The 72,089-nt window shown below is 42.1% G+C and overlaps 2 protein-coding genes and 1 long non-coding RNA gene across 3 annotated transcripts in view; 2 read left to right on the top strand and 1 right to left on the bottom strand.

The window, feature by feature from the left end:
* The first annotated feature begins 25,643 nt into the window (after positions 1-25,643).
* LOC307148339 (nuclear factor 7, ovary-like) lies at positions 25,644-46,690 on the top strand. The gene is made up of 6 exons (XM_079853780.1): positions 25,644-26,301; positions 27,194-27,289; positions 27,502-27,732; positions 27,810-27,832; positions 27,914-28,032; positions 45,313-46,690. Exons 1-6 carry the CDS (start codon positions 25,900-25,902, stop codon positions 45,798-45,800), a joined length of 1,359 nt encoding a protein of 452 aa, XP_079709906.1. The 5' UTR covers positions 25,644-25,899; the 3' UTR covers positions 45,801-46,690.
* A 1,914-nt stretch (positions 46,691-48,604) lies between these two features.
* On the top strand, positions 48,605-51,326 carry LOC307148347. Its single transcript, XR_013819438.1, has 3 exons — positions 48,605-48,619; positions 50,235-50,330; positions 51,156-51,326. It is a non-coding gene; the product is annotated as an uncharacterized lncRNA (long non-coding RNA).
* Positions 51,327-68,869: 17,543 nt separating this feature from the next.
* Positions 68,870-72,089, bottom strand: part of LOC307148188 (nuclear factor 7, brain-like) — a gene marked incomplete at both ends in the record, with an annotated part of 4,932 nt that continues 1,712 nt past the window's right edge. Inside the window, 5 exons of the mRNA XM_079853543.1 lie at positions 68,870-69,375; positions 70,719-70,837; positions 70,919-70,941; positions 71,019-71,249; positions 71,471-71,566. Coding sequence (XP_079709669.1) covers positions 68,870-69,375; positions 70,719-70,837; positions 70,919-70,941; positions 71,019-71,249; positions 71,471-71,566 — 975 coding nt within the window. The remainder of the gene's footprint in view (positions 69,376-70,718; positions 70,838-70,918; positions 70,942-71,018; positions 71,250-71,470; positions 71,567-72,089) is intronic.

Here is a 72,089-nt window from a genome sequence, read left to right as displayed (position 1 = left end):
TGTAATAATTGTTTTCTGTATTTTTGATCAAATAAATCCAGACTTGATGACTACAAAATACTTCTTTAAAAAACATAAAAAACATGTAGATATAACAAAATCATTTCACGTCTCCATTTGGCTTGTTCTTGTCATTCTACACTTCACACATTAGGCCTGTAGGTGGCGCCTGGGCTTCATTTAACTATAGCCGCGTTTCCATTACCCTTTAAATTGCGCAAATTGGAATTGCGAATTGGAAATACGCTCAATGGAAACACGTCAATTTTGCAAAAATTTCCATTTATTGCAAAAAAGTTTTACACGCGTACATGAGGGGGGTTTTCAGGCAATTCGAAAAAGGAATATTTTGCAAAACTGCAATGGAAACAGTTTTTGCGCATTTACAGGTCACCTGACGTAGACGGCGCAGTGTGTTTGGACAGAATACGAGACAGAGTTCTTTATTAAATTCATAAAAGACAAAAGAATTACAGAAATGCTGGAATCTAAATCTAAGGATCTTTTTGTCATCTTCATTTATATAGCGCTTTTAACAATGTAGATTGTCTCAAAGCAGCTTTACAGAGATAAGCGTATAATTTAAGGTAACAGAGATTGTTTCGGCTTTACAGCAGAGTTAAGTTATTTCCATCTAAAGTTAGTTTTAATTGATTTGGTTCCGTCGCAATGATCATTTGTTATTAAATTAGGGGCCGCTAAGACGACACCATTCTCTCTACACAGACTTTAAACGCGAACCTGTGAGAAACGCTGATGGCGTTCACAAGCGCATTTAGAATGGGTTCTATAGTTATGTGCGTTTGAATATACGCAGGTTTGGAATTCCCTACAAGCCAAGCCTAAACAAAATACTTGTCTTTCCTTATAAATTTTGATAAGGAATTTTATTTTATTTGTTGCTTTGGGGTAGGACCGCGAGACGAATTTTCCCGACAACGCCTTATCTGTAGAGTGGTAGTGGGATCCTCCATAGGGAGAGACTAGTTGGCACTTCAGCACTGCGTTGTCATCGGTCCAGGCGAAGGTCCTTCGTCAGATCTGGATACGGCCTGGATCCGGCAGGCTGCGGGAAAACCTCGGGATAAACACAGACACTAAAATTAGCGTAGATGCCATTCTTCTCATGATGTAACGAGTACATCAGGATTTTTGGGAAGTGTTCCCGGTTCCGGCTGACCTAATCTATGCAGCATAACATTAAATTATAGAAGTCTATAAAGTATTATGTGAAAGCTAGGTCAAAGAGATGTGTCTTTAATCTGGCTTTGAACTGACAGAGTGTGTCTGCTTCCCGGACAATGGTAGGAAGACTGTTCCAGAGTTTTGGTGCTAAATAGGAAAAGGATCTACCGCCAGCAGTCGATTTTGATATTCTAGGTATAATCAACTGGCCGGAATTTTGAGATCGTAATAGACGTGACGGACTATAATGCGTTAAGAGCTCGCTCAAGTACTGCGGAGCTAAACCATTCAGTGCTTTGTAAGTAATCAGCAATATTTAAAAATTTATGCCATGTTTAATAGGGAGCCAATGCAGTTTTGACAGAACTGGGCTAATATGGTCATACTTCCTGGTTCTGGTAAGAACTCGAGCTGCTGCGTTTTGAACCAGCTGTAGTTTGTTTATTAAGCGTGCAGGGCAACCACCCAGTAGAGCATTACAATAATCTAGCCTTGAGGTCATGAACGCATGAACTAATTGTTCCGCATTTGTCAATGAGAGCATATGGCGTAATTTAGATATATTTTTAAGATGGAAAAATGCAGTTTTACAGATACTAGACACGTGACTTTCAAATGAAAGATTGGTATCAAAGAGCACACCCAGGTTCCTAACCGACGACGAAGACTTAACAGAGCAGCCATCGAGTGTTAGACAGTATTCTAGGTTATTACGTGAGGAAGTTTTTTGTCCAATAATTAGAAACTCTGTTTTTTCAGAATTTAGAAGTAGGAAATTACAAGTCATCGAATTTTTTATATCCGCTATGCATTCCGTTAATTTTGTGAATTGAGAAGTTTCGTTAGGTTTTGAAGAAATATAGAGCTGAGTATCATCGGCATAACAGTGAAAGCTAATGCCATGTTTCCTAATGATATCTCCTAAGGGTAGCATGTACAGAGTGAACAGCAGCGGTCCTAGTACTGAGCCTTGTGGTACGCCATACTGAACTTGTGATCGATGAGACATCTCATCATTTACTGCTACAAACTGATAACGGTCAGATAAGTATGATTTAAACCATGCTAGTGCATTTCCCGTAATGCCAACATAATGTTCTAATCTATTTAAAAGAACGTTGTGGTCGATGGTGTCAAACGCAGCACTAAGATCGAGTAACACTAATAGAGAGATACAACCACGATCGGATGATAAGAGCAAATCATTTGTGACTCTAACGAGAGCTGTTTCGGTACTATGGTACGGTCTAAATCCTGACTGGAAATCCTCGCAGATATCATTTCTTTCAAGAAAGGAACACAGTTGTGAGGATACTGCCTTTTCTAATATCTTTGACAGAAAAGGTAGATTCGAGATCGGCCTGTAATTGACTAATTCTGAAGGATCAAGTTGCGTTTTTTTAACAAGCGGTTTAATCATAGCCAGCTTAAAGTTTTTTGGTACGTATCCTAGAGACAACGACGAATTAATGATATTAAGAAGAGGATCTATGACCTCTGGAAGCATCTCTTTCAGTAGCTTAGTCGGTATAGGGTCTAACATACATGTTGTAGATTTAGATGATTTAATGAGTTTAGTAAATTCTTCCTCTCCTATAGCAACGAATGAATCAAATTTTTCCTCAGGGAGACTACAATGCACTGCCTGATGTGATACTGTAGTAGACGTTTGCATAGTTATAATTTTGTCCCTGATATTATCAATCTTATAAGTGAAGAAGTTCATAAAGTCATTACTGCTGTGTTGCTTGGAAACTTCGGTGCTTGAAGCTTTATTTTTCGTTAGTTTAGCCACCGTTTCAAATAAATACCTAGGATTATGTTTATTTTCTTCTAATAGGGTTGAAAAATAAGCAGATCTAGCAGCTTTTAAAGCCTCTCTGTAAGTAATTGAGCTCTCCTTCCATGAAAAGCGAAATACCTCTAGTTTTGTTTTCTTCCAGTTGCGCTCCATTTTTCCGGCTGCTCTCTTAAGGGCCCGAGTGTGCTCGTTGTACCACGGCGTTGGACTATTTTCTTTAATCTTCTTTAAGCGCAACGGAGCAACTGTGTCTAAAGTGCTGGAAAAGAGAGAGTTAAACGTTTCTGTTGTAATATCTAGTTCTTCTAAGCTATCTGAGATGCTGAGATGATGAAACTGATTAGGAAGATTATTAATAAAGCAATCTTTAGTAGCAGAAGTGATAGGTCTCACATATTTGAAACACGGAGTCAGCTTTGCAGCCTTGGCTAAATGCAAATTACACGAGACTAGATAATGATCTGAGATGTCATCGCTCTGCTGCAGAATTTCAACGGCATCCACATCTATTCCGTGTGATAATATTAGATCTAGAGTATGATTACGATGATGAGTAGGTCCTGACACGTGTTGTCTAACTCCAATTGAATTTACAATGTCTTTAAATGCCAATCCCAATGCATCTTTTTCATTATCGATGTGTATATTAAAATCACCAACAATTAGTACTTTATCTGCAGTCAATATTAATTCTGATAGAAAGTCCGCAAATTCTTTGATAAAGTCTGTATGGTGCCCTGGTGGCCTGTATACAGTAGCCAGCACAAATCTCAAACGTGATTTATCGTTTACACTATATATTTTTACATTAAGCACCAATGCTTCAAAAGAATTATATTTAAAACTTGATTTCTTAGTGGTATTGAAACTATTACTATAAATTACAGCAACACCACCCCCTTTGCGTTTCAGACGAGGCTCATGTTTATAACAGTAATCTTGCGGGGTTGATTCATTTAAAGTAATGTAATCGTTTGGTTTTAGCCAGGTTTCTGTCAAACACAGCACATCTAGGTTATTATCTGAAATCATATCGTTAACAACGAGTGCTTTTGAAGTAAGCGATCGAATATTCAGCAACCCAAGCTTTAGCATTTGCTCATCTGTATTATAGCTGTTTTTTATTTGTTGAACATCAATTAAATTTTTAACCTTAGATAGGTTTAAACGTTTTTTGGATTTCCAAATTCGGGGAACAGACACAGTCTCTATATGATGATAGCTAGGTGAAAGAGGCTCTATGTGATAGGATCTTTCCTTGCCATTAATGCTTGGATAACAAGCCTACGTTTCCTTCCATTAATAATAATAATGTCTAGTGCGGTATGTGAATGTGATATATATAAACCTACCAACGTCCGTTGCCATGATTTTTGGAATTACTTATCGTGAGAGGAAAAAATGTAAAATTGGTTTTCCTGCTGCTGGTCTGTGCAGTGATCTGCCAACAAGTGTGTGTTTCTCCCTGGGCGCTTCAGCACTGCTGTTGAGTTTTATCCTCTCTAAAAGAGCTGCACACGGCACATCTTTTTATAGATGTCTCACCCGTGTATTTCTGGGTGAGGTAGACAGATTAATTCTGATGATGGGCACGAACGCTGCCTGGCGTGTTTGGGCTTAAATCATGTTCAGGCACCATTCGTGGATGTGTCATGTTTTCATTGCGGGAACATGACCATCGCAATGTTGTGACTGAGACTCAATGACCTCCTTAGAGGTAGAGTCCCCTCTGCCACACCCCAATCTATTCTCTCCACGAGAGGGGATACTTTGGCTGGTGGTCAGGGTGATCTGAGGCTGCTGGTGTATCACAACCCGTGAGGTTTCCGGGTGGGGTCGCTGACCAGTCTCGGCCAGTGGTCGCCGGCGAGCCCAGCATTTCATTCGCCGCCCCGGCAGATGAAATCATGTCTATGATCCATCACAAAGTGGGCTTGAGTCATCTGGAGATAAAGACTCGGCTGTGCTGCCTCCTTTGGGGCCGCGAACATTGGGCTTGTGTGGAACCCTCCGCCATGTCCAGTTTTTTGTCCATGTCCATGATTGGTTTTTGGGGGCGGCACGTGCTGACACCACTCAATTCCTTTCTTTCCGGAAGTGCATGATGAGCTCATGAGATCATGGAAGTCTCCTTTGACTTTTCGCAACTCCTCTTCAAATTATTTTTATTAAGAGTTTTAAAGTTATATTAACAGACACAAAATCATAAAACAATCAGGACAACAAAAAGTACATTAACACACACACACACACACACACACAAAAAAAAGGGTCTGGATTGCCTAGATAGCAAATATATATATATGCAAGATAATTATTGAGAAAATAAACATAAATAACTATATTCACAATTGTTTTATAATTCAATTAATTCACCACAGGAGAAGAAAATATATGTTAAAGGGTTACTTCACCTCTGGAAAGATGAATGTGTATTTAAAATAGGTCATTTATGTAGAAGAAATGTGAAGACATTTTTTAATTTGGAGCTTTCTAGACTGAGAAAAGCCAGAAAATGTATTTTTGGCTTATGTGGATGAAAGACAACAACTCCCAGAATGCACTTGCTTCGCTGCCCTAGGAGGCCACGCCTACCGGTATGACAGCGGGCCGGGGTTGAAAACAAGGTTAGGCTACCCTATGAGGCTACTAGTGAGTCTCCGTGACGAGTCTGCCTGGGATTTCGGGATCGCCCAAAATGTCTGGGATTCGGCTTTTGCGTTCTACAGTCGGCATTCATCATGTTTACTGTGGCGAGCAGGACGAGGCTGACGGCCGCGGGAGAACGGCGCGAGGCCGGTGGCGTCATTACTGAGACGCGCCGGTCTCGCAACGGAGGTGCAGGAATTTTCTTAGCAATGTTTAAAACGCACATCAACCGATCACTTGATTAGCGTTCATGTAAACACTACATTCAGACTCACCAATTGGAATGAATAAAGTTAGATTGAAACATAAGGTGTGCATGTAAACAATGAATGGCGACCGTAGAAAGCAAAAGCTGAATCCCCGACATTTTGAACGATCTCGCCCGCCGGACAAGTCCGGGAAAAGGAGGATATAACCCCTACTTACTCAGCTTTCTCCAACTATTCAGCATTCTCCACAGAACAAGAGCCTGCTAGCTTAGCTTCCAAAGAAAGACGGCTGACACTGTGTACATTCTGTGAGTGAGATCCCTCCTCTATGGGCGGGTTGAACACATGCGGGACAACGCCTTCTACTGGCTGTAGTCTTTAGCCTCTGGCCAGAAAATCCTCCTATGACGCAAAATGACGATTTTTGCATCATCGGAGGATTTTTTCCAGACAAAAAATACATAAATCTCTCCTCTCAGGGGGATATGAGGGTGGAAAGCATGGTAATTCGAAAATACTACAGGTTTTCTACTAATACAAAGCTTAATGCTAAATCCTGAAGTAACCCTTTAAACTTCCAAAAGTCTCAAGAGAGGTCCCCATGTGGCTTCAAATCTTTTTTGTGAGCAGAACTCCCCAAAATGTAACTGTTCCATTTGGATAACATAAAGCATCTTATTTAACCATCTCCGGAAACAAGGGGCCTGTGAAGTTTTCCAATTGAGGAGTATTACTTTTTTGGCTGCAATCAAGCCTACCATTAGAGCATGCTGAAGAGTATGAGAGATAGTATCCATTACATCAGAATAGCCAAAAATAGCCAGATTGTGGTCAGGTTGAATGTCAATTCTGTATGCACTAGAGAATAATTCAAAAATGTTAGACCAGAAATCATACAAATTAGGGCAAAACCAAAATAAATGTGCCAATGTCCCCTCCGCCATCTTACACCTATCACATTGAGAAGATATGGAGGGAAATATTTTGTTTAATCTAGTTTTGGAGTAGTGAATGCGGTGTATAACTTTAAACTGGATTAATTTATATCTCGAATTTACAGAACAGCTCTTAATTCTTCCCAGATCACATCAGACACCTCATTGTTCAGTTCTGTAGACCAGCCTACTTTGAGCTGGTTGGTGCATACAGATGTTGTAAAAGCCCGAACAAAACAAGAAACTAAATGTCTGGTTTCAGGATTAGAAGATAAAAGATTGTGAATAATAATAAATATTTTCCTTTACATAATTTCTAATTTGAAAGTAACGGAAGAAGTGAGACTGTGGGAGTGCAAATTTACTTTTAAGTTGTGAAAAAGATGCAAATTGATCATCTATATAGAGATCTCCTATACAGCATAAACCCTTTCTCCTCCATCCCGAAAAAGCTCCATCAATCTGAGAAGGCTCAAATGAAGGATTGCACGATATTGGAGTATTGAGTGAGACCTTCGGTAATTTGTAGAATTTATTTATCTGCTTCAAAATCCTCAAAGAATTTCTCAACACAAAATTATAGCTTCCTATTTTGCAGATAGATTTACACTCTGTAAAAAGTAAAGTTGGGAGAGAGGACTCCGGCACTGACATAGCCTCAGCACGAACCCATAATGGGGAAATCTCAGGCTGCATGTTGTCCAGAATGCCCCTTTGCCAGAAAGTGAGAGCTCTGGCATTTGCTGCCCAATAATAATGCTTAAAAATAGGAAGGCCGAGGCCTCCACAATCAGTAGGTTTTTGCAAGTGGGCTTTAGCTATGCGAGGTGTTTTATAGTTCCATACAAATGACAGAATAATTTAATCAAGTTGTTTAAAAAAGGTTGCCGGCAAATAAATAGGGAGATTTTGAAAAAGATATAGAAACTTAGGGAGAGCAACCATCTTTATCGCATTCACACGGCCAATTAGCGATAGAGGAAGCAGCTTCCATCTTTCGATGCTTAATTTGAGTTTGTTAATCATGTCTAAAAAATTTAATTTAAACAAATATTTAGGGTTCTTTGGCATTTTCAGGCCAAGATATGTAAAGTGATCCTCCACTATTTTAAATGGTATACTGTTCAAAAAGTTATCACTTAAGTTGTTTGTTAGGGGCATAAATTCACTTTTACTCAAATTTATTGAATATCCTGAAAGTTTACTAAAAGTTTCAATGTAATCTAAAATTTTAGGGACAGCAATCTCAGGATCAGTAATACACAGTAGAAGATCATCAGCATATAAATTTATCAGACTTTCAGCATTCCCCAATGGAATATGAGCATTCCCCAACATGAATATGCGGATGAGTTCTGATTCCTACAGCTAGTGGCTCAAGTGCGATGTTGAAAAGAAGAGGTGACAAAGGATCACCCTGTCGTACGCCCGGTGCAGTTTAAAAGAGCTGGATCTAATACCATTAGTCAAAATAGATGAGGACGGACAGAAATAAACAATTTTGATCCAGTCAATAAATCTGTCTCCAAATCCAAACTGTTTTAGTGCCTCAAACATATAGCCTATGGCCACTCAATCTGATCGAAGGCCTTTTGGGCATCTAGTGAAATAATAGCTGCAGAATTGTTAGCTAACTGACGGTCTGCGTATAAAATATTAAGTAGTAGTCGGACATTACAAAATGAAAACCTTCCTGGAATAAACCCAGTTTGGTCAGGATGGATAATTGTTGAGATGTGTTGTGCTAACCTGGAAGCCAATATTTTAGTCAGTACTTTTTGATCAAAATTTAAGAGTGCAATGGGTCTATAATTAGCTGGATCATTCTCAGGCTTTCCCTTTTTCAAAACCACGCAAATATTTGCATCATATAGAGAATCAGGCAGTTTCTTCCTTTGGATTGAATCTTGTAGCATTCTCAGCATATATGGAGCTAGCCTCTTACTGAAAGCTTTAAAAAATTCACAGCCAAACCTATCCGGGCCTGCAGCTTTCCCAGATGGAAAAGCACGAATTGCCTCTAATAAATGTTCAATTGAAAGTTCAGATTCTAGATCAGACTTAGAGGATTCACTAAGTTTTGGAAGATTTAATTTGGAAAAAAAACTATTGTAGTTAGGGTCAGTGTCTTTAACTTTAGAAGTATATAATTCAGAATAAAATTCCCTGAAACATTCATTTATCTCTGTCACAGAGTCATCCCGAGTTCTTCAAAATAACACATGGAGGACGTTAAATGCCTTTCTTATATTTATTTAAGTTCTCCCAAGCCAATAAAGTGCAGAGTGCTCACAGGTGCCACAGCATGAAAAATTCAAAAAGAAAAAAAACAACAACTTCAATATACAAAAAAAAAAAAACAATAACCTTGCATCAGGTCTAGTACTTCAATCAGAGTACTCAGCGGATACAGCATTCACTACCACCAGTCTTAACCCTCCTGATCTCTTCATTAGGTGAGAATTTATACACCTGGGTACAACCATTTCTCAGCAATAATCACATGGGGAAGTAATAAAGACCATGAACATGTAATAAATATCAAATAAAAATATTATGTGATCAAGTAACTCCTTTTTTCTTCACCACACAAATTTAAGTAACAGTTGTAACCCAGGTCACTAGAGAGACTCTGTTGACGTAAGGAGAGAGAGAAAAAAAAGGACTAACACTTGTGAATATATAAAACAGTTATTTTATTAATATCTGTGGGGAAAGAAAAAATATATAAAGTTTAAGATTCTAAGAGAAAATAAGAAAATGCATAAAATAAAATGATAAAATTCATTTAGAAAAGTTATCCAATTTAACAAGACGAGGATTGGTTCAATTCAACGAGTGGGAGTTAGCCCCGCCTTAATAGAAGGACTCAGGGCAGGGTGATGCAACACTTTTGACGAGACAGTGAAGCGGCTAGTTCAAGTTACAGAAGCTGCTGGTGCGATCCTGAAGAAAGAAAAACGAGAATTAGAACGAACAAACCAAGAGTGAAATCAGAGAAACAATAGAGAGACTTTAAGATTAAAGTGCGGATTGAGTTTCATCGGTCAAACGTTACGACTGAATGCGTTATTGACTGCTACGAAGAGAATACATTTCCAAAGTTGGAAGTTTTGCCCTTCATAGCCGATGTATTGAGTTCTCTTGGTGAGTGTTGTAATTAAATCTTCTTTTTATAATTCTTTTCTTTTTTAAATAATTATTTTTGTGTGTAAAATACTTGATAAATGGTATTGAATTACTAAATTCTGATGTTATATGCAGTTGTATATAAAAGAGTTGACCCTTTCGTTTATAATGGGAAGAGTATTGCATGTATGTGTTGAATAATTAATGTTTCAGAGTTAAAAGCCACCTTGAGTGGTTAATAGAGGTTATTTTAACGAATTTCGTCGTGTATTTGAGCTATGAGTTAATGCGCGGTCATGGCGCACATGTAAAACGGGCAGATGAGGCCTAAGTGCGTCATCGGAAAAATAGCTCTTTGCACATACAAACTATATGTGCTAAAGTAAGACAGAATTGCAGTAAAAGGAAAAAATGTTGTTTATATGCAGACTAACTGCTCTAAGGATGTATATATTTTTGAAAGGAATGTCTAATTGTATTTTTGGCCTTGTCTTTACAAGGTTGGGTCTTTTCTTTCTTTCCTTTTTCCCTTTTTTCTTTTTTCTTGTTTTTTTTCTTCTTTTCTACTCTTTGTCATTTCTGAGTCGGATGCTGCACATTTCCTGGACACCGGACGAGTTTGAAGGAGAATTGTATGTGAATTGTCCCTGCTTGCTTCACATCTGAAAAAAAAAAACGTTGCGAGCGGGAACTGGCGAGCCATTTGCCCATATAAGGAAGGACCGAGCTTGTGAGTCAAGAAACGAACAGAGTGGTATGATTGTGCACACAACTGAATTGAACTGTGTTGATCTGAGATACATTGCGGAAGAAGGATCTCGTGAGAGCGGCATTCGAACTGGAACTGAGAATTAATGTGTATATAAATTATATACATATGGGAATCTGAATTGTATTGAGACTACTAATAAGCAGTAAACTTTGACCTGTGATTTTATTTTCTCTACTGTTATTTTTTTCAAATCTTTCAAATTCCATTGTATTTCATTTCAATTCATTTTGATTTTATATTTTATTTTTATTTATTTTTCTTGGAGAACGAGAGTAAAAAAGGGTATTCTTAAAGGGGTAATCATTTTGAAAGATTGTATGTGAATTTAAAACGTTTACTTAACCTTAAATAATCCAATTAGAAACAAATTGAATAAATAGGTAAATAAATAAATAATATATATTAATAGAATAAGGGTAAATTAAATTTATTAGATTGAAACTAAATAGGTCATAAAAAAGAGAAACAATAATTATAAACTAAATAGGAAATACAAATTAGGGTTTATTTTAGGGCTTATAAATTATTTGTTCCACGGCAGATCTGCTGTTCTCCTTGCCATTATATATATATTTTTTTTTTCTCTTTCCCTCCTGATGTGATGTGATGTATTAAATTTCACTGTTTTATTAATTAATTTTTTTTTTAAATACATCATCCTAAATTTTCTAACACAATTGTGTTTGTCATAAATTCTTTCTCCCCTTGCTGTTAGCGCAGTCTCTTGAGCGATTCTGGTCTTCTGGTCACTGGTCCAAATTTTAAGCGGTGCACTTCACGCTCATTTGCATATTTCGCTGGTTGTAAGTGAGGGTTGCACTGTCGCCGCGACGCAGGTTACACAGTACAAACTTCAATAAGTAAAACTTCAGCAATAATTAAGAGAAGTAAACATTAACATCAAACAATCCCCCCTCCTTTCCCACCATACTTGGTATCTCCCACTCCCCATGATGCAACACAGCACAGGTATAAAAAGCATGAGAATAGTCCATTCCAGTTTTTTACCCAAATCAAGATGGCCACCACCATGTATGCTGATCCAGGTGATAATCAACAGTCTGTAGCAAACTTTAAATGTCCTCTGGGTTAGTGCTCAGGTGGCCAGTCTGAGACACAACAGTATAGTTGTAGATAAATTTGAGTGGTTAATCCATCTCTCCTGTCGCTGGTACATCAAGGTAAATAAAGAGTCTTTAAAAAACCAAGTATGTGTTCATGTGTTTTGTGAAAGGGCTAACAACGGGTCACAAAGAAATGAGGGTAGCTCTGTGACAATCTCCTTGGGATTAGTTATTAAACTACCCGTTTTTTTTATTTAACCATATGAATCGCCTTCTTAGCTTGTTCTCCCCTCAATTGCCTTGCAAGCAACCTTCCAGGTTTATCCCCTAATTCAAAGTTCTTCTGCTTAAGTTTGAGGAGAAGGTTATTTATTTGACCATTCAGGATATAATTATACTCGTACTTTAATTTAAAAATTTTATTATAGTCCGAATTTGAGAGTGACACTCTATAAGCTTGTTCGAGCACTGGCAGCATTTCTTTTTTCTTTAGTCGACAGTTCAAAGCCTGTTTCTTGGATGACTCAAATGATATGATATGGCCTCGCATAACAGCTTTAAACGTTTCCCACAAAATCGAATCTGAAACCTCTCCATTGTCGTTAATTACAAAAAACTCATCCATTTTTTCAGTTAAAGCTACACTGTGTGATTTTTACCCCCATCTAGCGGTGAAGTTGTATATGACTACCCAGTGAATAATAGTTTCTGTTCCTCTCAATTCTGAGGGCGTTTTAACTCCTACGGTGGCCGTATTATTCCAGGATTAACATGGCTTCCAGTTATCACTTCGTCCATGACAATAATAAACAATACGTCTAAAATGAATAAAACTACAGGACAGATGTCAGGAGGTAAACGTCACCCTTGGAATCGGCTATCCCAGCATAATCAGATTAGGCTAACGTTACAATGTGTACAAAGTAAAAGCAATTAAAAATAACTAAAATTTACAGTGTCCTTTTTTATTAAAAAATTGTGCCTTTAAAACTATTCATTACCTGTGATCTGTCGCAGCACAGATTTATGCTACAAGGTAAACAATACTTTTTCACCATTGACGCAAGGATGAAGTTATAGCTACAAAAGTTGTTCTGGTGTTATGTACAACCATGCTATGGTTAGACAAGCAACTATAAAACTTCGAATTTACACAAATGATTTACAACAGGCTGAATTACCTGTCGAGAAGAAAGCAGCTAGGCAACCTCGGCGTCCGTTTTAAAATCTTTTCTCCTCATGAGGTCTTTCCATTTGGGAAAAGTTACTCCAATATTGACTGTTTGATTTGTCGCGTTGACGTTTTAATTCTCTCTTTCAAATTTGAGTACACACACACACACACACACACACCACACTATCTTTCAAATATGCTGGCGCTCGCGAGTAATCTCCCCCTCGCATGCGTCGGTGTCACTGAGTGAAGAACGCAAAAGGCGAAGCGTGAATTTAAAGGCATGTCCCTCTTTGGCTAATGTAGTTTCAAGATGGAGGGGCAACATGGCGACCGGCATTGGAACCCCTTACCCGTATGTACTTTCAATGGCAGATTATAAACTTAAGAGAATACTTTATTACTTGAAAGAAGTAAATATACATTAATGAGCACATATATTTTTAAAAGAACTAAGTGTTTTTTGATAAGAATCAACTAAAAAAGTTACACAGTGTAGCTTTAAATAAGATATAAAGGCTGGGTCTTTGATTATTCTGGGTATTTTTTTCTTTGGCAAAATACTATCAAGCTGAAATGTAACTGGGCTATGATCAGATATTAATATATTATGATATTTAGTGTTGCTGATATTAGAAACCAATTCAGACGTTACCAAAAAGTAATCAATTCTAGTGTACGATTTGTGAACATGAGAATAAAATGAATAATCTCTATCTGTCGGATGCTGCAGCCTCCAAATGTCAACCATATTATTAGACTTGATTAAGTTATGAAGTGTTTGTATGGAAGTAATTGTAGGTGGTGGTTTTTAGGAAAGTCTGTCCATATAGGGATCTAAGTAACAGTTGAAATCACCACCTATTATTACATTTGAAGAGTTTGCATCTGGAATTATATTAAAGATTTTGCAAAAAAATCTCATCAAAGTCCTCAAAATTGGGGCCATAAATATTGAGGAAAGTTATGGGGAGGGAATTGATATGTCCAGAAACCATTATATATCTACCTTGAGGATCAGCAACCATGGATGAAAATCGAAAATGAACATTCTTATGGAAAATAATAGCTACACCTCTAGCTTTGGCATTGAATGGGGCCTGGTAAACCTGAGATATCCAGTTGGTCCTAAGTCTGCATTGATGAGTTACACTAAGGTGAGTTTCCTGAAGAAATATTATATCAGCCTTGAGTGATTTTAAATGTGCAAACACTCTGCTCCTTTTAATTACATGGCCAAGGCCTCTTACATTCCAAGAAGCCAATGTAATAGATTCCCCATTTATATTAGTCATCAACCTTTGTAATAATTAAAGACTGGGATATTGAAATGAGGCAGTCCAGATGACAAACAAAAAAAAACAAAAAAAAAACATTAATCACCGACATGCAGAACTCTACAGGACTTAGAACAAAGTCAACCCCCCCTTCCCTCCCACATCTGGCTTCCCCGAAATGAAGCACTTTATCCCCTTTTCGACCCGAAAACATCACTCGCATGTGAGTAGCAAGAGGATCCATCTCCCGTCACTTCGATCCCGCTCAACTCTACTTCCAAGTAATAAACATTTGAAGTTCTAGAACAATTAACTATAGTGCCATATATATATATACATATATAACCTATTTTATATACGGTTTAACATATATATCGCGTTTTGTTAACACTCTTAATAAAACAAAAAATAATAGCGTATCAGCAGCTAGTATAGATAATAAAAAATATATAGGCTATGTATATAAAAATAATAATAATTGTATTTTAAGAGTGATACCAGTGTTGCGCAATGCGCATATTTATCTACTCCTTCCTCAGCCGAGTCTCCACAAATTTCGCAGCCTCTGCAGGGTCCGTGAAGGTCTTGAACTGTCCGTTGTGCTGAACACGGAGGCGCGCAGGAAAGCGGAGACTGTGCGATACCGTTAACTCCCTCAGCTCACGCATCACATCACTGAACGCTCTTCGCTGATCCATCACTTCCGCAGTATAATCTGGAAAGATATACACCTTGTTTCCGTTGTATTCCAGGGTGCGATCTCGGCGAAGTCGAAGGATTAATTCCTTTTCTTGAAAGAAATGCACTCGAGCAATGATGATGCAGGGTCTCTCCACGTCTGGCGGCCTTGGCTTGAGAGCACGGTGAGCACGGTCAATGACCAACGGCACCTGAAAGTGAGTTTCGCCCAGTAGTTTTGGGATCAACGCTGCAACAAACTCAGTAGGTCTCCCTTTCTCCTCTCCCTCAGGGATACCAATTATTTTTATATTGTTGCGTCGCGATCGCCCTAAATCGTTGACCTTCGCTCGAAGAGCTTTATTCGTCTTCTGCAAATCTGACAAAGCTGATTCGAGAGAGCATAGGCGGCCCTCGTGTTCCCGTGTCTGACTCTCGACGGTCTCCACTCTCTCCGCAAATTCCCGTACCGATGTCTGTAGAGATCGAAAGTCTTCCCCAAACTTGTCGAATCTCTCATTTATGGTTGCAAGAATCTTGTCTGATATCTTTTCCCACATCAGTGGCATATCGTCGGTAGAAGCATGACTATCGGCGAGATTTGTTCCGTCACAGCTAACGTTAGCCGAAGGCTGAGGGCCTGAACTTTTCGAGGCTTTGGCTGATTTTAAAGGCATTTTCACGCATCCAGGTGAAACACAAGCTAAGTAGAAGTTCACAAAACACATATACAAAATAAAATATTAAGACGATGGCACCTAATTCCATCAATTTAAAAACTTGGCGTGGAGGAGCTTGATGTAACTTGATGTCTACTCCATGTGTACCTCAGTAGCGCCCCCCCCCCCCCCCCCCGCAACTCCTTAGTGACCTCTTCCGCCTTCTCTAGCCTCGATGAGGCCATGGCCAAAGGGTACATCGGGGTTCCGCCTGTGGTATGTTCTGTGGCAACAAAACTATGTCCCCACAGCACCTCCACCTGGCATGGCGACTCTAAGCTGGTGGCAGAGAACTATAGAGCTGCGGGGCAGGCTGCCGCCTCACTGCATGCTATGGCCATCCTTCAGGACTACCAGGCCAGGGTGCTCACTGACATGCACAAGGATAGAACTGATCCAGGGCTCATGGAAGAGCTGCATACCACAACCGACCTCACTCTATGGGCAACGAAGGTGACCACACACTCCCTGGGTCAGGTTATGTCCACATGCGTGGTCGCGGAAAGACACCTCTGGCTAAACCTGGCTGACATAACAGTTCTCGGCCGCTCAGAAGCTAACTGTGGCGATCAAACATGTTCTGACCCCGCGGCCAGCTGCTGCCACCCAGCTGCCAGCTCAGACGCCTCAGTCCGCTTGCCGCCGAGGATGCCCTCCTGTGACTTCCGTCCCTCCCACCCGGCCCCAGCAGCAGCCTTCACCTGGTCCGCGCCGTGGAGGTAGACGCAGGAAGGCGCCCCAGGAAAACATAATGCGAGATTGCCAGCATCCCTCCTTTTATACCCACGCGGTGGGGTGGAGCTGCACTATGCAAATTCTGCAGATCCATAGCATTTCCTTGCCATTGGCTCATTTTGTAAGAACTCGAAGGTAATAGGCATTCTACGCGAAACCCCATTCGTCAGTCACTGACTTAACATCTCCGTTCCCTCCTCAGGGAACGAGGGTTACATACGTAACCAAGATAATATTTTACCCACCGCTGCGTCTGTTTCTGAGGATTTCTGGGTGCCGATGCTCTCTCGCCCAGCGGCCTACATTAAGCTTGTGGATGTGTTAACACTTGCTACTGAGAAGCTGAAGAGCCTCGCAATTCTCAGTCCTCCAAGCTTTATGAGCATTTTCTGAGTGGCCAATCCACTGGCGCACCATTAGAAAAAAAAGCTGTCATTTTTCAGTGATCTTCACTGTGTGATTTGTGGGTGGTGGGTTTGGTGGCTGTTGAGCACCACCTATGGCTAAATCTCACCAAAATCCATGAAAAATAGAAGGACTTCCTACTGGATGCACCTATCTCCCAGTCAGGTTTGTTTAAAAAGGCAGTCAACTCAGGGGTCAACACATTCTGAACTGTTAAGACGCAATTGGATGCCCTTAAGCAGTTTATGCCTAGGAGGGCTTGTCAAGTCAAGTCATCTTCATTTAAACAATGTAGATTGTTTCAAAGCAGCTTTACAGAGATAAGCGTATAATTTAAGGTAACAGAGATTGTTTTGGCTTTATAGCAGAGTTAAGTTTTATTCCATCTAAAGTTAGTTTTGATTGATTTGCTTCCGTCGCAACGATCATTTGTTATTAAATTAGGGGCCGCTAAGACGACACCATTCCCTCTACACAGACTTTAAATGCGAACCTGTGAGAAACACTGATGGCGTTCGCATGCGCATTTAGAATGGGTTCTATAGTTATGTGCTTTTGAATATACGCAGGTTTGGAATTTCCTACAAGCCAAGCCTAAACAAAGTACTTGTCTTTCCTTATAAATTTTGATAAAGAATTGTATTTTATTTTGTTGCTTTGGGGTAGGAACGCGAAACGAAATTTCCCGACAACGCCTTATCTGTAGAGTGGTAGAGGGATCCTCCATAGGGAGAGACTAGTTGGCACTTCAGCACTGCGTTGTCATCGGGTCCAGGCGAAGGTCCTTCATCAGATCTGGATACGGCCCGGATCCGGCAGGCTGCAGGAAAACCTCGGGATAAACACAGACACTAAAATTAGCGTAGATGCCATTCTTTTCATGATGTAACAAATACATCAGGATTTATGGGAAGTGTTCCCGGCTTGTGAACCTCCCACTTCTTCCCCCACACCCAGATACCGCTTCGCGCACGTTGGGGGATACAGAGTCAGCCTGCCAAAACCATCTTCCTATGTTGAAGGATGGAGACACTCCAGGCTATCTCCACTCAATACAACTTCTTGCTTGAGCTGTTTCACCCATGGAAGGAGACTCATTTGGATTTCTTCCAGTGTCGAAAGCTCCAGCCTATATGCTAGACCCCGGAATGATAGAGACCTCCTCAGTGACCCCTGTGGGCCAATCTTTACAGTCAGACACTTCTACCATGCATGTCACACTGTCTTGCACCAGTGTTGGGTCCTTCCATTTCGTCCAGGTTTGGCTCTGCGGACATTCTCCAAGTGCATGGATGCAGCTCTTGCCCCCTTGAGGCTCCAGGGCATCCGTGTGCTAAATTATCTAGATGACTAGTTCATTCTGGCTCATTCCAGAGAGTTGTTGTGTCATCACAAGGATGTCCTTCTCCACCACCTCCGGTCTCTTGATTTTAGGTTAAATGAAAAATGTCTTAACTCCTTCTCAGCACACTTGTCCAACTCGATTCTCTCAATGCAGGCCCATCTGGCCCCTGCTCCAGTTTCCAGTCTCTGTGCGTGCTTGGCCTGTTTCAGACTCGGCCATCGTGTTGCGGTGGTCGCATGTTGCAGGCTTCTGGGGCTCATGGCAGCAGTCTCTCCTGTGCTGCCTTTGGGTCTCCTTCATGTGAGACCATTCCTGTGGTGGATGAAACTCAGGGGCATCTGCCCTTCTTGGTCTTCCTTTCACCTCCTTCCACATTAAGAGTGTCGAGCACTTGCCTTTGTGCTTTTTTGAGGTGGAAAGACACCCCCTTTTTGCTTCAAGGGGTCAAGATGGGTGCTGTTTGCCATTGCCAGTTTGTCAGGACTGATGCCTCTTTGATTGGTTGGGGTGTGATCTTCGAGGGCAAACCGGTAATGGTGTTTGGACGGGCGAGCCTCTCTTCTGGCACATACATTGCAGAGAGTTGCAAGGCGTCTCTCTGGCCCTGGATCGCTTCCTTCCTGCCCTAATGTGCTGTCATGTCATGGACAGGATGGACAACATGATGTGGTGTCCCACGTATATTGCCAGGGAGGCTCGCGGTCATGCACCCTGGACAGGCATCTCTGCCTCCTCCTTTGGGCTCAAGACAGGTTTCTTTCACTGAGATCAGTTCACGTTCCAGGAGACTTGAACGTTGCAGCGGATCTCCTGTTGAGACTGAAGCTCAGGTCGGGAAAGTGGATGTTGCACCGCCAAACAGCGGCTCAAATTTGGAGCATGTTCGACGAGGTAGTAGACCTCTTTGTGTCGCAGGGCTCGACGCAGTTCCCCCCTTTGGTTCTCCCTGTCTCATCCGTCACCTCTTAGGATAGATGCCTTCGCTCATCTGTGGCCGAATTTTGAGACTGTATGCATTATTCCCTCCGGTCAAGTTAATCCCTGCTGTCCTTTGCAGAGTGAGGGAGTGTGGAAAACAAAAAAAACTCAAATAAGTCATTGGATACTTAAACTATGTACAAATAAAGAGCAATACATAAAACGTACTTGGTTACTTACGTAACCTCGGTTCCCTTAGAGATAAGGGAACGAGTACTGCGTTGAAAACGCTGTGGGAAAACTCCTTTTCTCGAGAATATTGAAGCCTTTATTTTAAAACGCATTGCTGCAGCACATGCGAGAGCTAGAAGCTCGCGTGAGCGTGCTGATTGGCTTGTGCAAAGCAACTGCACGAACCAATGGTGGATCAGCAGAGGAGCGCGGACCAATCGGGGCGCTTGGCACTCTGCCAGAGTCAAGCGCGCGAAACCGCACGTGACAGAAGAGTAGAAATACACAGAGAATCCGCCATTTGACAGGTTTAAATCGACTGAAGCGAAAAGACACCTGCCATAAGAGACAATAGCACGGCAAGGCAACGCAGTACTCGTTCCCTTATCTCTAAGGGAACCGAGGTTACGTAAGTAACCAAGTACGTTCCCTTACGAGAACGTTCTCTCGTACTGCGTTGAAAACGCTGTGGGAACACTATTTAAAACGCCGTGCTTGTCGTCTTTGGCCAATCTGACTCACCGAGAGCTCCAGGAAGTACAGAATAGCCTAGGATAAAGAGACCGAATCTTCGGGCCCTTAGATATCCAAACAGATAAAGCTGGGCCAAGGGCCAGTCTTAAGAATCCCACAACTCGAGATGACAACCAGTGTCTGAGTCAAAAACTAGTCTGGGTCCACAGAGCCAGCGTTAGATAGAGACTACTCATGCCTATAAGGCAGGTACCATAGAGGTTTAAGATGCGGACGGAACGGACCAGCCGGCCGCCGCATACGTTAGATAGAGACTACTCATGTCTATAAGGCAGGTACCATAGAGGTTTAAGATGCGGACGGAACGGACCAGCCGGCCGCCGCATAACGTCCTACATAGGCATTTTCGTAACTAGTCTGGATCCGTAGAGCCAGGGCCTAGCTAGAGAGAATTCGTACCTGCGGAGCAGGGACTTTTTTGGGTTGTAACGTTTCACAGATGTGGACGAAACAGACTAGCCGGTCATCGCACAAATGTGCTAGAAGGAATGTCAAAATTAGCCTGGGTCCGCAGAGCCAGAGCTTAGATAGAGAGAACTCGTGCCTGCAGAGCAGGAACTTCCAGGTTGTAAAATCTCACAAATGTGGACGGGACGGACCATCCGGCCGCCGCACAAATGTCCTCGATAGGAACACCACTTGACCAGGCCCACGAGGAGGCGACGCCTCTCGTGGAGTGAGCTCTAACACCTATGGGACATGTAAGGCCCAGTGAGGTGTAGGCCAGAGCAATGGCATCCACTATCCATCTGGACAGCGTGAGCTTTGTGATGGGAAGACCTTTGGTTCGGCCTCCGAAGCAAACAAAAAGCTGTTCAGACTGTCTGAAAGAGGCTGAACGCTCTAAATAAATCCTCAAAGCTCTGACAGGGCAGAGTGTGAGAACATCACTGAACTCTTCCGAAGTGGGAAGAGCTGACAGAGAAATAACCTGGGCTCTGAACGGAGTTGAGAGCACCTTAGGAATATATCCATGTCTTGGCCTAAGGATGACCTTAGAGTCATTAGGGCCGAATTCCAGACAGGAAGCGCTAGTAGAGAGCGCCTGTAAGTCACTTACTCTCTTAACTGACGCCAGTGCCAACAGCAGGGCGGTTTTCAGGGAGAGAGGTTTTAGGTCGGCTGACTGAAGTGGTTCAAAGGGAGGTCCCTTAAGAGCCCGCAGAACCAAAGAAAGGTCCCATGCTGGGACAGATGGCGGCCGAGGCGGGTTAAGCCTTCTGGCGCCCTTAAGGAAGCGAACTATAAGGTCGCATTTTCCTAAGGAGGCTCCGGCTTCCAGTACATGCTGTGCAGCAATGGCTGCTACGTATACCTTGAGAGTGGAGGGGGAGCGACCCGCATCCAGCATCTCCTGGAGAAAGGATAGCACTCTCGGAACTTCACAAGTGTGTGGGTCGAGGTTTCGAGCTAAACACCAGCTGGAAAACACTGACCATTTATGGTGGTAGAGGCGTCTGGTAGACGGAGCTCTAGCCTCCCTGATCGTGTTCAGGACGCCCTCTGGGAGGTCCTGGGGTACCCGTTGAGTGGCCAAGCGTGTAGGGCCCACAAATCGGGACGGGGATGCCATATAGTCCTGCTGGCCTGAGCCAGGAGGTCGCGCCTCACTGGGATTGGCCAAGGGTCTGTCACAGACAGCCGTATCAGCTCCGGGAACCAAGACTGGGTTCGCCATAGAGGAGCTATCAGGAGCACTGCGCATTTCGTGTCTCTGATCCGTTCGATGACCTGAGGGAGCATCGAGACCGGAGGGAAAGCATAGAGGGGAAGGCTGGGCCAGTCGTGGGCCAACGCATCCCTGTTCTTTGAAAAGAAGATTGGGCAGTGACGATTGTCTTTTGAGGCGAAGAGATCTACTTCTGCCTTCCCGAAGACCTCCCAAAGTAGGAGAACCGTCTGAGGGTGGAGAGACCATTCCTCTGGGGGAACCCTGCCCCGAGAGAGCATGTCTGCTCCTGTGTTCAGCGTGCCCGGCACGTGAGCTGCCCTGAGCGAGCGCAGATTGGTGTGAGCCCATAACAGTAGCTGTGTGGCTATGGCAAGCAGGTTGCGGGACCTGAGGCCGCCCTGGCGATTTATGTAAGATACCACTGACATGTTGTCCGTCCGGACCAATACGTGGTGTCCAGCCAGGTATGGGAGGAAGGTTTTCAGGGCCAGAAAAACTGCCCTCATTTCGAGGCAGTTGATGTGTAGGCGTTTCTCCGAGCTCGACCAGAGGCCGGAGGCAGGCCTGCCCTCGTACAGGGCTCCCCAACCTAAGTTGGAAGCGTCTGTTGAAATCACCCTCCTCTTGGAGACCACCCCCATACTCACGCCCTGCTGAAACCAGCTGGCGTTCGTCCAAGGGGCCAGGGCTTGAACACAGCGCTGATCCACCTTGATAATCAATCGGCCTGAGTGCCAGGCGTGGGGTGGCACCCGAGGTGCTAGCCATAGCTGAAGAGGACGCATGCGCAGTAGGCCTAGTTGGAGTACTGATGATGCTGAGGCCATAAGGCCAAGGATCCTCTGAAACGTTCTGAGGGGTGCATGAGAGCCCTCCGTGAACGATGCGGCGAGCCGCTGAATCGATAGAGCACGGGCCGGGGAGGGCCATGCTCTCATAAGAACGGAGTCGAATACTGTCCCCAGGAACATGATACGTTGGCTGGGTGACAGAATACTCTTTGAAAAGTTCACCCTGAGCCCTAGACATTCTAGATGGCTGAGGAGCCAGGCTTTGTGAGTATGTGACTCCGCCTCTGACTGAGTCAGAATGAGCCAGTCGTCGAGGTAGTTTCGAATGCGCATTCCCCGCTGTCTCAGGGTGGAGAGAGCTGCATCCATGCACTTCGTGAATGTACGAGGTGTCAGAGCCAGTCCAAACGGTAGAACCGTGTACTGGTATGTCTGCCCCTCGAAGGCGAATCTCAAGAATGGCCTGTGGTGGGGATTCACTTGAATGTGAAAGTAAGCGTCTTTCAGATCTACTGAGAAGAACCAGTCGCCTGGGCGAATTTGCGCCAGTATATGTCTGGTCGTGAGCATCCTGAACGGCTGTGACATGAGAGCCTTGTTCAGATGTCTGAGATCTAAAATGGGCCTCAGGCCGCCGTCTTTCTTCGGAACGAGAAAGTAACGGCTGTAAAAGCCTGACTCGCTTAGAGAAGGGGGAACCCTCTCGATAGCCCCTTTTGCTAGCAGACTTAATACTTCGGTGCGGAGGACATGACACAGTGTGCTGCTGACCGAGGTTTGAACCACAGCGCGAAAGCGCGGGGGTCTGCGTGCAAACTGAAGCGAGTAGCCGTGCTTTATGATGTTTATCACCCATTCTGAAACTCCTGGGATAGCCTGCCAGGCTAGAGCCCGAAGAGCCAGAGGCATCATCATATCTGGAACGCCCAGAGACGGGGGCTCGAACTGATATGAAGTCAGGGGAGAAATTTTGCTCGTTTTGTGCTCTGTGTGGGTCGCTGTTAAAACAGCGTTTGGGTGCAGGGGTGCGTAACACGTGACGGGCCCATTGTCTGCATACACAGCTGCTCCAGCCGCCTGAACTGAAGAGGGGGCTGTGAGAAGCACTCGAGCGATCTTCGGGGCTGGTCCGGCCGCGGCGGGACATAGACCCCTTTTTCTGCCGGTTAGGATGGCTTCTTGGGCTCATGGTCGAGCGTCAGCTTCGGTCGAGGGCCCTGGCGCCTGGGAAACGGGAATCGTTTTGCAGGCTTCAGGCGTCGAGTGGTGTCAGCCGCGGGGCGGGGCTGGAGAACCTGAGACGCGGGCTTTTCCGGTCGCGGCGTGCTCTTGGGGCGCCGTTGGACCGAGCTAGCGCGCTTGGGCAGGAAGTGCCTCATAGCACTTGAAGCTTTCTGAGCCTCCGTGAAGCGATCAGCGAAGCCATTTACAGAAGGGCCGAAAAGACCGGATGGAGAGACTGGAGAGTCGAGGAAGGCAGTTTTGTCAGCGTCCCTGATCTCCGTTAAAGTAAGCCACAGGTGGCGCTCTAAGACAACCAGGCTAGACATATTGCGGCCCAGTGCTTGCGCGGTGGTCTTTGTGGCCCTCAGCGCCAAATCTGTAGCACTCCTGAGGTCTTTGAAGGTGTCTGGGTCCGGGCCAGACTCGTCCATAGTGCGGAGGAGCTTAGCTTGAAACACCTGCAGGGTCGCCATAGCGTGGAGTGCAGAGGCGGCTTGACCGGCGGCAGCATAAGCGCGGCTGGCGAGAGCCGAAGTGGTCCTGCACGGCTTAGAGGGGTGCACGGTTTTAGCCCTCCAACTCCCAGCAGTGGGGGGGCATAAGTGTGCAGCGACCGCTTCCTCTAATGGAGGGAGAAAAACATACCCCTTCTCTTCAGCGCCGTCGACAGAGGAGAGCGTTGAAGAAGCTGAAGAGCGCGTTCGCGCTGAAAAGGGCGCGCGCCAGCTTTTAGTGAGCTCATCATGGACCTCGGGCATAAGGGGGGCGGCACGTTGACGAGGGGCCTGTTGGCGCCCCGGCAGGTACCATTCGTCGAGGCGGCTTTTGGTAGGCTCAGCTGGGGAAAGCCAGTCGAGTCCCAGTTCTTCGACAGCGCGAGACATGACACGGAAGAGTTCGGCGTCGATGCTCGCTCGAGTGTCAGTGGGATCCAGCTGAGAGAGGGGGGCGGGGTCTGCGGGGCCCGACCATTCCTCACTTTCAGATGCCGCCATAGAAACAGCGTCGTCCAGTTCTTCTGCTGACAGACCGAAAGAGACGAGACCTGCCGCTTCAGAAGAGGGGCGTTGGTCGCTCTGGGAGAACAGGACTGGAGATGAAGGCGCGGGCGAAGCGTGCGGGGAGAGACCCGGCGTGCATTCGTCCAGATGAGCGCGTTCAGGAGGCCTCTGGTCGCGCCGCTTCTTCCTACGGGGCTCACGGGGCGCCGAAGATGGAAGGTGGGCGGGAACACTCAGCGAGGCGGCGGAAGATCTGGCACGGAGCGTGGCAACAGGCATTCCGTCACAGTGGAGGCAGCCGCCTTTAGTGAGCGCTGCCTCGGCGTGCTCAGGGCCGAGACAGGCAACACACCGAGAGTGTGTGTCAGAGGCGTGCAGGGAGACCCCGCATGAGTCACACACGGTGAGCGGCATTTGAAACAACGCCACGCGCTGTGAAAACAGCGATTTGCTCTCTTAGAATGCTCTTTTTGAGTTAGAAAAAAGGATACTCGTCGGATGCCACAGGGAAACGCTCAGCTTGGCAGACGCCGAGATGCGAAGCAGTTCCGCTGGAAGGCTGTTCGACGACGAGCGGCTTCACTCTGGAGAGAATCAGCGACGAGGTGAGTCGAAAGCTGAAGGAGATAAAATCTGTCAAATGGCGGATTCTCTGTGTATTTATACTCTTCTGTCACGTGCGGTTTCGCGCGCTTGACTCTGGCAGAGTGCCAAGCGCCCCGATTGGTCCGCGCTCCTCTGCTGATCCGCCATTGGTTCGTGCAGTTGCTTTGCACAAGCCAATCAGCACGCTCACGCGAGCTTCTAGCTCTCGCATGTGCTGCAGCAATGCGTTTTAAAATAAAGGCTTCAATATTCTCGAGAAAAGGAGTTTTCCCACAGCGTTTTCAGCGCAGTACGAGAGAACGTTCTCGTAAGGGAACACACAAATAAAGTGTCTTTGAGTATTTTTTTATTGTCAATATTTGTGTTTTTTCATTGTTCTTATAGTGTTTGATTCATGGTTTTATACCATTATACCAGAGAAAGTTTCAATGCAAGTTTTGTTCAAATTTAACCTGAAGAAATCCTGAACCCATACTCAGAATTAGTGCACACACATTTAGGAGCAGTGAGTAGTGAACACACACACACACACACTTGTTTTTGCAGTTTTCTTCTACCCAAAGAAACTCCACCCTCATAAACTCCACCCTCTTTCAACACTTACCACCAGGAAGAGACTGACTTATTCTTTCTCTTTTCTGTCATGATGACTCTCTTCTCTCTCAACAAAAGCAATACAGAAGCAGTGATCAGTGGAGAATGAAGAGAAACACTTTCAAGGATTTGTGAGACATTTGTTTCTGAACAGACAGCAGATCGTTGTGATTCTCTACATGATTCACTTTTAAACCCATCGTTCAGAAAGTGAAAGTAAAGTTTGTGTTGCTGGAGCTCAAACGGTGAAAATGGCTTCACTAAATGTCTCTGCAGAAGAGCTTTCTTGTCCCGTGTGCTGTGAAATCTTCAAGGCTCCTGTTCTTTTATCATGTAGTCACAGTGTCTGTAAAGAGTGTCTTCAACAGTTCTGGAGAACCAAGAAAACTCAGGAGTGTCCTGTCTGCAGGAGAAGATCCTCAAGAGACAATCCTCCATATAATCTGGCATTAAAAAACTTGTGTGAGTCAATCCTGAAGGAGAGAAATGAGACTTGTTCATCAGGATCTGAGGTGATCTGCAGCTTACACAGTGAGAAACTCAAACTCTTCTGTCTGGAGGACAAACAGCCTGTGTGTATAGTGTGCTTTACTTCACAGAAACACGCCAATCACACAGTCAGACCCATCAGTGAAGTGGTTTCATCATATAAGGTAAGACAAATGTCTCTTGTTTCACATGTAAGTGAAAGTGAAGTGTGAAGACCAAATATCATTTCCTGCCAGTATTGAGAATCAAACCTGCAACTTTCGGGTAACCAGTCTGACTCTTTAACCATTAGGCCACAACTTTCCTTCACGACTTCCCTTTACTTTAACTTGTAAAGAACAATACTTAATCATAAACACAAATATTACATTCATGCACTCAATATTTCTCTTTGCCATTTTACTCAACTTCGTATAACATTTACTGTGCTGTGAAAAAGTATTTGCCCCCATCCAGATTTCTTCTGTTTTTGTGTCTCATACTAATTTAAATAATTTTTAATTTAAAACTTAAAACAAAATACAACATAAAACACTGGCAAACTGAGTAAACAAAGAATACAGTTTTCAACACCTATCACCCATGTGAAAAACTAATCACCCCCTTTAGCAGCAATAACTGCAGCCGAACGCTTGTGATAACTGGAGATCCGTCTTTCACAGCGCTGTGGTGGATTTGTCTTTGCAGAACTGCTTTAGTTCAGTGACACTGGAGGGTTTTCAGGACTGGTTGTGTTTAGTCCAGCTGAACCACATTATACATACATTTCAGAGATTTGAGGAATTGGTAACTACAGGGCAAAATACATTTTCACGCAGGCTATTGGATAACTGTTTACTTCAATAAATAACATTGTCTTTTACAAACTGTACTTTGTGTTTACTCAAGCTGCCTTTGTTTTATAGTAGGTTTTAATTTCTGAGTTTAGTATGAGATGTGCACAAAAATAGAGGAAATCAGGATGAGGGCAAATACTATTTAAATCATTGATCATATCACTGTATTGTCTTCTCTTCTTCTCTTCACTGTAATCTGGTGTTTTTTGTTTAATTCTAGGAGGAGCTCAATACGGCACTGAAGACCTTACAAGAGAAACTTAAACTCAGAGAAAACATGAAAGGAGAGTTTGAGAAAACAGTTCAACACATCAAGGTGAGGAAACAGAATCAGGAGTCATGTATAGCATCACTGTATACAGTTATGATTTAATATAATGGATTATAGTTTATTATTTCTGTAAATGACGAGCATCTGCTTCTGGATCTGTCTAATGTCGGGTTTCTGAGTTTATCTCTGATATGAATGATGTGAAGTGTTGATGTGTGTCGATTGAGATGATTGAAGTGAATGTGATGTGATTTCAGTCTCAAGCTGAGCACACAGAGCGTCAGATTAAACAGCAGTTTGAGAAGCTTCATCAGTTTCTCAGAGATGAAGAAGAAGCTACAGTCACTGCACTGAGGGAGGAAGAGGAGCAGAAGAAGCAGATGATGAAGGAGAAGCTGGAGGAGATGAACACACACATCTCAGCTCTTTCACACACAATCAAAGACATGGAGGAGATGATGAAAGCCAATGACGTCTGCTTTCTGAAGGTCTGATTTCAGATCATTGGTTGATCATTGGTTGATTGATTGAGTTCTTGATGATTAATGGTGTGTTTGTTCTGCAGGAGTTTCCAGTCTCAATGGAAAGGTGAGTGATCTGCTCCTGTCTCTGGTCTCTTTGGTTCTGATCCAAAGCCACTGCAGTTCTGACTCCTGAATGTTCTTCCAGAGTCCAGAGCTCACAGCCGGATCCACAGATGGCTTCTGGAGCTTTGATTCATGTGCCACGATACTTGGGCAACCTGCCGTTCAGAGTCTGGAAGAAGATGCAGGACATCGTCCAAAACAGTGAGTCTGACAGCAGAAGATCTGAGCTGGAGAGTTACAGGTTTTTCATGACACCAACTGATAGATAGATAGATAGATAGATAGATAGAAAGATTTGGCTCATTTAAAGATTTCAAAAATGTCAGTCTATGGGATTTTCATCCTCATGTTTAGGAAAACTGTCAGATCCGTTATAAAAGATAAAGCCGGAGTCAGAACAGTCTGAAGGTCTGAGCCGAGTTTGGAGGTTTTTAGGAGGAGTTACAAATAGAAAACTTAGTCTCAGAATAATAACTAGAATGTACTTTTTCTTAAGGAAATGAGGGGTGCTTACCGTGTGAAACTACACTGCCCCCTACACTGCTGGCATGTTCTTAGCCGTTAACATGATTAGCATGATGCTAGGATGATTCTAACACAATCACCATGTTCCTTGCATGTTTAACAAGATGTTAACATGATTACCACGATGCTACTGCATTTAAGTTTGCATTTTGACGTTTTAACACTTAACTAATCACTATTAGCATGTAGCTATTCACTGTTAGTATGTGTAGCATGATGGAAGTCCTGTTTTCTAGCATTAGTCTCAAGACAGGCAATCTCCAATCGTCTTGCTTAACCCCCTGAGGTCGGCTGGCTCGTTTTTTTCCTTATTAGTGAAAAAAATAAATAAAATAAAAATATTACTTTTTATCTTATATGCTTGTGTTATACATCAATCTATCCTGTTAAATGTGTAGTATTTTTGTGTATACTCACAATAAAAACAAAGTGTTGTGCTTTTCGCCAAATAAAGAAGAAAAAAAACATGATGCGAGTTCTGCCTTATCTCTCTCAGTTAAGTCCATTCTGAAACGTGTCCGAAAATGAACCATAACTCAGCGAATACTCAGTCAAACAGGCATACAGACACACAGGCATGAAGCTTGAATTCTCTTCTTTTAAATGAAGTAATTTATATAAAAAACTAATATTCTCATCTTGTGAAATCTGTATTAAAAGAGAGCGATTCCACTTGAGCTAATTACAGCTCATTCAAATGTAATGTGACACGCCCACGGAGAGCGCACGCTATTCAAACGCAAATGACTGAGGCAATCCTGCAAACCTGTGAACGCCCCCATATCAGCTCGAGAAAACACAAGTTTATTCAGATCATTACTTGTTTACACCGTCTCGCAGCGCTGTGAGGAATAATAATAATGGAAACTGTACCTCAGAAGTGCGGGTATATCGAGGAGCGAGCTGAGGAATACTGTAGTACAGGCCTATAAGCAACGTATTAAACTGCAAATTAACATTTATATGCCCTAATATTTCATAAAAACAACGTTACAGTCAGGCGAAATATGAAAGACAACATTTTGTTGACTAGATTTGGGTACAGTTTTTACTGTAGAATATACTGCCACATCAAATAAGCTTTTGTTTAGCAATTTCTATATATATAAAATACTATTTTTGTCAAAAATAAAGTCATCAACTAAGATGTTAGCTGTTCCAATGTTGGCTATATTCAAACTAATGAATACATAAATAAAATGTAGGCCTATAATATTTTTTTTTTTACAAAGAAAGAGTACACTTGAAATATTGTTGAAATTGTAATTATTGTTGTAATTGTAACCTTTTTAATAAAATAGCAAAACATATTTACAAGATAGATGTATATATATATATATATATATATATATATATATATATATATATATATATATATATACAGGTCCTTCTCAATAAATTAGCATATTGTGATAAAGTTAATTATTTTCCATAATGTAATGATAAAAAATAAACTTTCATATATTTTAGATTCATTGCACACCAACTGAAATATTTCAGGTCTTTTATTGTTTTAATACTGATGATTTTGGCATACAGCTCATGAATTTATTGAGATATTATTATTTTTTTCACAAATTGTGCTTGCAAATTGTATAATATCCAAGGTAAACATGTTTGTGCAGTTAATTCTCATACTGTATTTTCAGTTTTGGAATATTTATCCTCTCCCCAAATTTGTCACTAATAAAACACAATACAAATTATTTAAAGAAAAAAATTATATTTACTTGTTTACATCTACCTTATAAATATTTTTTTTATTAAAAAGGTTACAATTACAACAATTCAAGTGTAATCTTTCTTTTTAAAAACTAAAGTATACAAAACGTATTATTTGATGACTTTATTTTTGATAATTTTTGATATTTTTCCTCATCTCAGTATAGCAATAGAGTTTGCTAAAAGCTGTTCATTCAATACAGCAGTATTTGAAAATCGATAATATTTTGTAAAATTACATTTATATTTGTATTTATGTCAAAACCTAGACACTTTATTTCAACATATTTCAGTCGATTTTACTCATCTCAGTATAGCAATACAGTTTGCTAAAACATCATCATTCATTCACACACGCGATTTAAATTTAAACTGTCTTTTTGCGAGCTGTGGTAAACAGCGCGCATCTCGCCGTTCATTCATTCATAAACAGAAACCCAATTCACGTGAGAAGGAAAAAAACTTACTACAGTATTCCTCAGCTCGCTCCTCGATATACCCGCACTTCTGAGGGACATTTTCCATTATTATTATTCCTCACAGCGCTGTGAGACGGTGTAAACAAGTAATGATCTGATTCAACTTGTTTTCTCGAGCTGGCGTTCACAGTATGCACGGATTGCCTCAGTCATTTGCGTTTGAATAGCGCGCGCTCTCCGAGGGCGGAGTCACATTAAAAGTAATTAGATGAGATGAGAACGACTGACATCTTGCTCTTTTCTTACAGATTACATGAACTGTGAATATTTGTTTTTTTATATAAATTACTTCATTTAAAAGAAGAGAATTCAAGCTTCATACCTGTGTGTCTGTATGTCTGTTTGACTGAGTATTCGCTGAGTTGCAGTTCATTTTCGGACGCGTTTCAGAATGGACTACACGGACAGAGAGAAGGCAGAACTCGCTTCGTGTTTATTTTTCTTTATTTGGCAAAAAGCACAACACTTTTTATTGTGAGTATACACAAAAATAATACACATTTAACAGAATCGATTGATGTATGAAACTCCTATGGAAAATCAAAGTCAACAGAGTATTTATGAGTTTCTTTTACACTGATAAAAAAAAGCGAGCTGGTATCGCCGGCGATACCGTCGACCTCTGGAGGTTAACTGTGTCTACGGTAGGCAAAGGCATTCGTTTTCAAGTCGAGTTTGCACGCCACTGCGCAACAATACACACAAACTACCGCGGGATGGCGGGTGTTCATAAACTGTGAACAATGGTAGCTTATTTAATGTATAAATTAATGTATATGTCCAAAAAACGGGTAATGTTATACTTTCTAGTAGTGCTATCGTGGCATAATAATCTGTTTGGTTGTTAAATGTATTACCTGAGTGAAATGAAATCGAATATATCATCCTGTGGAATCATTCATTCACAGACAGCTCGAAGATGTTCAACTAATAAAAATCTTCATCGCTGGCAAAAATATGATGCATTTGAAGACTTGCTCTCACTTGACTGTACTGTAGCCTAGGTCCACGGCGACTTCATCCAACGCTCTTGATGTCCTTTAGGGGCTGTTTACACCTGGCTACTTCATGTGTTTTCTCAGATCGGATAGCTATCTGATTTATCAAAAGGATTAATTTACACCTGGTCACATAAATGTGTTTTTGCGAAACGGATTTAAATCAGATCTTCAATTTCCGCGCTATATGCAGATTTACTGGAGTGCACGTCACCGAAAGCAACAGATATTAGCTTCATTTTATGGGGGGCTCAAGCCCCTTCCCCTTTTGTCTCTAATGGTGCTTTTCCACTACACAGTACCAGCTCGCCTCGGCTCGACTCGACTCGACTCGGCTCTGTTTGGTTTTCCACTGTGTAAAAGTTGTACCTGTACCGGCTTCCAGGTACTTTTTTTCGTACCACCTCCGGCGAGGTTCTAAGCAGGCTGACGCGAGCTGAGGCGATACTAAAATGTGACGTGCAAACAAGGCAGACTGCTGATTGGTCAGAGAGAATCGTCACTATTCACTGCGTCATCATTGCACGCGCCAGACGGAGTATCCTGAATAAAAAAACAAAAGCAAAAACATCCAAAAACAGCATACACTCGATTTCCTCCATTGTCCTGTGTGTGTGGGTAGCGGGTGTATCTCGCGTAAAAGATTAAGTCTCTATGACGACGCTATGACGACCAGGTACTATTGTGGAGGTACTATCTGCAATGGAAAACGGAGCGAAAAGCGTGCCGAGCTGAGTCAAGGCGAGGCGAGTCGAGTCGAGCCGGTACTGGTAATGAAAAAGCGCCATAAATGTATTGTGCCCCTCTCTGATAAATGTAAATAATAATAATTATTAAAATAAATATTATAATAAATAACAATACACTTATACACCATTGCCACTAACAATAATAATACAAAAAAATCTATAATTTTTTTTGGGGGGCGGAGGTAAAGTGGTAGGCGGAGTTTCCTTTGCAGCGCTATATACGCAGCAGTTCGCCGCGAGTCTTCAAACCGCACGGGCAGCAGGTAATGTTAAGCTAATACGGAAAAGTTACATGTATCCTACCATGCTCCTGTTAAAGTTGCGGCTAGTGTGATGGCAAAATGAGGCTTCCTGAACCACTGAGACCTCGCAGCCCATTGCTTCAGCCAAAGGTTCATTACTCGAAGCTTCATTCAACATTGCTCACTAGTGACATCTAGCTACTGTGCAAAGAAATAGCAGACAAATTAATTCATTCTGAACCAGTATTTTTTTTATAAAATATATATATATATTAAAAAATATAAATTTTATAAAAATATTTTTATAAATAAAATTGTTATTTTTATTTTGTACTCGCTGTTAATGTCTGTAACCTTTCATTTGCAATAATAAAAAGACATGAGCATACATTTATCCATTACCTGTGTATAATATAAAATCGTTCTATCTTTCTCTGTCTGAATTTAATTGTGCAGAGTCACACATACAGTTAATTAATCATAAATTGTTTGGAGAGTGACAGTATCAACAACAACAGTGACACTGTGTTGAGTGCAGTGCTTATGTTGGAGGGTGTGTAATAAAGTAAATTGCAACAGAATAGTCTGGAAGGAAGGATTACAATAGATTTTTATTGAGAAACAGAATTATTTCAAGTGTGTTGGGGTTTAGACGATTCCTCTTCTCAGACAAAATCTCTCCAGCCTTGGAAAAGATCCTTTCACAAGGAACAGAGGATGCAGGCGAACATAAAAATGCCAGTGCCAGCTGGTGTAAATGAGGACACTGATGCTTCTGTTGAGCCCAGAGGATTCCCTCTTTCTTGCTGGCTCCATTACCAGGAAAAAGGAAGGGGTCACAAAAAGCAAACAAATCCAAAAGGGCAATCCAAATCAGTAAACGGGAAGATGTGGATATAGCAATTACAATAAGTAAAGCAGAAGCCAAAGCACAAATCTGGTCATAAATTAATAAATAATGGCAGATATATTGGGATGCAGAGGAGAAAGGGAGACATTTACCGTAAAACTTCAAATAATAGCCGAGTCCCAAATAGACGCCTGTCTCTTTTAAACGCCTGGTGTGACGACAGGTTTGGGTAAATAAAGGCCGGTCTCAAATAGAGGCCTGGGGCCTGTACCATGAAGCCGGATTAGGTGGCTAGCCAGCTATGTTTCAGCTTAGTTTCCGCCAACCCTGGGTTTTAGGTACTATGAAAGTAGCTCGGCTTTAATCGGTGTTCGTTGCCATGGTATCTTACGCTGCACGGCTAACCTGCTCCGGGGCAGGTTATGTTCTGGATTCAAGATCTCAGACTGAAGTTTGACCAATCAGCTGAGAGCAAAGAAACATATAGGTGACGTAACTAATTCCCAGTGTCTGTTGCAATGTCTTCACCTTTTAAATGTTTTCTTTATTTGTTATTTGATTGTTCATAAGCAAAAAAAACCTGTGGACATCTCAGCGCAGATTGTTAGACGAGCACTTCGTAGAGAAAGAGTTTCAAGAGTTTTGTTTGAAAGATACAGATTTTCCGCGGAAGGAATATCTTATTTTTGCAAACTTCTTGGGCCGCACATAAATAATTTGACACGTCGAACTGCACGAACGACACGTCATGCACTTACTGTACCGCAAATGGTATTGCGTTGCGTTTTTTCACAAGGTGGTCCTCGCGCTGCAGGAGTGCATTAATAGTTTCATAGAGTTCCCCGGACATTTTATCGATCATGTCCATAAAAGAGGGCTTTTATAAAATTGCCGGTAAGATATATTGATAGGGCAAAATCACATGAACACATTTTTTTTCTTTCAAAAAGCATATTTCAAAAATGTATACTATACAATACAGTACATGTTAAGAATTATTTTAAATCTTTTTTATTATTATTCTGTTAATCTTATGATAGGATTTATTGGAGCAATAGACTGCACACATGTTGCAATCTCCACTGCTCTAGGAGAACATAAGGCAGATTATGTTAATAGTAAGTCCTTTCACAGCCTTAATGTTCAAGTAGGCCTACATGTGAGATGATTATTTTCTGTGAGATGAATCTTTAAATTAATAGTAACATTAACATATATAACAATGATCTACTAAACATTTCATCTGCAGATGACTTGTGGTCATGAACGTATGATCACAAGTTTGGATGCCAAATGGCCTGGCTCCAGTGCATGACCAGGAATTTTCTGTGAGTCTGTGTTGTGTCAGTGCTTTGAGGAAAGAAAGTTAAATTTGGTACAGTACAAAACATGACCCTCTATCATGACCCTCAGACAGGGCCACAGCACCGCTTCAATGTGGCCCTCAGTAAAACCAGAGTGAAGATCGAGATGACCTTTGGTATCCTAAAGGCACATTTCAACTGTGTTTGGCCCTTAAGAGTCACCAGAGTGGGCATCACAGATAGTGGCTGCATGTGCCATTCTGCACAATATAGCCAGTAGAAAGGAGCAAGAACCACCACAAAACCAGCTTCTCCCCGATGAAACTGACCCGATCACACTTGACCACCCAGCTGATGCAGATGTAGATGCAATCACCATACAATATTACACTTAATAAAGGCACATTGAAACTGCATATAGGCCTCAAACTGTTTTATTGGTTTTGTGGGATGGGAGGAAGAAAGAGAGAAAGAGAAAGTTGCATTAATAAATATTCATACTAAAGTGTTACTTGGTTAAATAAGTTCACATACTGAGGTCAGTTTTATCCAGCTGTTTGATCTCCAATTTTTTATTCTTTTATTTGGAGCCTCCTCAGCTCACAGTCCAGCTCCTTTAGTGTGCAGTCTGATACGCCTTTGCAGTCTAGTTTGAGACTCCTTTAGTGTGCAGTCTAGTTTGAGACTCCTTTAGTGTGCAGTCTAGTTTAAAACTCATTTAGTGTGCAGTCTAGTTCGAGACTCCTTTTGTACAGGGCCCTGACAAGTCTGTTTCCTCCTGAAACATAATTCCACCACAAACATGATCTTTACAAGTTTTCTGGAGGCTCATCAAATCACAAAAAGTTCCTTGACTTCCTACGTACAAACACAGGACTGACTGTAATTTATGTCAAGGTTTTTAAATCCTTGTTCACATTTGTTCTGAAGCCCATTGAGGTAGAGGCTTCAGTTTCTGTAGCAGGTTGTGAAAAATCCTACAATAATAGAGATGTGTAAGGGCCAGTCCCTTTTTTAGCCACACATTCAAATGTTTGCCATAGTAAAAAGCCTATGCATTCACCTCAGCAACTGTCTGAGAGCACAGACAGTGTCTTCATCATTTCCTCCACCCTAATAAATAAAAGTAGGCCAATATAAAGCATAACTGTTGTAAAGCAGGTTATGTTTCTGGTGTTCTGTCTGTTGCATACTGACCTCTGTGTGGGAGACTGTGTGTGTGTGTGCTGGCTTCAACAGGGACACTGTATTAACTCTACTGCAGAACATACAGTCAGCCATATTTACAACTTAAAAAAGTAGTAATGTATTGTACACGTACCCAGTGTTACTTGCTAAGAGGAGCCAGCACCAGGGTCAGATTGTACCTGTAATCCCATCCATAATCGGCCGTCCCTTATTGCTACTCAGAGCCAACTCCTCCACCAGTGTATTCTTGAGGAGTGGCCCTCCACCGGTTTTCTGAATTTAACTCTTTATTTCTGTTTGCTGCAAACGTGTTTGTGATAAAATGTTCACAGAAATAATAAAAGGTTGTGGTAAATACCTTTTTGAATTATATTTTTATATGTTGTCTTTATCTGCTGTCAAGAACGTTTGGAGTTGGGGTTGCATCTAAAAATCAATGAATATTAATCTTTCTTACATGCACATTTTTTATATATTATAAAAATAGGCTAAAATATAACATCATTTTACATGAATAGCCTATACAACGTATTTGTTTAACTTACACATTAACGCAATCAGCAATCTTTTTCCAACAGTCTTATCTTCTCTTTGGCAGCAGACCGTATTGTTTCGAGCTTGAAATACATATTTAAATTCATGGTAATTCTGAATGATTATCTCTTGCCCCTCCGCGGAAAAATATATCGCTCTCGCTCTATACATATCGAACGCGATTGGTTGTTCGGTGCCAACGTGACTTTGGTATGTGCACGCGCGCGTGGAGTAATCATAGCTTAAAGCTCAAAGCCTGAGTTGACAGAGAAAGTTGATGAGCTGCATCATGGTACCAATAAAGCCTGATCGCATCGGTTTGGTTTTGTCGACTCAAAACTAATCCTGTAACCCCGAGTTTGTTCAACTACCATCATGGTACAGGCCCCTGGTCTGTTTTTTAGTATCGGGTTATATGATCTTCTAAAACCAGTCAGATCGTCTGTTCTATGTTTTGAATTAGATTTCACGTGACAGACGCAACCGTTCATGAACGACTCATCACTGCGCGCGCGCGCGTGTGTGTGTGTGTGTGTGTGTGTGTGAGGGGAAAAGAGGATATAATACATTTCATTAACTTCGGGATGTTATCCTTAGGTATGTGGCCTGACAGTAGCTTCTGATGGAAGCGAGGATCACCTTTGTTTCAAAGAGGGAGAGTCGTGTTTTTTTTTTAAACAATACAAAGTGAAAATAAAGTGGCATTTTGGGGTTAATATTGAAAGGACAGTTACCATGGCGAATACACAATATTAACAAGAACTGTTAATGAAACATGGAAACGCTCCTGGTGAATAGAATGAAAATCACCCCTGCATGCAAATCCTTCTCAGCTAACACACGTACCAGTAACGTGATTTATTGGTATTTTACTTTTATTCTTACTAATTTACAATGTAACAACGTTGCATGCTCGTAGTTTCCTTTGCACTTTATACACAGCGCGCGCCGCCGCATTTGCGCGTTTGAAGAGTGTGCGCTATGAACACAGTAACGGCTGACATGACAGGAACGTCCGTTTTTCTGAGGTAAAAGACTTTTTATTTTAGCGTACACATGCGTCGCTGTCTGGTAGTCCATATTGTGCTGGGTTTTCTGAAGTAGTTGTGATTCGCCTCTTATAACATGCTCTAAATGCACATAGTTCAGCCCTCTTACATTAAATGTTTTTGTTAAACACATTCGAATTAATTATAAATAAAACATAATATAATGTGGTAACCTCCTACTGTCATGCTTGAACATCTCAACACTAAATTAAAGGCCTGTCTCTTATAGACGCCTGTCTCAAATACAAGCCGGTGCAGTTCGGCGATTTGGGTAAATAGAAGCCCGGGCTATTATTTGAAGTTTTACGGTATATAACATTCAACAAAAGGTTGGGACAGAGAGGGTCACGGGAAGGAATCGAATGGAAGAAATTATCTTCACTAGATTAAGGATAGGACACTGTGGATTAAATAAATATTTACATATTATGGGTAAACTCATATCAGATAGGTGTGAATTTTGTGATAATATTGAATCTGTGGAACATTGACTGTCAGAAATATGAGAAGGAAAGAACAAAGATGAGTGAGGGCATAAGAAGGTTAGGGGGACAAGGAAATTCACTTAAAGAGTTGCTGGGGAAACAATTAAATGATATGAGTACACTGTTATTTATCTCCGGCCCACACTCCAGTACAGTAGGTTCAGCGCAAAAAGGAAGCGTGTTCCGGGGCAAACGTTCCTTTAATGCTATTTTGCAGGTTTAGAAAACAGTTGCGCCACTAACCAGGAAAAAATAGTTTAAAGTCAGTGGCGCGTTGCTCATGTTATTCATATGCTATTTTAAGGGCGCATGCTTGGCCATAATCAATGTAGCGTGTGCACAACGCGCATACACTTTGATTCTCTCATCTAAACAGAAGCAGCAGTTTCATTTTTGCAAATCATACATTATTACGATAGATAGATAGATAGATAGATAGATAGATAGATAGACAGATAGACAGATAGATAGACAATTTATTATAAAAGCATACATCTAGCTTACACATTTACCCAAGTTAATTTGGGTGTGTTTCTCCATCCCCAACGTCCCTGACGAGAACGTCGGTCTCCTTGGCTGTGAACCATTCCTGGCGCGCGTCTGGCGAATCCGCCGTTATAATAGGAATCCGCTTTAGAACAAACGCGCCTGCTCTCAAAGGGAATGTGAGATGTCGCTCTGATTGGTTTATTTCACGTTACGCCCAAACCACGCCTATGAATAATGAAGCTACTTCAGACCAACCCATTTTAGATTTGCGCCTGGCGCTAGAGTCATTTAACCCACCGGGAAAATAGCAACAGCGCCAAGACCCGCCCAACAAAGTTACTTGCGCTTTGACACTTGCGTTTCAGATCGTTAAAATAGGGCCCTGAGTCTGAAAATGTCATTCGTTTTTGTCCGAGGCCATAGCAAGTGTTATTAGCTTGGGGAAATACATCTAGTGAAAGGAAGTTTTAAGTCCATGTCCAGCTCTAAATTGTAAGGAATTTATATATTTGATTTCAAAGTACACTTTACAATAAGGTTAATTTGTTTATTATTCATATTAACTAACATTAACTAATCATGAGCAAAACATTTATAGGCTACGGTAGGTCTATTTGTTAATCTTAGTTAATACTACAACTTTTTAGTAAATGCTGAAATTAATATTAACTAATGTAACCCAGTTAGGGTTATTATTAATTACATTAACAGCTATTTACTGAGTAAAAAAAAAAAAAAAGTTTTATGATGCAGATAGTATCAAAAAAGTGTCTGTGAGTTCAGTTGATATATCTATGTACTGCCCCTTTTAAGAGTTACGCTAAACTATAAAGTTTGATTGGGATGTACATGCAAAAACGTGTCTCTGCCCAGCATGTTTGTTCATTTATTTATTGGAAGTTAAATTTATTCAGTCGTTAAATTGATATATAAAATAAATCATCATCTATTGCCTTACACATGCCCCCGTACTGGCCTATGCCAATTCAGTTAAGCCCTATGTCCTGCATGTCGACGCAAGCTTGAGTGGTTTAGATGCCGTGTTAAATCAGGAACACCCAGATGGACTGAGACCTATCGCATATGCCAGCCGCAAACTGAGTGCTGCTGAACGCAACTATCCCATTCATTAGTTGTAATTCCTGGCACTCAAGTGGGCCGTTGTGGATAAATTCCACGATTACCTGTACGGAGCAAAGTTCACAGTTAGGATGGATAACAACCCCCTCACCTACATTCTGACCACGCTAAGCTTAGTGCAACTGGACATCGGTGGCTGGCAGCCTTAGCCACATATGACTTTAGCCTTCAGTACAAGCCGGGCCGTCACAACATTGATGCAGACGTACTGTTGCGCTATCCCTCACCCACTGAGTTGTCGCAAGAATGGTTGGACTTACCAAGATCAGGAGTAAGGGCCATCTGTCAGCTGGCTGATACTCACACCTCCGATGAGTCATACAATAGGCTGGTGGATCAGTTGGGTGCTACTCCAGAAGTCATTCCCTCTGTGTATGTTTATCCTGTACAGTTAGAAATGGGACACAAAGAGCAGTTGTCCAACTCTGAATTGAGACTAGCACATGAGCAAGACCCCATCATCAGACAGGTGAAGCAGGAAGTGGAGAAAGGGCATACACTCACCTAAAGGATTATTAGGAACACCTGTTCAATTTCTCATTAATGCAATTGTCTAATCAACCAATCACATGGCAGTTGCTTCAATACATTTAGGGGTGTGGCCCTGGTCAAGACAATCTCCTGAACTCCAAACTGAATGTCAGAATGGGAAAGAAAGGTGATTTAAGCAATTTTGAGCGTGGCATGGTTGTATGTGCCAGACGGGCCGGTCTGAGTATTTCACAATCTGCTCAGTTACTGGGATTTTCACGCACAACCATTTCTAGGGTTTACAAAGAATGGTGTGAAAAGGGAAAATCATCCAGTATGCGGCAGTCCTGTGGGCGAAAATGCCTTGTTGATGCTAGAGATCAGAGGAGAATGGGCCGACTGATTCAAGCTGATAGAAGAGCAACTTTGACTGAAATAACCACTCGTTACAACCGAGGTATGCAGCAAAGCATTTGTGAAGCCACAACACGCACAACCTTGAGGCGGATGGGCTACAACAGCAGAAGACCCCACCGGGTACCACTCATCTCCACTACAAATAGGAAAAAGAGGCTACAATTTGCACAAGCTCACCAAAATTGGACAGTTGAAGACTGGAAAAATGTTGCCTGGTCTGATGAGTCTTGATTTCTGTTGAGACATTCAGATGGTAGAGTCAGAATTTGGCGTAAACAGAATGAGAACATGGATCCATCATGCCTTGTTACCACTGTGCAGGCTGGTGGTGGTGGTGTAATGGTGTGGGGGATGTTTTCTTGGCACACTTTAGGCCCCTTAGTGCCAATTGGGCATCATTTAAATGCCACGGCCTACCTGAGCATTGTTTCTGACCATGTCCATCCCTTTATGACCACCATGTACCCATTCTCTGATGGCTACTTCCAGCAGGATAATGCACCATGTCACAAAGCTCGAATCATTTCAAATTGGTTTCTTGAACATGACAATGAGTTCACTGTACTAAAATGGCCCCCACAGTCACCAGATCTCAACCCAATAGAGCATCTTTGGGATGTGGTGGAACGGGAGCTTCGTGCCCTGGATGTGCATCCCACAAATCTCCATCAACTGCAAGATGCTATCCTATCAATATGGGCCAACATTTCTAAAGAATGCTTTCAGCACCTTGTTGAATCAATGCCACGTAGAATTAAGGCAGTTCTGAAGGCGAAAGGGGGTCAAACACAGTATTAGTATGGTGTTCCTAATAATCCTTTAGGTGAGTGTATACTTACCACTACAAAAAGTTCTAACCTCATTGAGACTCTCTTACGGCAACAGGGCTTGAAAGCTGAACATTCGCCACAACCTCTTGTACCGAATTACAACAAGTACCAGCGGGAGAGAGAGACAGCAACTAGTTTTACCCGAAAGATACCGGGCCCAGGTGTTACAGTCTCTTCATGACGAGTCAGGTCACCTTGGAATTGACAGAACCACAGAACTTTGCAAAGATCGTTTCTACTGGCCACGCATGAATAAAGACGTGGAGCAGTATGTGAAGGAATGTGGACGATGTATCACTAGGAAGACTTAACCTCAAAGATCAGCTTAAATGAATAGCATAATGAGCAGTGGCCCACTAGATCTTGTCTGCATCGATTTCCTGTCTATTGAACCCGACTCGAAGGGAATCTCCAACGTGCTGGTCATCACAGATCATTTCACCCGCTATGCTCAGGCATATCCTGCAAGAGACCAGAAAGCATTAACAGTGGCCAAGATCCTTGTGGAAAGGTTTTTATACATTATGGTTTGCCGGCACGCATCCACTCTGACCAGGGGCGTGATTTTGAAAGTAGGCTCATCAAAGAACTCCTTGGAATCTTGGGAATTCGCAAGTCTTACCACCCTCAAGGAGACCTGCAGCCGGAGCGTTTCAATCGAACTCTTCTGTCCATGCTGGGTACCTGGATCCTGCCCAGAAGAACAGGTGGAGCCAAAGCATCAGTCAGTTGGTGCATGCGTACAACTGTACTAAAAATGAAGCAACTGGTTACTCACCTTATTACTTGTTGTTCGGGAGAGAGGCTCGTCTTCCGGTGGATGTATGCTTTGGGACTTCGGCTGCTGGTGAAAGTGGGATGAAACATCAGCAGTATGTCGAGAGAATGAAAAAAGAGCTGCAGAATGCCTTCCACTTAGCCTCTGAGAGTTCTCTAAAGACACAGCAAAGGAACAAGAGACTGTACGACCGTAAAGTGAAACATCAGACTTTGGAGAAAGGAGATCGGGTGCTTATTAAGAACCTGGCCATTACAGGAAAGCATAAGTTACAGGATCGCTGGAACTCCTTACCTTACCTCGTTATGGAGAAACTGCCAAACTTACCTGTATACAGGGTAAAGCCAGAGACCGGCACATGAAGTGTCAGGACCTTGCATCGAGACCATTTGTTACCTATTGGAGATAGAGTGAGGTTGTACTTACCTGATGAGAGGAAAGAGGTTCAGCGTCCAGTGGTGACCAGGTCAAAAGCTGTGGAGAAAACACAAAGAGAGCAATCAGCACAATATTCAGCACGCTGTGATTCAATAGATCACTCTGATAGTGATGAAAGTAGCCTGTGTGATTACTTCCCAGTTCAACAAAGGAGACCGGTCAGACAGATGCACCCCCCATCAGTAAATACAGAAAACTCAGAGGTCCATAACAGCCCTGAAAGAATTCCTAATCAAAGGGAAGTGATGAGGGATCTACCAGAGTGGGAAGCAGAATGTATCTCTCTGCCGACTCCTGATCGGATAGAGGATCTGGAATCAGAAGGGGGAGACAGGCAGTTCATTAATTCCCCAAAAGAAGCAGAAACGGAAAGAGTTGAACTTCGTCCAAAGAGACAAGTAAAACCAGTGAAAAAACTGAGTAATGATGAACTGGGGCAATCTACGGACAGACCCCTAACCCTAGTATATAGGGGTATGGTGGTGCAAATTGAAGATTTCCCAAGAAAGAAAAATGTTTGCAAAACATTGTGGTGCCACCCTATGGCCCTGTGCTCTCAATGTTTTGGATTGAGTAAAAACTTAAAATCTAGAGCCATGGTACTAATGTAGATGGCTAGTCTCATGGGGACATGAGTCATAAAGAAGGGGGAGAGTGTAACCCAGTTAGGGTTATTATTAATTACATTAACAGCTATTTACTGATTAAGTAGAATTTATAAGTTTTATGATGCAGATAGTATCATAATAGTGTCTGTGAGTTCAGTTGATATATCTATGTACTGCCCCTTTAAGAGTTACGCTAAACTATAAAGATTGATTGGGATGTACATGCAAAAACGTGTCTCTGCCCAGCATGTTTGTTCATTTATTGTTGATTGGTTAATTTTTGACTTATGCCCGCCTCTGTGAAGAGAAGTGAACTTCTGATTGGAGAGAGAGGGGGAGAGGGAGATTTGGCGATCGCGAGAGAAGGAGTTCGGAGAGTTGTGAGATTAAGACGAAAAAGATAGCGAATTTAATGACTGAATTAGTGTGTTAAATTTATATCCTGTGTTTTGAAGACTTTTGTTTGTTTTGCTTGTGTTTTATACTCAGTACAAGAGTTTAAAGTAAAGTTATTTTTCTTCTGAGTCTGCTTCCCAGAGCAGCACGAAGCTTCGTTCATTATTGAGACTGAGAGTGAGAAACTAGACGACTAACTGGAGGTTGACCGCATATAGTGATCTGAGTTTCGTTCATTTCGAGGACAAGACTGATTTCTGTGGCTGAATTAGAGCTCCGGGATCCGGAAAAGGCTGCACTCTTATCCCCGCTGTCATAGTGGAGAGAACCGCGCCGCCTTTCTCCTGACTGCCGGGGGGGGGGGGGGGACTACAGGACGATCCGCCGTTTCCAAGGAGGAACATCGCGGAGTTCATCTGTGTTCATCTGCGTACATCAGGAGTTCAGGTGATCTGTTGATTTATTTTGGCTCATTCAAGTGAAGAGGCCATTTGCTGTTTTCAAGGCCACAACGCTCCCCAGCAACGTCACAGGCCTGCAACGGGGTGGGTTGTTTTGACTGTTGTGTGTGTGTGTGGGCCCACGCATTTATATTGATTGTTTTTCTGTTATTTTTGTGTTTTATTCTGTTGGTTTTGGTTTTATATACCAACTAAGTGTGGTTTGGGGGTACTGATTTTCCCCACCTCTTCCATACAGTGTCTACTATCTCATTCATACAGTGTCTACTGATATTTCTATTGGTGATTTCCTACTTACGGTGTACTGCATCTATTTTGGGGGTATTAAATGTTGTTTTCTATACTGGAAAGTAATTAACAGGTATTAAGAGGTATTTATCAAAAGTAATATACATTTCTGACTTTTGCTAATCCATTCCAGTGTTTATTAATACTTTATTCATTTATTTTATTAATTTTTCCCTTTTTGTTTTAATAAATCCTTTTGTTAATCTCTTTAAACTTACCTTTTGTGTGGATTGAGTTTTTTTTCCTCTTGAGTTTAATTTCCATTCGGTATACCAAAAGAGTATAAATATGTATAATCTGGGTTACGGTAGCCAACTAGGGTAATAGGATAGACATTAATTTAAAGTCGAGAGGCATTGTTAGAACCTGGGTGCTCCACCCTATTAAATGTTAAGGGTAGGGGGCACTACACTAAGATAAATGGTGTAGAAGTGCAGTTCATTATTAGTTCATGTTAACAAATTTAACTAAACCTTATTGTAAAGTGTTACTGATTTCATGATAGCTAACACTTTAATGAATACATACAATTTATAACATCAACATAACTAAACATGAATTCCTCATAATTACCTACTTGATTCTCTGTTTTGTTTGGTAAAGTAAATTATATTTAGTAATATTATCATCATTTCCCTATTTTTGTTTGATGTGTTATTCTAATTATATCAACATCTTTTCATTGCTGCTGCTCTCCATCGAACGAGATATTCCAATTAATTGTGAGGAAGTCAAATATATAAACACACAACAGACAGACAGACGGATACTGCTTTAAATACAGGTGATTTATTTTCAAAAAATGTTTTTAAAAAAAGTGCCCTTTTTGGTCCTTCCGCCCCAGAGGAGGTCTGTGCACGCCACTGTAAACGCTGATGATAAAACGAGTGTGAAACTAATAACAGCACTGACAGTGATCAGAGGAAAATGTGTTTGATCAACAGGACGAGTGTCATAACTCATAATAATCTGTGTTGGGTTCACTGTCGATCATTATATGAAGATCAGAATAAAAGCTTCTGTTGATTGTGTCTCATCAGCTCCTGTGATTCTGGATCCAAACACTGCGAATCCACTTCTCGTCCTGTCTGATGATCTGACCAGTGTGAGAAACAGCGGGAACAATCCACTTCTTCCTGATAATCCAGAGAGATTTAACTGTCTCTGTGTTCTGGGTTCAGAGGGTTTTAACTCAGGAACACACTGCTGGGATGTGGAGGTTAAAGAGTGTAGAGTCTGGAGTCTTGGAGTAACTACAGCATCAAACCAGAGGAAGGGACGCGTTTTCTTCAACACTGATGTCTGGTGTGTGAAGTATGGATGGATTACACGTTCTGGTTTTCGTATTAAACAGAAGCTTGATCATGTGAGAGTGAATCTGGACTATGACGGAGGAACGGTGTCGTTCTCTGATCCTGTAACTAACAAACATCTACACACATTCACAACCACCTTCACTCACACACTCTTTCCATTCTTCTGGTGTTTTCATGGCTCTCTGAGGATCTTACCTGTCAATATCCAGTAACCGTCACTCCTGTAGATCTGGATCTTCCTGCTTTCATCATGTTTCCAGTGTTTACTCCATATCTCATGAGTAAGAGTGCTGTTGAGCTGAGTATCAGTACGCTGGCTGTGATTGGGCCGTGATGATCACATGACTGATATCCCTCACGAATAGTTCATTTTATGAAGTACTTAAGTACCGTTCAAGTATACTTTATGTAGTGAGTATACTAATGTCAATGTACTTGTAATAAACTTGTAAGTGTACTATTTCAACACTGCTCGGGTGTAAACTGGCCCAGTTTAGTATATAAAAGTATGAGTTTAAGTGTAGAGGAGAGCGGGGCACAACCTAACGCTTTTTGACTTTCTCAGTTTGTGTAAATCTACTTTGGGTTCAGAGTATTTATGTTTTCCCATATTAATTTCACACATAAACTACATACTATTTGTACTGCATCTGTACTACAAGTGAACTTATAAGTATACTACTAGTTTACTATTTTAATACTAGTAGTAAAAACAAATAGTTTATGAAAGAACACTTTGAAGTATACTCTCAGCAAACTATTTGTAAGAGCCATTGTGTCTTTATTCTAAACTCTGTCATGTACGTGTGTGTCCAGTAGGGGTCTCTCTTGTGTCCAGTAGGGGTCTCTCTTGTGTCCAGTAGGGGTCTCTCTTGGGTAACTGTTTCTAGAATATAGGGGAAACCCGTCTTTCAGGGAACAGGTGTTGCTGCAGGGAAGGTGCACACAGGGTTTGAACGCTACATTAAGTTATGCTATGCAAGTAGGAGATCATACTGGTGAAGGACTGGAACTGTGTATTTGTTGACTGTTTGCTTGGATTCTTGCTTACTTGAGACGAAGACCAGTCACGGTAAAATAAATCTACAGCTGTAAGCATATTAACTTGTGTGTGGACATTGCAGTGAATAATAACTGGTAACACTTTACTTGAAGGGGTGTGCATAGGACTGACATGAAAAGAGCATGACTCATATGAAGGAGGTTTTATGCTTGTTTACTGTCATTAAGTGTCATTCGCTCAATTATGACTTTTTTATGCAAATATGACATTGTTTGAGATGTCTTTGTTATGACCTTGATATAAACCAATACATCATAGCCTGTCATAAATGTGTCATAAACAATAAACATGACATAGCAGATTAATTATCAAACTTAAGAAACTACTTAGCTTTATGGCTTAACATTCATTAGCCTACATTAAGTACATATTTAATACATTTAATTGTAAGTCTTTTTCACCTGCTAAAAATGGAATTCTTTGTTCATTTTTTTAACAGTAGACATTCAATATAAAATGTTAATGTAATTCAGAAAAGGAGTAAAGAGAAAAATATCTCTTGAACAACTGTGAAGTCTACATGGTATGTCACTGTATCACAACAAAAAAGGGCAATTTAATTGTTTGACTGAAAAAGTATACCCAGCCAACAAGAATAATAATTATAATGTACAACAAATACTAATCTTTATTTTTAGCATTAATGTTTTAGTCAGCCCCTTTTGACTTTGAGAGCAAAAAAAAGTGATGTACAGAACCACATACACTTCACCTCTGTTAAAAAGATTTAAGGAAATTAGAAGTGTAAAATATTGTAAGCCAGGGCAAATGACTTGCAGCTTTCCCAAAAATCAATTAAATAAACAGTTTTTTACATGAATGATCACAAATTAGACACCTGAAATGGACATGTTGCTAACATTTTCCTACCAAGACTGACCGAATCGCCTTTCACTAAGCCTGATTCAAAAATCTCTATAACAGAGGTGATATGAGATTAAACCATACTTACTACTCTACTCTTTGCTTGTCACTGCACTCAGATTTCAGTTTTTCTTCTATAGCAGCTGGTCTGAAAAACAACAAATATTAATATTTTTAAAAAGAGAGATTTACATACATATATACATATTTATCAGTCAGGCATTTACATTTGTTCACATTAAGTAGCCTCTGTATCTGGATTTCTGTTTCCTGCATAAATTTAAATTAGGTCTGAAGCAGGACACCAGATTAAGAGAAAAGATGATACAAATTAAACATCTTTAACTCTATTAATAATAGAGTATCATCTATCATCATTCTATCATTATAATAAATCTATCATCTTTAGCCTAATCTATAATACGATTTTGTAAACGATATTTGAAAAGTTTGCAAGAAACTGACCAGCCAATTATGGAAGTGTGTACTGATTGGAAATTGATTGCAAATAAAGAAGCACGTTTACACTTGCCTTTTAAATGTAAAAGTGGACAACTTCCGGATACAGGTCGCATGTTAATGTCAAAAAGTGTAAACGCAGCCATAGAAAGTTATCAAAAAGGCAATAAAGTTGTCAAGCTTGAACAAATATAAACACCAATCACACATTTCCATAATTGGCTGGTCAGTTTTTTAAAAACTTTTCAAAGATCATTTACAAAATAACAATAACGCCAAAATGTTCAGGTAATCAGAAATAAATACACAGCTTCATTTTGCAAATATAAAATAAAATTAATGTCATGTTGTACATGTTATAATAACTAATTCTTTTTTTTTTTTGCAGATGCATTGGACAATGTTTTATAGTTGTTTTAAGACAGAGACAAATCTCTCCACATAGATTTTAAACACATTTATCAAAGACTTTAGACTTTGACTATATACCCAGTGCTGAAGTGAGAAGGGTCTGCCTGCAGAGCCGGAGGCTGCATTTTCAGGACCCCACTTTTAGGACCGCATTTCTAGGACCCTAGGTTTTTAGTGATAACGCCACCTACCGAATTAGAGGACCAGCGAACTAAGATGAATGACAATCAGAGTGTGAGTATCAAATGCGAATCAATTTTCATTTGTTTAACTTTAAAAACAACTGTGATGCATTTCATTGGAAAGTTAACGTAGCCAATGTGATGGGGATTTGGTAAATAAATAGTCTTGAATAGTCAAAGCCATCATATATTAGCCTCTAATGCTGTAAAATGATTGTTAGCACATTCATTTAACGGAACTGTTGCATGATAAGCCTGTGTTGACTTATTGAAAGCTCATTAAACTGTAGCATGTTCGTTCTGAAAGCTTGTTAATTACGCATTGTTTTTCCATTTTAATTCAGTTAAAATAATCTTAATGGTTTCACTGTCACGTGCTCTCAGTCAGTCTGTTTAATGTTAGCCTACTCACAATACATGTTTTGAGTACGTCTCTTCATTTTGACATGGTTTTATAAAGTTGGTTGAGACATGACATTTTAATAGTCAGACATAACAGAGAGGCCATCATAATAACTGACTGTTAAAGCTGCCGTCGGCAAGTCTGGCAGATTGAGTGGACTTAGCCAAAATTTTGAATGTTTACAAATCTCATGCCCCTCCCCCACTACCAACGAACACCCGCCCATCGTCAGTGCATGTGGTGTGTACCTGATTTTCTGTGAACGCGTCCGACGTCCGTCTCTACAGCATCGATCAACACCATGGACTCGGAGGTAGGCTGCCCTGGCTAATCTATCTATAGCAATAGCAATAACCGAGGAATTGGAAGCTTGTTAGTAGATTTTCTCTCTGCCATCACGCTTCGTACAAACTTCAGGCGAACTTCAGGCGTGTCGTGTGCATATGATATTGTAACGTGCGCGTCTGCGCGAGGGAGAGGGAATCTGTGGCGCGCGTGCACGACCTGTGATTGACAGTCAGATCTCACACCCCCCTGCGCTGATTAGACCCGATGATCCGGGACGGTGGATTTTTGCAAAACAAAATAACACGCTCCAGGTGGAGTTAGAAGCTCGGGTTTTTTTCTAAAACCACCTTATTTATGTTGTTCTGTCGGATTATAGTGTCTATTTCACTGATTTTGATCAAAAAAATGTTGCCGACGGCAGCTTTAAAATACCACGTGTTAGATTGTGTAATTTACTGTGTACTTTACTCTATATGAAGTGCTTTCAAGGACACAGCTCAGGGTAGGCTGTCAACGGATGTGGAGGATGAACCCAATAGCAGATGAGGTGCAGACACTCAAGGTTTATTTATACACAAAAACAGAAAACAAAACCCACGAGGGGGCAAAACAGGACTGAGGACAGGTAACTTAGACAAGATAACAAACAAAGACTAAACTCTGGCTGCGTTCGAAACCGCATACTTCCCTACTATTTAGTATGGGAAAAAGAGTAGGCGAGCGAAAAAGTATGTACGAATCCAAAAGAGTAGGCGAGAATTACCTGGGTGACGTACTAATTATCGCGAGATTCGGACTTAAGTGCGTTCGAATATGCCTACTTTCCTACTATATAGTAGGCGAAAACAGTACGTGAAGGAAGCAGTACGTTCGAAACATCAGCATTCATAAAAGAGTAGGCGAGAAGTTCCCGGATGGCTTACTCGCTTCCGCCCAGATTTTTGAGTGTTCAACGATGGATACTCTTCTATCCCAGGAGGCCACGCGAGAGGATACGTCATAAAAAAGAAGAAGAAGGATAGGTCATACTCGAACGTGACGGAAAGGATGACGGACGAGACTGTTTTCAAATGTGAGTATTAATCAAATGATCGCATGTGTTGAACTACTGTACAGTAAACTGTTGAATTGTTGAAGATGTAAGCGCTATATATGTGTGATTTTGCTGTAAAACACATTTTATTATGTATAGCTAACAGAGAAGCTCCAGTAAGGACACATACGTCTCCAAAGTGGATTTGCATACATTTTAAACCGTATACATCTTAAATACAATTACTAAATGTCTATTTAATATCTGGAAAGAAACTCTTCTATAAGAATTGCAGATTACTATATGAAATAGGCATCTGAGTGATGTATGTGTGCTATTATGTAGAACAAATCTATAAAGTAACTAAACATAAGTTATCTATTTTATTTGTCCATTAGTACTGTTGATAAATCAAGGAACATTTATGTAGGATAAAAAGTTAAAACAACCTCAACATGTAAATGTAGTGTTGAGCTCATAAATCACAGAGGTAATGTGAATCTTGTCTGGATGTTGCAGGGACAGATGAACAGATGTGTGTTTATCCGGTGGAGAGTGGCTCATGAAGCTGAATGCTGCCATCAAAAGCTTTGTGACATTACAGAAATTAATAACAACAACTATTTAAATATTAAGTTGTAGTTTATTTTAATTATTGTAATTTCAAACAGAGCTATTACAGCACTTTTCTGATTCTTGATTTCTATGCATTTGCTGCACAGCTTTTGTGGAGCAGGACCTGCAAGGAAAGATGATGGCGGCATTTGTGGAAAAAAGCGTTTTTGTCTTCTAAATAATACTGATATCAAATGACATTGTGCTGTTAAAATGACTGCTTTTGTGTTATGTTTGTGTATTTTGTAGGATCTGAAATGTCAGCAGACTGGTGTGAGCACTGAGGATGAAGAGCACAGAGCTGAATCCTGGTGATGGTGCCATGGACGAGACCCTCCATCACTCCACCTGCCCTTACGAGACCCTCCATCACTCCACCTGCCCTCATGAGACCCTCCATCACTCCACCTGCCCTTACGAGACCCTCCATCTGCCCTCATGAGACCCACCATCACTCCACCTGCCCTTATTGCCTCAGATTGTGAAGCCCAACACATCACGCAACAACCTCCGGCACGAGGGAACGGCTCACCTCTGGCGGTCAGCTGATTCATCAGAATAAAGCCGCAGAATGGGCACCGCTGTGTTGAGATGGCAGAAGGATGTGGTTCAGCGCCTGTAGCCTACATACATGATTGTAGTTTGAATAAAGCTTTGTTTCATGTGTTGACTTGTATATGCATTTGTTTATTGTGTGATGGTGACTTTGATTCATTCTTTTACTAATTAATATTTCTCATTGTTGTCAGTAAATAAAATACAATTAATTAATGCTTTATTTATTGTTTGAATGAAAATGTAGATGTTCACTATATACACATCTAGAGTGTATTCATGCATAGCTATTTCATATGACATACATGACATTTTGTTTGTTTTATTGAATTATATAATTTACAGTAAAAAGTAATATAATTAATTGATCAGCATTTATCGTTGTTATTATTGTATGTTTTGGGCTGGGATAGCAATGCAATTCATTCTGGGGTAATATTAATTTTTAATAATGATACTTAAATTTTTCGAGTATAAAATCAACAGTTTTCTCCAAAGGTGAATCTCCCTTTGTGCAGACATTACAAACGCTGAGGAAAACCGTTCTAGGTAGGGCTGTCGAGTAAATGTGAGGTAAATGTATGTATGTATTTATACATATATATATCATGGGTTTGCAAACATATTATGAGATTTTATACACAGGAAAAAAACTATAAGGTTGAATATCAATATATATTTTCTTAAATGATTAATTATATAATACATTTTAAAAAAATGCATTTTCTGTTATTTATAGGCCTGAGGGATGAAACGAGAGTTAAATTTAACAAGAAAAAGAGGAAAACAAAGCAGTAAGCCACTTTTGCTTATGGATGAAAATGTTTGGATATAAAATAGCTAAAGAAATTAACAACATATTCAAGAGATGACAATTTTGGGATTTCGTAATAAAAATAAATATCGTTAAGGATAAAACGGTGGGTCACATTAGTAGGGTTAAATATAAGAACTTAAATCAACCCTAAATGTACTCACACAATAAATGGGCAGCAGTTTCTTCAAAAAGACCACAAAATGAGCAAGTTTAATCAATATCATAATATTTACAGACAGATGAATTAAACGTGTCGTTCAAATCTTTTAAGTTGTTGCGCTTGTGATAACGCGTCGTAGGTCACATGATAACGTCAACATGGCAGATGTCCGGTTCTCATTCATACTCAACGAGATCTGGCTATAAAGTACCTACTCTTTTAGCGCTCGTTAAGTAAGTACTCATTGAAATTAAGTACCTACTCATTGAGTATGCGGTTTCGAACGCAGCCTCTGACTTGACGATAAAGGGAAACAAACTCTCAATACAGAATTAACAGGTCTCTGACAAAGTACTCACAGTGTAGATCATGTTAGACAATGTACCGACACAGGACAGAAAACATGAGGGGATTAAATAGGGAGAAAACTAATCAGGAACACAGGTGATAATGGGTAAAGCAATAATGACTAAACAAGGGTAACAAGGGGGCGGGGTTACATGACCAGACAACGCAAGCACATGGCCAAACAAATGTCCATGTGCTTACACACAAAACATGGGTCTGTCATGATTCTGCCTCAAAACAAGAGAAATCTAGGACACGAAGGCAGAATCATGACAGAACCCTCCCCCCAAGGAGCGGCTACCAGACGCTCCCTAGAGGGAACATGAAACACGGGACAAGACCGACTGTGACATGGACACAAACCAACAATACATGACAAAAACTAACAAAGGCAGACAAGAAAACACAACAACCGGGTTGGGATGAAACAATAAAAATAACAAACACGGGAGGGGGGGCGGAGGGACAACAAAGTTCATGGGGGATTGTCCAGGATGGGTGGGTGGGACTGTGGTCTTGGGTGGACAGGACGATGGCTGAGGACGAGGGGTCCGGGCAGACTTGGATGGGGAAACACGAGGAACAGTCTTAGGGGAAACAGACCGGGGTGAAGTGGTGACAGGGGTGTCCGGGGAAACAAACAGAGGTCGGGTGACAGCTGGTACGGGGCTGGACACATTAGCTGGGACAGGGCTGGACACATTAGCTGGGACAGGGCTGGACACATTAGCTGGGACAGGGCTGGACACATTAGCTGGGACAGGGCTGGACACATTAGCTGGGACAGGGCTGGACACAGACATCCTCCAGTCAGCTGGGACAGGGCTGGACACATTAGTTGGGACAGGACTGGACACAGACATCCTCCTGTCAGCTGGGACAGGACTGGACACATCTGCTGGGACAGGACTGGACACATCTGCTGAGACAGGACTGGACACATTAGCAGGAACAGTGCAAGCGGTGGCTGACTTAGGAACAGCGCTCTGAGTGGCTGGCCTCAGATCAACACTGGCTGCAGCTGACTCAGGAACCGGATCTCTTGCAGCTGTGGATTCCGGACTAGAGGACTTGACAGGACAGACAGGGACATCAAGGATCTTGACAAGAGCGGTAAGATAGTCAGATACGGCTCGAGCAGCTAAGACGACAGGCATTGTCTTAGGGGCAGAAACAGCTTGAAGAATCTCTTTAGCTGCTAAGTCGGCCGCAACTCTCTCAGCAGATCCGGGGATAGCACCTGCAGCAGCGGGCTCCGGGACGGCGCCTGGGACAGCGCTTGCAGCAGTGGGCTCTGGGACGGCGCCTGGGACAGCGCTTGCAGCAGTGGGCTCTGGGACGGCGCCTGGGACAGCGCTTGCAGCAGCGGGCTCTGGAACAGCGCTTGCAGTAGCGGGCTCTGGGACGGCGCCTGGGACAGCGCTTGCAGCAGCGGGCTCCGGGACGGCGCCTGGGACAGCGCTTGCAGCAGCGGGCTCCGGGACGGCGCCTGGGACAGCGCTTGCAGCAGCGGGCTCCGGGACGGCGCCTGGGACAGCGCTTGCAGCAGTGGGCTCCGGGACGGCGCCTGGGACAGCGCTTGCAGTAGCGGGCTCTGGAACAGCGCTTGCAGTAGCGGGCTCTGGAACAGCGCCTGGGACAGCTAGAGATGAAGAGCGAGAGGCTCCCTTTCTCCTCTTCTTTCTCCTTGAACGCGAAGTCGAATCTGTAGCTGGACTAGCGACCAGTTGGAGATGTTCAGCTGGAACAGTAACAGGGATGGCGTTCTCGGGCAGCGCTGACTCGGTCGAGGAAGACTCAGACGGGGAATCCCAGGAAACTCGTCTCCCTCGTTTACCACGGAGAACAATGGGAGCAGAAGGGGCCTCAGGAGAAGTGGAACCAGCCGGATCACCAAGGGCAACAACGGCCAGGACACGACCCTCCGGGACTACAGGTAGCGAGGCAGGTGTAGACAAGATGGAGCCCCGCATCTCCCTTCGAGATAAACAGTCCACCAAGTCAGTAAACGGCCGGTCTACCAACTGCTCTCGTTCAGCAAGAGGCGGAGGAGTGTTGAGACCCGCTATGAAGTAGCGGTTGAGAAGGGTGTCAGGGAGGAAGAGTCGCTTCTCATGAGCGACCCGAGCGTACTGTCTTATGGACCTCTCTCCCTGAGGCGGAATCGGCAGCTTACCGATCCTGACATCTGAACACGTCTTGTGCCACCACTCCTTTAAAAGTTCCGCTTGGGACTCAACAGGCGAGGACCTTCTGTCTGCTGGGTTCGATGCTGGTCGGTACATTCTGTCAACGGATGTGGAGGATGAACCCAATAGCAGATGAGGTGCAGACACTCAAGGTTTATTTATACACAAAAACAGAAAACATAACCCACGAGGGGGCAAAACAGGACTGAGGACAGGTAACTTAGACTAAGACAAGATAACAAACAAAGACTAAACTCTGACTTGACGATAAAGGGAAACAAACTCTCAATACAGAATTAACAGGTCTCTGACAAAGTACTCACAGTGTAGATCATGTTAGACAATGTACCGACACAGGACAGAAAACATGAGGGGATTAAATAGGGAGAAAACTAATCAGGAACACAGGTGATAATGGGTAAAGCAATAATGACTAAACAAGGGTAACAAGGGGGCGGGGTTACATGACGAGACAACGCAAGCACATGGCCAAACAAATGGCCATGTGCTTACACACAAACATGGGTCTGTCATGATTCTGCCTCAAAACAAGAGAAATCTAGGACACGAAGGCAGAATCATGACAGTAGGCAATAGTATGACAAAAGATAAATAAATAAATTGGTTAAATTAGGCCTTATTTATGTCTATTTATTTATATGAAATTAACTTAAAAATGTTTTTCAAGAAACACATAACAAATGTATAATATGTTATTTCTATTCAGATTTCTTGCATCTCTCTCTATTATTATTATTTTTCTCAGTTCAGATGGGCTTTATTGACATGAGTGTTTCCTTTGTTCCCACAACATCAAAATCAATTATTATTATTTATTTTCAAATTTTTTAACAGTATGCAATAATAGTATTATGAACATTAATTGGTATGAAGATTGATATCATAATTTTTGTATCGTATATGTGTGTGCACTCTGTGGTAACTAAGATCTTTTAAATATGAAGTTTAAAATTAGAGAGTAGAACATGTTCAACTAAATATTCCTTATTTAATTCACTTCTCTTTCTCTCTCTTAGGAGTCAGTGATGATGCTGTCCATGAAGTTCTGTCTATGTGGTTCACGTCATGAACAAATATGTTTTATGTGTGTTGAAGTTGTTGTTATATATTATTTTGTAAAATATACACAATCTTAAATAGGGTAGCCCAGAGTCATCCTTGTCTTCCCTCTTTACTTGAAAATGTGGTCAATCTGACTGAAAAGACTATAACTTGATTCCTTGTTTATTTTACTTGAGTTATTATGCTACTTAGACCCAATAATTCCTCAACATTCCTAGGAACCAGGTTTAATTGCAATAAAGAAAGTAGAATTTGTGTGTAATAAAACTTTTAAAAAATGTAAAACTCTAACGTAAGTAAAACTGGGTGGAAATACTGCCTTGGTGGCACTTTTTTCGGTCTTCCAAAACTAGGGTCCTGGAAGTGCGTTCCTGAGACTGCGGTTCTCCGAGTCGGTAGGTGGCGCTGTCACAAAAAACTAGGGTCCTAGAAATGCGGTCCTGAAAATGCAGCCTCCGGGACTGCAGACAGATAATATTGGCTGAAGTTGCTAGCAATCAGTATCAGCATCATGTTACAGCGGTTAACGTCAGTATTACACGTACACGTCATATTAGCAAATGCATGAGACCTATCCAACTAGAAAAAAACAAAAAAAACAGTGAGCTATTTATTTATGCAAACAGCAACTAAAACTTACCAGTACCTTCTGATAGCAGTATTCATCTCTTCAAGTCTGATTCGACTTCGACTTGAAAAGCTTGGCTCTGATTGGTCAAATTGAATGTAGCTGAACTGAAAAAGACATACACTGAGTAAAAATACAACTGGCAAAGACAACGTAAATGTAATACAAACCTAGAATCACAACATAATGAGGTTCCAAATGCCACACGTCTTGCAAACTTGAAGAATGGGGGAAAAATAAAAACACTAACAGTTACGTTTTCTATTAACGTTAGATAAAAAAAAAAAAAATCTAAATGCTGTCATGATCACTCAACCTTAAGCAGTTGCAAAACATTTAAGAAATTTAATCGCAAAAAAAAAACATCACCTAATGATCCATATGAATTGCGTGGTTTCCTCCAAGTCCTCTGAAGAAACACGATCGCTCCAGTTTAAATTTAGACTTCTAAATCTAATCACATTCAAGGAACATACGCACAGAACCAATCACAGCCGTTGAACGGCTCCGGGACCAATCAGGATTAGTGTGTTGTTCGTATTTTTCAAATTTAAACAAGTAGCCTACAACATATTTTTGGACAACATTTAAACATCTTTGGAAAATGTATCTATATGCAATTAAAATAATATGATGTTCATATCCTTTTTGGAATTTCAGTAGTAAAAACATATGTAATGGACAACAACCTAGCCCTTTTCAATCCTACAAACAAGTAAAAGTGAACAACATTATTTTTAAGTGCTTACATTGCAATGCTTTATGAACTTGACAAATGTTTATAATACATTAGAAGTTGGTCCTTTATAAAAAAAAAAAAATAAAAAAATAAAAAATAAATTAAAAAAAAATCTAAAATATTAAAATGATAAATACATAAATATTACAAATATATTGCACTAGGCCTAAGTGTTTAAAGTAAAATTTATTAGTGACATTCAGACAAAGTACAAAACAAAAACTCAGGAAACTCCAGGAACGAGAAACTCGGACAAACGAACCAGCACAGGACTACAAACACAGGGAGGCTAAATAGGGGAACAAACAAGGAGGGTAACGAGACAGACAGGTGGGACAAATTAACCAATAATCAGATAACAAGATGGGAGGGGCTAGACAATAGACAGGAGCACATGGCCCAAAATAACAAAACACCCATGTGCAGCACAAGACAGGACAGGCATGTGACATTACCCCCTCCCTACGGAGCGGCTACCAGACGCTCCATAAGACCAGGGCGGGACGGGAGGGACAGACCAGGGCGGGTCAAGGGGAATGGACAGTTCAGAAGGCCAGAAAGTTCGGGCGGCCAGGGAGGAGACGGTCCATCGGGCGGCCAGGGCGGAGACGACCCCTCGGGCGGCCAGGGCGGAGACGACCCCTCGGGCGGCCAGGGCGGAGACGACCCCTCGGGCGGCCAGGGCGGAGACGACCCCTCGGGCGGCCAAGGAACAGGCACCGGCTCAGGAACAGACTCCACCGGCTCAGGAACAGACTCCACCGGCTCAGGAACAGACTCCACCGGCTCAGGAACAGACTCCACCGGCTCAGGAACAGACTCCACCGGCTCAGGAACAGACTCCACCGGCTCAGGAACAGACTCCACCGGCTCAGGAACAGACTCCACCGGCTCAGGAACAGACTCCACCGGCTCAGGAACAGACTCCACCGGCTCAGGAACAGACTCCACCGGCTCAGGAACAGACTCCACCGGCTCAGACACCACCGGCCCAGGAACAGACACCACCGGTTCAGGAACAGACACCACCGGTTCAGGAACAGACACCACCGGTTCAGGAACAGACACCACCGGCCCAGGAACAGACACCACCGGCCCAGGAACAGACACCACCGGCTCAGGAACAGACACCACCGGCTCAGGAACAGACACCACCGGCTCAGGAACAGACACCACCGGCTCAAGTGTGTGCGTAGCCCACACACACCACATGGCTGTGGCCATAATGGCCAGTGTCGCGGTCACTGAGGGCTCAGGCGACGCATCCATGGATTGAACAGTCTCTGGCTGGGCAGACGTGATGTGAACAGTCTCTGGCTGGGCAGAGGTGACGTGAACAATCTCTGGCTGGGCAGACGTGACGTGAACAATCTCGGGCTGGGCCATCTTGTCCGAAGACACAGGCTCGGCAGACGTGCTGTGTCTCCTCCACGCATGCAGTACCGCTATAGCATAGAAGAGATGCACGGCCCTCCTGGCCATGGCAGGACTGATGATAGGGAGAACTTCTGGGACCACCGGAACTGGGACCACCGGAACTGGGACCACCGGAACTGGGACCACCGGAACAGGCATGGAGGAAGTCTTCCTTCTCCTCCATTTCAGGACCACCGGAACTGGGACCACCGGACTCGGGATCACCGGAACTGGGACCACCGGTCTCGGGACCACCGGAACAGGCATGGAGGAAGTCTTCCTTCTCCTCCATTTCGGGACCACCGGAACTGGGACCACCGGACTCGGGATCACCGGAACTGGGACCACCGGTCTCGGGACCACCGGACTCGGGACCACCGGAACAGGAACCACCGGAACAGGCATGGAGGAAGTCTTCCTTCTCCTCCTCCGGTTCGGGGTCACCGGAACTGGGACCACCGGAACTGTCACGGAGGGGTTCTTCCCTCTCCTCCGTTTCGGGATCAGCGGTGAAGGCTCTCCTTTCAGCTGACTGTCGTCAGCCGTGGTCCTCTCCTCCTCCAAAGTCCTTTGAGCACACCTGGTGAAGTATTCCAATAAGGAAATAGAAGATCCTTTCTCCTCTCCCTGAGGAAAAATCTCACTCCGCTGTATCCACATTGTTGGCTGGTTCATTCTGTCACGGAATAGATGATCATGAGGCAAGGATACAAATGCAGAGGAAATTTATTAGTGACATTCAGACAAGGTACAAAACAGAAACTCAGGAAACTCCTGGAACGAGAAACTCGGACAAACGAACCAGCAACGAACCTAAATAGGGGAACAAACAAGGAGGGTAACGAGACAGACAGGTGGGACAAATTAACCAATAATCAGATAACAAGATGGGAGGGGCTAGACAATAGACAGGAGCACATGGCCCACAATAACAAAACACCCATGTGCAGCACAAGACAGGACAGGCATGTGACATGTACTTATTGTGCACTTTTTAGAAATATATTAAAATTATGCTTGTGTTTAGCATATTTCTTAAAAGAATAATTAAGCATACATTTATTACCAATGTACTTCTAGTGCATTTGTTAAAAATATATTAAAATTATGCTGGTATTTAGCATATTTCTTAAAAGTATTATTAAGCATATATTTATTACCAATGTACTTCTAGTATACTTATTAGAAATATATTAAAATGCAATTCAATATATTTTTAATGCACTTCAAATAAGCATGTTGGTAATAGAAATGTATTATAAACATATTATTTGTATTTCAAGTATATTTTTAATACATTTAATACTACATCTTTTTCACCTGGGTATACTTGAACGTTACTTAAGTATACTTATTTTATTGACACAGTATTGACACTTCTGGTTTTGGAGAGGACGCTGGCGCATGTTAGGCTGCCGCTTCGCCTGCCATATTTTATTTTAATTTTAGTTTACTAACTATTTTTATGCATTTTTTTAAATTCTCCTGAATTATTTTAACTCTGAACTTTTATGAGTTTTTCTGTTGCCGGATTTGCACTTACGTGTCTGAACCAGCCTTTTGAAGTGTTTGTTCTGATCTGTCTGCTGCTCGCTGATCACATCTGCTGCCGTGTTTCTCCTGCACTATTCCTGCTACCTGTCCGCTGCCTGCTGTTGTCTCGGTGTGAGTTCAGATGGATCCCTGGTGCTGCATTAGCCTGATACCCAGCAGGTTTCAGGCTCTTCACGTAATGGCTGAATAATTCTGAATGGCATCATGCGAATTTGGGACTTGGAATTTGTTATGGAAATTTACGCTATCCAGAGACTTTTTCTCAAAACACTGTGGTGAATGTGCTCTGCAGCAATATGCAAATTGCTCATTTAAACACGAGGTCAATAAACAACAAAACGGCACTTATCACTGATACTATTTTAGATAGGAAAATCGACATTCTGTGTCTCAGTGAAACATGGCACAAAGAAAATGTTAATCTTAATCTGAATATGTGTGCCCCACCTGGATATAAATACACTGACGTGGCTCGTGCTTGTGGTAAAGGTGGTGGCCTAGCTGTGATATTTGGACCTAATGTCTCAGTTAATGTTATTGATGCACCTAGTGTTTCATCATTTGAATGTCTGGTTTGTAAAATCAATGGTGTTTCACCTGTTCCTATGCTGCTCATTTACTGTCCACTAAAACCTAATCCTGCATTTTTTTGTTGACACTCCTTAGTCTACTCTGTCCTGCTATGGTGCTGACTGGCGATGTCAATCTTCATATTGATAATCCTAACTGTGGAAATACTGCTACTTTTGATTTTACACAGCATGTCACTTTTGCGACCCATAAGCTGGGCCACACATTGAATGAAGTTTGCTCTGCTGGTGTTGACATTAGATCTCTGAATGGTATAGACATGAGTATAAGTGACCATAGAATCATTACTTTTGATATGAATGTCATGTCTTCACGAGCCACTTCTAAACGCACTATAAAATTTCGTAACATCAAGCACATGGACTTCTCGTTCTTTTCTGCCTCTCTCTCTGGGCTTCCTATCACTAACTCCATGGAGCACTATAATTCCATGCTCTCTGCACTTTTGGATGAGTTTGCACCTGTGCGGGAACGGGTTGTTACATTTAGGAAACCATGTCCATGGTATACCCCAGAGTTGCGCTTAATGAAAGCTGCTGGAAGGCAATTAGAACGGCAGTATAAGAAATCTGACCTGACGGTACATAGGCTTCGCTATATTCAACAACACCATCCTGTGTCTGAATACCACTCTGCTCTAAACATTGCACGTAAAAATTACTATTCTAACATCACTGGAAATTCTGCAACTAATTCTAAAGCTCTATTTAAGACTGTTGATAATCTTCTTAAACCATCTAAGGCCATTGTTCACTCCTCTGCTGACCAGTGTAATTCGTTTCTACATTATTTCACTGGTAAGATTGATGATATATACAGCCCCCTAACCGCCATCACCACAGTTGAGTTAGTTGATACACTGCCTTTACATCCCCCGATCACTATTTTTTTTTAATTTGACATGGTTGGAGATGATTTTATCACAAGTACAGTTAAGACCATGAATTCAACCACCAGTATTTTAAATCCGGTTCCTTGCTCGGTTATTAAGAACTGCCTTGCATCAGTTTGCCCTCATATGCTTTCTATTCTGAATTTATCACTGAGTGCTGGAATCATTCCTCCAGAATTAAAAATAGCTGCCATTACACCAGTCCCTAAGGAGCCTGGTTGTGATGTCTCTGATCTGTCTAATTATAGGCCTATTTCAAATCTTCCATTCCTGGCCAAAGTTCTGGAGCGTGCTGTGGCTATTCAGCTAAATCATCACCTAGCACAAAATAGTCTTCTTGAACCTTTTAAATCTGGGTTCAGAAAAGGGCATAGCACTGAGACCGCCTTAGTGAGGGTCGTAAATGACCTTCTTACCGCAGCAGATTCTGGTGTATGCAGTATTTTGGTCCTACTAGACCTCAGTGCTGCTTTCGACACTCTATGTCATTCTCTCTGGCTGGATAGGATGGAAAATTGGCTGGGTATTTTTGGAGTTGTACTCAGTTGGTTTCAGACTTATTTAGCGCATCGTGCACAGTTCGTAAGCATGGGCATTTATAAATCGGATACCGTGCCTGTGCGACAGGGAGTTCCTCAAGGTTCAGTGCTAGGTCCAATTTTATTTAATATTTACATGCTTCCACTTGGGCAGATCATCAGTAAATATGACCTTGGGTATCACTGTTGCGTGGACGATACGCAGATTTACATCACCACAAATCCGGACGCACATTGCTCACTAAATACTTTGCATAGTTGTCTGGCAGAGATCAGCTCATGGATGCAGAACAACTTCCTGAAGCTAAACGGCTCTAAAATGGCTATTCGTAAGGCTGATCGGGTTAGTCTGATTGTTGACTCAAGCAGGGTAACCCCCTCTCCACAGGTGCGGAATCTTGGTGTAATTTTTGACCCACAGTTGAGTTTTGAAGCACATATAAAACAGGTCTCTAAAACTGCTTTTTGGGTCAATATCACTATAAAGTGCCTTTGGTGTCCTCATCAGAATCGCTCAGTCATCATGAACATAATGCAAAATAATAAAATTCTGAGGTTTTATTATAAATGGCCAAACACTTACACACATAAAAGTACAATGATACGTCTCTTGAAATATGTTTTTCTGATTTTATACCATTTTCTTTGATTGGATGTATGTGATTTTGGCATGTCCCACACGCTGCTCAGCTAACTTCAGTGAGTGTAAAAAGTGGTTAAATGACATAAAATTAAAATACTTTTTTAATGTACTTATTGTCCTCAGCAAGTTATTTAATAAAACAAGTCATTTTGATTATTTATATTTTATTTTCATAATAATATTAAGCAGTTTGCATGTGTCCCTGAAATTGCTGTCCACCCTGTCATTATGGGGTAAACGCCCCTTTAAGAAACCAACTGATGTACTCAGTGACATCCCCTCCCCCATTTGGTCTTTCTTCAGTGGAGGTTAAAACATCTGCAACACACACAATAAGTATCTACACTTATATTTCCTAATTTTCATCATATTGTGTTTGTAGTTGCCTGTTGTCAAGCTTAACATGTCCACCCTGTCATTGTGAAATATTAATTAATATAATAACTTTTCAGAAATTCTAAATATATATTTTAAACAGTGCACAGTCAGCTTCAACAGTGAATCACTTTGCTAACTGCTGTACACCATGTGCTCATTAAATACTAACTTTAGCCAAAAAATGTCCACCCTGTCACATGACAGGGTGGACATGGTTCATGACAGGGTGGACATTTGCAACTCCTGAAAATCAGCCTGAGCCAGGCCCTTCCTTCTTCTATATTGGTTAAGGGTTTCTTGAAGGTCCTGTTTTTTTTTTTAATGTTCCCCCGTTCTAGTTCACCCATTAAAGCATTTGTCCACCCTGTCATTTTGTTGTCCACCCTGTCATTTTGTTGTCCACCCTGTCATGTTCAACTTTTAGGATGAAAATAAACTAATTATTTTAATAAGTTAACAAAACCTTGTGTGTGATTTCTTAATAAACAAGTGAGGGCTAGTTAGTATTGTTTTAAATTTTGACTAAATATTTTTATTGTTAGATTTTATTTAGAATAGAATGTGCAAGTATCGCATATTTTATTGGGCAATACATATTTAAGCAGTAAATTCATTATTATAAAAATACTTTTACCATTAACTAAAATGTTTTGTTGGGAAAGGGACACATTATCTTTCCTCAGATCTACTTTTTATAATCACTATGCAATGAAAATGTATTTATTCTACTATGAATTTGTCCATGACAGGGTGGACATATTTTATCGTTTGCTCTTATATTGTCAGCTTGCAGTTAATTTATAAAAAGTGCTGGAGCTTGACCAATATGCATTTCTAACAGCCTAATGTCTCCTTAATACAACACATATAAAGTTAAATGGAAAATCTCAGATTTTTTTTAGGGAAATTGTGAAGTCTCAAAGGCACTTTATAGTGATTTTGACCCTTTTACCATCTGAGAAATATTGCTCGATTTAGACCATTTCTCTCCTTTGTAGACACAGAAAGTCACATACATGCCTTCATCACAACCAGGCTAGACTATTGTAATGCCCTGTTCTCTGGTCTTCCAGCAAAATCATTAAACAGGCTACAGTATATACAGAACTCTGCTGCTCGTGTGCTCACTCGCACCTCTCCTCGTGAGCACATCACACCGGTCCTTTCACAGCTGCACTGGCTTCCCCTAAAGGCGAGAATTGATTTTAAAATTCTCATTTTAACATACAAGGCACTACATGGATCGCTCCAGAGTACCTATGTGATCTTATTAGCCCTTATACTCCCATTACTATCAGGAAACAGGCACGGAGACAGAGGTAAATGAATCCAAACACATCTTTATTCAAGTAGACAAGAGTGCAAGGTGAGTATTCAGTGAGTTCAAGTGCAGATTCGGTGAAGATCACTCGGTGCAGGGCAGATAACAGGTGAGCATGTTCTCTTCAGGTTAATTTATGTCAAGCAGTCACAGTTCATTAATACTTGTCTTTTCTCTTTCAGATGCAGTCACTAGCAAGCAAGCTCGGAGGAAACACGGGTAGCTCGGGAGGATGCAGGATCACAGATAACATGGAATCGAACAGGATGTCTGGAGACAGCAGAACAACGATACAGAGGTTAGTATTTCACAGGTAAGTATATGTTACTTCTTGGAAATCTGGATGCATCAGAGACTCAGGAGACAATGGATTATGGTCTGTTCCCGTTGGAGGCTTGACAAAGAACTGAGGTGTTGGTGAGTGTTTTGTTGTGCTGGTGATGAGATTGCTGATGGTGAACAGGTGCAGGTGATTAGTAATCTGGAGAGAGTGATCGTTGTGTGGTGGATGGGACCGAGCTTTATTGGTCCCTGACAATCACGTTCTCTCCGTTCTGCAAATTCCCTCTTATTACATCAGCCTTTGTGTAAGCTCAAGACCATGGGGGAAAGAGCTTTTTCCTCCTTCTGGAAGAGAGAGGACCCAGATGCAGAACTATCGTGAAGGGATGTTTTATTAACAATACTGTAGACAGGGCACAACAAGGAGAGTGAGGTGTGAAACAATTAAAACAGTAGGGCAAGGCAGATGACACGATGACAAGCTGGAAGGATGATCACTGAAACCAGAACTGGGGTGATAAAGAGCTTGAAGACTGCAGAGGATGAGGCAGCACCAGATGGGATGATGGTGTGGAACACAAACAGGAACCAGAGGCTTGATGATCTCTTCAATGTGAAAGGTGCTACAGTCTAGCTTTCAGACAGTGGGGGTCAATTGCCAGTAAATCTCAGGATGCAAGGCAGGGCAGGAACAAACACAAGACTCACAAAGAACAAGAGAATAAAAGATAAACAGACAAGGCACAAGAATATAATTAAATGGCCAAATAAAGAATAAAAACTAAAACAGAAAAAAAAATAGAAAGGAAAAGAAAAGAGCTAGGAATAAAATGAATGGAACTTGCAATCAAAAAAAAAAAAACTTATAGGGAACTAGAAACTGGAGAAGATAACCTAGAGAAGAAATACAACTGAAAGAGAAAAAACAAAACCTAACTAGAACAAGACTTGAAGGAAAAATCAAAAGGATACACTACTGCTAGGAACGATCAAATACTTGACTAGAACAGGAACTAAGATTAACCATACAAAGGCAAGCAAACAAGACTACACCACAAAGTACACACAACGAACCAGCAAAGACATGTGGGAAAGAGGCACAATATAAAGGGACCAGAGCACATGAGGATCAGGTGAGCACAATTAGTGAAACGAGGACTAGCCGTAGATTAAACAAGGGGGCGTGGTAACAGGAAACAAGGAGGCAGGACAAGAGGAGCACATGTCACACATAAACAAAGACACAGCCATGTGCTCAGACACAAGACAAACAAGGAAACATTAAACAGTGACAAAACAGACAAGACTGTCAGGGTGGAACCCTGACAGTACCCCTCCCCCAATGGATCCAAACTAGCCAATGGAGTCGAAGGAGGTACCACCTGGGAGGGCGGGTGGAGCGAAAACCTGGAAGCCCCATACAGGCCAGGAAACACAGAGGGCGGGATTGGGCGGGTGGGAATAGGACCAGGTAAAAAGTTCAAGGTTGACCAGGGAGGTGCTGGCTTAGGGGAAACTGAGATGACCATGAAAAACAGAGGGTGGGATAAGAGGGGTGGGGACATGGTAAGTGGGGCCCCTAAAGACTGGCATCCTCTCTACTGGTGAGGGCTTCCTACTGGACTTGGTGTCAGGGGCAGACTTGGACTTGGTCTCGTAGACAGACTTGGATTTGGGGATAAACTCAGGTACAGTCTCTGTGGGCATGGCATGACTGTCAAACAACTTCAAGGTGGCCTCCGTAGCCTTAATGGGCAGGTTAGAGCACTCAGGAAAGACCACCATGGCCAGAACAGGAACGGTCTCTGGAGAAACAACACAATTGAAAACAGGAACAGTCTCAGATAACACGACATGAGTGACAAGATCAACTTCTGTGGGCATGACCTAACTGGTTAGCAGCTCAGATATGGCCTCCGTGGCCATAGCAGTTTCTGAGGAGACATGACTGACAAGACAGGCTCCTGTGGGCCTAACACAGCTTACTGGAACCTCAGGGGTGGCCTCCATTGCCAAAACAGGCAAAATAGGATGCTCTGGAATGACCCCGTGGCCAGCACAGGAACAGACTTGGAGGATGTGACAGGACTAACAGGTGGTTCTGGTTAAGTTACATTGACAGTCTCTGATTCCTTCACTAGGCCAAAGACTACTGGTCAAGTAGGCAGCAGCTTTGGATGTGGTTCCACCAGACTACGTGCTTCTGGGACCACTGGATATGGGACCATTGGAGTCGGGTCCTTCACGACCACTGTATTTGTGACCTCCTGACTCTGGTCCTCCAAGACCATAGAACTTAGGGCCTTTTGATTGAAGTCCCCCTGGACCACTGGACTCTGGGCCTCCTGACTCGGGGCCCTCTTGGACCACTGGACTCGGGGCCTCCTGACACAGGCTCTCTTGGACCACTGGACTCAGGGTCTCCTAACTCTGGCATTCTTGGATCACTAGACTCGGGTCTCCTGGCTCGGGCCCTCTTGGATCACTGGACTCGGGGTCTCCTGACTTGGGCCCTCCCGGACCAATGGGCTTAGGACCTCCTGACAAGGAGTGTAAAACGGCACAATATGGGCCCTCCTAGGCTTCTGCTTTCAGGGGCACAACGCACAAATCGACCGCTTCTAAGGTGACTGCAGCAGCCGCAGCTGCCTCTGGGGTGACTGCATTAAACGTGACTGCCCTTGGGGTGACTGCTGCTAACCTGGCCATCTCAGAAATAACTGGAGCGGGCTTGGCGGGCCCTGGAATGACTGGAGTGGGCTCGGGCTCTGGATGGACTGGAGCGGGCTCTGGGACTTCTGTAGTGACTGCCTCAAACTTAACCACCTCTGAGGTAACTGCAGCTGTCTTGGCTGACTTGGGGTGACTGCAGCGGTCTGAGCTGCCCTCCTCCTTCTCAATCTTCACTTGAGTGTGGAAGTCAGTGTAGAGTCCTGAGCTTTACTTAAGGGATGTGATGGTCACTGAAGGCAGATTCTGGTGGTGTTGTCGTCTTCCCCTCTTTGCAGGTATCTGGAGAAGCCCCAAAATCCAAACTATTCAGCAGCTCCATCTCCCACTGAGGGAGAGGGTCATCCAGACAGAGTTTAAATACATCCTTAAGGGCTGCGTCATGATAATCAAGGCCCCTGGCTATTGTCCAGAAAAACTGGACAAAGGACTGAACATCCTTTCCCTACTGGCGAAGTGATCCCAGCCCCCGCTGGAGAGCCTTTCTCTCCCGGACAGAAGTAGGAGGAACTACCCTGAAGCTCATTCTGCTGGGTCCTGTGTTGGCTGGTTCTGTCACAGAGGGCGGGACACAGAGGGCGGGACTGGGTGGGTGGGAATAAGACCACGTAAAAAGTTCAAGGTTGACCAGGGAGGTGCTGGCTTAGGGAAACTGAGATGAACATGAAAAACAGAGGGTGGGATAAGAGGGGTGGGGACATGGTTAGTGGGGCCTCTAAAAACTGGCACCCTCTCTACTGGTGAGGGCTTCCTACTGGATCAGGTGAGCACAATTAGTGAAACAAGGACTAGACGTGGACTAAACAAGGGGGCGTGGTAACGGGAAACAAGGACGCAGGACAAGGGGGGCACATGGCAAACATAAACAAAGACACAGCCATGTGCTCAGACACAAGACAAACAAGGAAACATTAAACAGTGACAAAACAGACAAGACTGTCAAGGCGGGACTCTGACAATATCAGTCATGTGATCATCACAGCCCAATCACAGCCACCGTACTGATACTCAGATCAACAGCACTCTTACTCATGAGATATGGATTAAATATTGGAAACATGATGAAAGCAGGAAGATCCAGATCTACAGGAGTGATGTTTACTGAATATTGACCGGTAAGATCCTCAGAGAGCCAGAACAAATGAAGAAGGAAGAGGAATAACACCAGAAGAATGGAAAGAGTGTGTGAGTGAAGGTGGTTGTGAATGTGTGTAGATGTGTGTTAGTTACAGGATCAGAGAACGACACCGTTCCTCCGTCATAGTCCAGATTCACTCTCACACGATCAAGCTTCTGATTAACACGAAAACCTAAAGTCCATCCGTATGACACACTCCAGGCATCAGTGTTGAAGAAAACGCGTCCCTTCCTCTGGTTTGATGCTGTAGTTACTCCAAGAGTCCAGACTGAACTCTCTTTAACCTCCACATCCCAGCAATGTGTTCCTGAGTTAAAACCCTCTGAACCCAGAACACAGGGAAGAGAGTCAAATCTCTCTGGATTATCAGGAAGAAGTGGATTGTTCTCGCTCCGTCTCACACTGGTCAGACCATCAGACAGGACGAGAAGTGGATTTGCAGTGTTTGGATCCAGAATCACAGGAGCTGATGAGACACAATCAACAAATGCTTTTATTCTGATCTTCATATAATGATCATCAATGAACCTAACACAGATTATTATTAATTATGCCACTCGTCCTGTTGATCAATCACATTTTCCTCTGATCACTATCAGTCCCATAGACTCCAAGCAAAGATTAAATGTGTAATTTACCACATTTGAAGAGGCTGGCAGGCTCTGTAAGAACATACCTCACAATGGGGTAAAAGTTGCACCCCTGGGGTGCAAAAGTTGCCCAAAGTTGCCCCATAGACACACTATGGCGAAGGACGGCCAATGAAACGCATGTGTTTCTCCTACTATGGTAAATTGCATAGGGATTTTGTATTGAACATAACTCTGGATCACAGTGTCATAGAGACAAGGGGCGGGCTCATTTTACTCAGACGACCAATCAGTCTCTCAGGATCATTTTGAAGCTATAAAACACACCCTGGCAACCATTTAGAGCACCATAGCAACAAGTTCCATAGACTTTCATTGAAAGAGATCAAAGGGATATATTTGAGTTGAAGTGTCATAGAAACATGAAGGTGGGTGCGTTTGACTCGGGGCAGCAAACAGCCAATCATAAATCACCTTCAACAATAGCCACACCCTAGCAACGACTGTCGAGCACCCTGGCAACCCAAATTCAAAGAGGTATATCTTTACATGTGAATGTCAGGAGTTGTGGTTGGTTTATATAATTTATACTGCCAAACAACCTTTGGAGTATCATCATTGGCAGCTACCAAGCCACTCCCTAGCAACCAAACAGACTAGCCTAGCAACTGTTCAGCAAGGCGATTGACTCTTTTGACTAATGCTTGAAAACAGGACTTCCATCATGCTACACATGCTAGCAGTGAATAGCTACATGCTATTTAGCTAATAGCTAAAATGCAGTAGCAGCATGTTTATCAAGTTAGCACAATGCTAACAGCATGTTGATCATGATAGCATCATGGTAATCATGTTAGCATCTTATTAAACATGGTGATTGTGTTAACAATGCTAGCATCATGATTATCATGATAGCATGTTGTTTAACAAGCTAATTGTGTTAGCATCATGGCAATCATGTTAGAATCTTGTTAAAACATGCAAACAACATGTTAACCATGTTAGCATCATGCTAGCAACATGCAAATTTTGTTAACATCATGCTAATCATGTTACCATCTTGCTAAGAACATGCCAGCAGTGTAGGGGGCAGTGTAGTTTCGCAAGGCAAGCACCACTCATTTCCTTAAGAAAATGTCATTCAGTTTGTGTCATCTATCAGTTTGTGTCATGAAGAACCTTTAACTCTCCAGCTCAGATCTCCTGCAGTCAGACTCACTGTTTTGGACGATGTCCTGCATCTTCTTCCAGACTCTGAACGGCAGGTTGCCCAAGTATCGTGGCACATGAATCAAAGCTCCAGAAGCCTTCTGTGGATCCGGCTGTGAGCTCTGGACTCTGGAAGAACATTCAGGAGTCAGAACTGCAGTGGCTTTGGATCAGAACCAGAGAGACCAGAGACAGGAGCAGATCACTCACCTTTCCATTGAGACTGGAAACTCCTGCAGAACAAACACACCATTTATCATCAACAACTCAATCAATCAACCAATGATCAACCAATGATCTGAAATCAGACCTTCAGAAAGCAGACGTCATTGGCTTTCATCATCTCCTCCATGTCTTTGATTGTGTGTGAAAGAGCTGAGATGTGTGTGTTCATCTCCTCCAGCTTCTCCTTCATCCTCTGCTTCTTCTGCTCCTCTTCCTCCCTCAGTGCAGTGACTGTAGCTTCTTCTTCATCTCTGAGAAACTGATGAAGCTTCTCAAACTGCTGTTTAATCTGACGCTCTGTGTGCTCAGCTTGAGACTGAAATCACATCACATTCACTTCAATCATCTCAATCGACACACATCAACACTTCACATCATTCATATCAGAGATAAACTCAGAAACCCGACATTAGACAGATCCAGAAGCAGATGCTCGTCATTTACAGAAATAATCAACTGGAGTCCATTATATTAAATATATCAGATCATAACTGAATACAGTGATAGTATACATGACTCCTGATTCTGTTTCCTCACCTTGATGTGTTGAACTGTTTTCTCAAACTCTCTTTTCATTTTTTCATTGCGTTTAAGTTTCTCTTGTAAGGTCTTCAGTGCTGTATTGAGCTCCTCCTAGAATTGAACAACAAACATCAGATTACAGTGAAGAGAAGAAGATAAGACAATACAGTGATACGTTCAATGATCGATAAATTATTTGCCCCCATCCTGATTTCTTCTGTTTTTGTGCACATCTCATACTAAATTCAGAATACTAGATACAGAAATTAAAACCTACCGGTACTATAAAACAAAGGCAGCTTGAGTAAACACAAAGTACACTTTGTAAAAGACAATGTTATTTATTGAAGTAAAAAGTTATCCAATAGCAACAAGGCCTGCTTGAAAATGTATTTGCCCGCGTAGTTACTAATTCCTCAAATATATTAAATTTATTTATAATGTGGTTCAGCTGGACTAAACGCAACAGGTCCTCATTACTGCAGTCATGTTCAATCAATAAGCACATAAAAAGGACTTTTCCAACAGCATCAAGCTGGTAAAATGTCTTATAGTGCCTCTATTATGTTTTTTTCCCTTTCAGAATCTCCAATCTTCAGTCTGTAAGTTGAAGCTCAAGCAGCAAGAAAGTGAG

Source organism: Squalius cephalus (assembly GCF_949319135.1).
Source record: "Squalius cephalus genome assembly, chromosome: 20".
Classification (NCBI taxonomy): domain Eukaryota; kingdom Metazoa; phylum Chordata; class Actinopteri; order Cypriniformes; family Leuciscidae; genus Squalius; species Squalius cephalus.
The sequence above is the reverse complement of the archived record's forward strand: the minus strand, read 5'-3'. Positions and strand labels throughout refer to the sequence as shown.

What these genes read in the sequence shown, in the direction of transcription:
- LOC307148339 (XM_079853780.1), top strand. Translation starts at nt 25,900, where the DNA reads ATGGCTTCACTAAATGTCTCTGCAGAAGAGCTTTCTTGTCCCGTGTGC. An exon ending in AAGTGGTTTCATCATATAAG is followed by an intron (nt 26,302 to 27,193) that starts GTAAGACAAATG and finishes GTTTAATTCTAG; the next exon opens with GAGGAGCTCAATACGGCACT. An exon ending in AAACAGTTCAACACATCAAG is followed by an intron (nt 27,290 to 27,501) that starts GTGAGGAAACAG and finishes ATGTGATTTCAG; the next exon opens with TCTCAAGCTGAGCACACAGA.